General features: G+C 54.0%; 1 protein-coding gene across 2 annotated transcripts; it reads left to right on the top strand.

Moving 5' to 3' along the window:
• Window positions 1–291: 291 nt before the first annotated feature.
• ASMTL (acetylserotonin O-methyltransferase like) lies at window positions 292–46,365 on the top strand. 2 transcript variants are annotated; one of them, XM_055078537.2, is made up of 13 exons: window positions 292–513; window positions 10,080–10,211; window positions 13,501–13,548; window positions 16,466–16,530; window positions 17,362–17,423; window positions 19,583–19,691; window positions 23,209–23,596; window positions 26,584–26,746; window positions 31,175–31,359; window positions 33,824–33,956; window positions 34,817–34,960; window positions 40,230–40,352; window positions 46,015–46,363. In XM_055078537.2, exons 1-13 carry the CDS (start codon window positions 421–423, stop codon window positions 46,233–46,235), a joined length of 1,866 nt encoding a protein of 621 aa, XP_054934512.1. In that variant the 5' UTR covers window positions 292–420; the 3' UTR covers window positions 46,236–46,363.
• Window positions 46,366–60,948: the final 14,583 nt, after the last annotated feature.

The following is a 60,948-nucleotide window of genomic DNA, read 5'->3' as shown; positions in this document are numbered from 1 at the left end:
GGCGGGGCGGGGCGGGGCGGGGCGAGCGCCAGGGGCGGGGACGGGGCCCGGGAGGCGGAGCTGGGGGCGGTGCTTCATCAAGCGGCCGGGGCGGTGTCCGGGGGGAGGCGGGCGGGGGTGTGGCCTGGGCGTGGCCTCACGGGGAGCTCAATGGAGGCGTGACATGGGCGTGGCCTGGCGGAGAGGGCATTGGAGGTGTGGCCTGGGCGTGGCCTGACGGAGCAGTCAATGGAGGCGTGGCCTGGGCGCGGCCTCGCGGGGAGGCCAATGAAGGCGCGGACTGGGCGTGGCCTCGCGGAGGCGGGCGGGGGCGTGGCCTCGCGGAGGCGGGACTCTGGCCGTAGTTTTCTGCAGCCGCGCTACGCGCACCGCGGGCTCCGGGCCAGCACCTGCGGACTCCCGGCTCCCGGCGTGGACGCCATGGTGCTGTGCCCGGTGATCGGGAAGCTGCTGCACAAGCGCGTGGTGCTGGCCAGCGCCTCCCCACGCCGTCAGGAGATCCTCAGCAACGCGGTGCGGCCTGGGCCTGGGCGGGGCAGGGGACCGGGGACGGAGGGGCTGAACCCAGGAGGGCCCAGCGACTCAGGAACCCTAGGGATAGGGATGGGACAGTGACCCGAGAGCCTTAGGGATGGGGGAGGGTAGAGTGTCCCGGGACCTCCAGGGATAGGGTTGGGGAGAGTGACCCGGAACCTCTAGGGATGGGGGAGGGGAGAGTAACCCGGAACCCCCTAGGGATGGGGGTGGGGAGTGACCTGGGACCCCTTAGGGATGGGGGAGGGGAGCGTAACCTGGGACCCCTAGGAATGGGGAGGGTAGAGTGACCCAGGACCGCCAGGGGTGGAGACAGCAGAGTGACCCCGGAGCCCCATGGATGGGGATGGGGACAGTAACCCGGGACCCCCAGGCATGGGGAAGGGGAGAGTAACCCGGGACCTCCAGGCATGGGGATGGGGAGACTAACCTGGGACCCCCAGGGATGGGGAAGAGGAGAGTAACTTGGGACCCCTAGGAATGGGGAGGGCAAGTGACCCAGGACCCCCCTAGGGATGGCGGTGGGGAGAGTAACCCGGGACCCCTAGGAATGGGGAGGGCAAGTGACCCGGGACCCCCCTAGGGATGGCGGTGGGCAGAGTGACCCAGGACCCCTAGGAATGGGGAGGGCAGAGTGACCCAGGACCCCCCTAGGGATGGGGGAGGGGAGAGTAAGCTGGGATCCCCCTAGGGATGGGGGTGGGGAGAGTAACCCGGGACCCAAAGGGATGGGGGAGGGGAGAGTGACTCGGAACCCCTAGGCATGGGGTTGGGGAGAGGGACCCAGGATCCCCCTAGGGATGGGCGTGGGGAGAGTAACCCAGGACCACCCAGGGATGGGGGAGGGAAGAGTAACGGAGGACCTCTAGGGACCTCCCCTAGGGGTGAGGGAGGGGAGAGTAACCCGGAACCCCTAGGGATGGGGGAGGGGAGAGTAAGCCAGAACCCCTAGGGATGGGGGAGGGGAGAGTCACCCGAAACCCCTAGGCATGGGGTTGGGGAGAGAGACCCGGAACCCCCTAGGGTTGAAGGAGGGGAGAGTGACCCAGGACCCCCCCCAGGGATGGGGAAAGAAGAGTAACGGAGGACCTCTAGGGACCTCCCCTAGGGGTGAGGGAGGGGAGAGTAACCCGGAAACCCTAGGGATGAGGGAGGGGAGAGTGAGCCAGAACCCCTAGGAATGGGGAGGGCAGAGTAACCCAAAACCCCTAGGGGTGAGGGAGGGGAGAGTAACCCAAAACCCCTAGGGGTGAGGGAGGGGAGAGTAACCCGGAACCCCTAGGGATGAGGGAGGGGAGAGTAAGCTGGAACCCCTAGGGATGGGGGAGAGGAGAGTAACCCAAAACCCCTAGGGGTGAGGGAGGGGAGAGTAACCCAAAACCCCTAGGGGTGAGGGAGGGGAGAGTAACCCGGAACCCCTAGGGATGAGGGAGGGGAGAGTAAGCTGGAACCCCTAGGAATGGGGGAGAGGAGAGTAACCCAAAACCCCTAAGGGTGAGGGAGGGGAGAGTAACCCAAAACCCCTAGGGGTGAGGGAGGGGAGAGTAACCCGGAACCCCTAGGGATGAGGGAGGGGAGAGTAAGCCGGAAGCCCTAGGGATGAGGGAGGGGAGAGTAACCCGAAACCCCTAGGCATGGGGTTGGGGAGAGTGACCCAGAACCCCCTAGGGTTGAAGGAGGGGAGAGTGACCCAGGACCCCCTAGGGATGAGGGAGGGGAGAGTAACCCGGGACCCCCCCAGGGATGGTGGAGGGAAGAGTAATGCAGGACCCCTAGGGATGAGGGAGGGGAGAGTAACCTGGAACCCCTAGGGATGAGGGTGGGGAGAGTAACCAAAAACCCCTAGGCGTGGGGTTGGGGAGAGTCACCCAGTACCCCCTAGGGTTGAAGGAGGGGAGAGTGACCCACGACCCCCTAGGGATGGGGTTGGGGAGAGTGACCTAGAACCCCTAGGCATGGGGTTGGGGAGAGTGACCCGGGACCCCCTAGGGATGGGGAGGGAGGAGTGACCCAGGACCCCCTAGGGATGGGGTAGGGGAGAGTGACCCAGGATGCCCTAGTGATGGGGGAGGGGAGAGTGATCCAGGACCTCCTGGGGATGGGGGAGGGGAGAGTAATCCAAGACCCCTAGGAATGGGGGAGGGGAGAGTAACCCGGGACCCCCTAGGGATGGGGGAGGGGAGTGACCTGGGACCCCTAGGGATTGGGGAGGTGAGTGACTCAGGACTTCTAGGGATGGAGTGGGCCCTGTGACTGAAGGTTGGACTTTGTAGCTGGGGTATGGGAAGTGTTTCCTGGTGCCCCCATGAGGATCTTATTGCGGGTGGCAGGACGCCTAGGCAGTGGGTGTCTGCCTCTCTCTGGAGCCCTAATCACGTGGAGGAGAGGGTCTAGTGATGAAGGGATAGTTACCCGTGATGGGGGGTAGTTACTGGTGACAGGGGGATAGTTATAGGTGATGTGGGATAGTTACTGGTAATGGGAGATAGTTACTGGTGATGGGGGGATAGTTACTGGTGATGTGAGGTAGTTACTGGTGATGGCAGAAAAGTTACTGGTGATGGTAGGGTAGTTACTGGTTGCCTGTGGATAGTGCAGTGAGGCAGGAGTGTATTCTTAGGGACTAAGGACTGGAGGTCTGGTACCCTGGGAGGGGGTACACCACGTGCCTGGTCCTAGTGATGGGGATGAGAGTGGTTGGGGTGCCTTACAGAAGGCATGGGTCTCCATGATTGGGGGGTGACGGGGCATAGGGCAGGGGTCTATGTGATCTGGGGTTGAGATCTGCAGGGCAGGTCCAGGGCTTGGCGACTGGTGCCCTGAAGACCAGGATGGGCGTCAGGGCTAGGATCTAGGGGCACCTTCAAGAGGTGAGGAGGGCTGAGGAGGGTATAAGAGTTGAAGAAAGACGAAAGAAGGAAAGCAGCTTCACAGTCAAAGATGGGTTTATTTTGGAGAACAAGCCTGAGTGGGGCTTCTGGCTGAGTTAGGTCAGGAGTGTTCTCTCTTACGGACTGAGGGTATTTAAGGGTTTAGGAACGGGAATCTTATCGCAGGCTCGGAATGTTTCTGTGTGAGGCAAACTTGACTGAGGGGTTGGAATGTCTCTGGTCTGAGGGGAGGTTATCTTGGGCTTGGGATGTTTCTGGTCAGAGGCAGTTTATTTCAGGGTTTGACTGTTTCTGGTCATGCTGACATTAGTCATTAGGCTGATGTTTTGGGGCTGGTTTTAGGCAGTTTTTAATCAAGGGAACTTAAAATGGCGGTGCTTGTCGAAGATGGTGGTGTGTGTCCAAGATGCTGATGTGTGTCCAAGATGGTGATGCTTATCCAAGATGGTGGTGTGTGTCCAAAATGGGGGTGCTTATCCAAGATGGCAGTGTGTGTCCAAGATGGTGTGTGTCCAAGATGGTGTGTGTCCAACATGGTGATGCTTATCCAAGATGGCGGTGTGTGTCCAAGATGGCGGCGCTTGTCCAAGATGGCGTTATGGGTCCAAGATGGCGGTGTGTGTCCAAGATGGTGTGTGTCCAAGATGGTGGTGCTTATCCAAGATGGCGGTGTGTGTCCAAGATGGTGTGTGTCCAAGATGGTGGTGCTTATCCAAGATGGCGGTGTGTGTCCAAGATGGTGTGTGTCCAAGATGGTGTGTGTCCAAGATGGTGGTGCTTATCCAAGATGGCGGCGCTTGTCCAAGATGGCGTTATGGGTCCAAGATGGTGGTGTGTGTCCAAGATGGCGTTATGGGTCCAAGATGGCGGTGTGTGTCCAAGATGGTGGTGCTTATCCAAGATGGCAGTGTGTGTCTAAGATGGCAGTGCGTATCCAAGATGGTGGTGTGTGTCCAAGATGGTGTGTGTCCAAGATGGTCGTGCTTATCCAAGATGGCGGTGTGTGTCCAAGATGGTGGCGCTTGTCCAAGATGGTGTTATGGGTCCAAGATGGTGGTGTGTGTCCAAGATGGCGTTATGGGTCCAAGATGGTGGTGTGTGTCCAAGATGATTGTGCTCATCCAAGATGGCGGTGTGTGTCCAAGATGGCAGTGTGTGTCCAAGATGGCAGTGCGTATCCAAGATGGTGGTGTGTGTCCAAGATGGTGTGTGTCCAAGATGGTGTGTGTCCAAGATGGTCGTGCTTATCCAAGATGGCGGTGTGTGTCCAAGATGGTGGCGCTTGTCCAAGATGGCGTTATGGGTCCAAGATGGTGGTGTGTGTCCAAGATGGCAGTGCGTATCCAAGATGGTGGTGTGTGTCCAAGATGCTGTGTGTCCAAGATGGTGATGCTTATCCAAGATGGCGGTGTGTGTCCAAGATGGGGTTATGGGTCCAAGATGGTGGTGTGTGTCCAAGATGGTGGTGCTTATCCAAGATGGTGTTGTGTGTCCAAGATGCTGTGTGTCCAAGATGGTGGTGCTTATCCAAGATGGTGGTGTGTGTCCACGATGGCGGCGTGTGTCCCAGATGGTGGTGTGTGTCCCAGATGGTGGTGTGTGTCCACGATGGTGGCGTGTGTCCACGATGGCGGCGTGTGTCCCAGATGGTGGTGTGTGTCCACGATGGTGGCGTGTGTCCACGATGGCGGCGTGTGTCCCAGATGGTGGTGTGTGTCCCAGATGGCGGCGTGTGTCCACGATGGTGGCGTGTGTCCCAGATGGTGGTGTGTGTCCACGATGGCGGTGTGTGTCCACGATGGTGGCGTGTGTCCACGATGGCGGCGTGTGTCCCAGATGGTGGTGTGTGTCCACGATGGCGGCGTGTGTCCACGATGGGGGTGTGTGTCCCAGATGGCGGCGTGTGTCCACGATGGTGGCGTGTGTCCCAGATGGCGGCGTGTGTCCCAGATGGCGGCGTGTGTCCACGATGGTGGCGTGTGTCCCAGATGGCGGTGTGTGTCCACGATGGCGGCGTGTGTCCACGATGGGGGTGTGTGTCCCAGATGGCGGCGTGTGTCCACGATGGTGGCGTGTGTCCACGATGGGGGTGTGTGTCCCAGATGGCGGTGTGTGTCCACGATGGTGGCGTGTGTCCACGATGGGGGCGTGTGTCCCAGATGGCGGCGTGTGTCCACGATGGTGGCGTGTGTCCCAGATGGTGGTGTGTGTCCCAGATGGTGGTGTGTGTCCACGATGGTGGCGTGTGTCCACGATGGTGGCGTGTGTCCACGATGGGGGTGTGTGTCCCAGATGGCGGTGTGTGTCCACGATGGTGGCGTGTGTCCCAGATGGTGGTGTGTGTCCACGATGGTGGTGTGTGTCCCAGATGGTGGTGTGTGTCCACGATGGGGGTGTGTGTCCACGATGGCGGTGTGTGTCCCAGATGGTGGTGTGTGTCCCAGATGGTGGTGTGTGTCCACGATGGCGGTGTGTGTCCACGATGGCGGTGTGTGTCCCAGATGGTGGTGTGTGTCCCAGATGGTGGTGTGTGTCCACGATGGCGGTGTGTGTCCAAGATGGCGGTGTGTGTCCAAGATGGCGGTGTGTGTCCCAGATGGTGGTGTGTGTCCACGATGGCGGTGTGTGTCCACGATGGCGGTGTGTGTCCCAGATGGTGGTGTGTGTCCCAGATGGTGGTGTGTGTCCACGATGGCGGTGTGTGTCCAAGATGGCGGTGTGTGTCCAAGATGGCGGTGTGTGTCCCAGATGGCGGTGTGTGTCCACGATGGCGGTGTGTGTCCCAGATGGTGGTGTGTGTCCCAGATGGTGGTGTGTGTCCACGATGGGGGTGTGTGTCCCAGATGGTGGTGTGTGTCCACGATGGCGGCGTGTGTCCAAGATGGTGGTGTGTGTCCCAGATGGTGGCGTGTGTCCAGATGGCGGCGTGTGTCCACGATGGTGGTGTGTGTCCACGATGGCGGTGTGTGTCCACGATGGTGGTGTGTGTCCCAGATGGCGGTGTGTGTCCACGATGGTGGTGTGTGTCCACGATGGTGGTGTGTGTCCACGATGGTGGTGTGTGTCCCAGATGGTGGTGTGTGTCCACGATGGTGGTGTGTGTCCCAGATGGTGGTGTGTGTCCACGATGGCGGTGTGTGTCCACGATGGCGGTGTGTGTCCCAGATGGTGGTGTGTGTCCACGATGGCGGTGTCTGTCCACGATGGTGGTGTGTGTCCCAGATGGTGGTGTGTGTCCACGATGGCGGTGTGTGTCCCAGATGGTGGTGTGTGTCCACGATGGTGGTGTGTGTCCACGATGGCGGTGTGTGTCCCAGATGGTGGTGTGTGTCCACGATGGCGGTGTGTGTCCCAGATGGTGGTGTGTGTCCACGATGGGGGTGTGTGTCCACGATGGGGGTGTGTGTCCCAGATGGTGGTGTGTGTCCACGATGGTGGTGTGTGTCCACGATGGTGGTGTGTGTCCACGATGGCGGTGTGTGTCCACGATGGGGGTGTGTGTCCCAGATGGTGGTGTGTGTCCCAGATGGTGGTGTGTGTCCACGATGGTGGTGTGTGTCCCAGATGGTGGTGTGTGTCCACGATGGTGGTGTGTGTCCCAGATGGTGGTGTGTGTCCACGATGGCGGTGTGTGTCCACGATGGTGGTGTGTGTCCACGATGGCGGTGTGTGTCCACGATGACGGTGTGTGTCCACGATGGCGGTGTGTGTCCCAGATGGTGGTGTGTGTCCACGATGGCGGTGTGTGTCCCAGATGGTGGTGTGTGTCCACGATGGGGGTGTGTGTCCACGATGGGGGTGTGTGTCCCAGATGGTGGTGTGTGTCCACGATGGTGGTGTGTGTCCACGATGGTGGTGTGTGTCCACGATGGCGGTGTGTGTCCACGATGGGGGTGTGTGTCCCAGATGGTGGTGTGTGTCCCAGATGGTGGTGTGTGTCCACGATGGTGGTGTGTGTCCCAGATGGTGGTGTGTGTCCACGATGGTGGTGTGTGTCCCAGATGGTGGTGTGTGTCCACGATGGCGGTGTGTGTCCACGATGGTGGTGTGTGTCCACGATGGCGGTGTGTGTCCACGATGGGGGTGTGTGTCCCAGATGGTGGTGTGTGTCCCAGATGGTGGTGTGTGTCCACGATGGTGGTGTGTGTCCCAGATGGTGGTGTGTGTCCACGATGGTGGTGTGTGTCCCAGATGGTGGTGTGTGTCCACGATGGCGGTGTGTGTCCACGATGGTGGTGTGTGTCCACGATGGCGGTGTGTGTCCACGATGACGATGCTTCTCCTCTGTCAGAGGGGAGATGGGGAGTTCCCTGGGCCCTGGCAGGCTGTGGCAGCCAGGGACACCCCCACTGGGGGCATTTACCACCATCATTCCTGACCCCACAGTCTCTGCGGGGGTCACTACCTCTAGGCCAGGCCTCCCCAGGGACGGTGTTGTCTCTTCCTGGGTACCAGGGATTGACTTAGCACCATCATTGCCTCCCTTCCCACAGTCATCGTTGCTGGCATTTTTCCTGAACTTCCTGTGGGCAGGATGGTTTTTGGACTCTGCCCCAACCTTCAGGGCTCTGGGAACCCTCTCACACTGTTGGCTCCTGGGTTCAGGGCCCAAGTCAATACCTCCCTGCTGGCCTCTTTGTTCCTGACTTCTTCCTTTGCCAGTCTCTTCCCTCGAGGGCCAAGAAGGCCCCTGGTCAGTCCCCGAAGGCCCCTGGTCAGTGCCCGGCCCCCCAGCCACACTTACAGAAAGCCCTGGTGAGTTCCCAGCTCCCCAGCCACACTTAGGGAAAGCCCTGGTGAGTTCCCGGCCCCCCAGCCACACTTAGGGGAAGCCCTGGTCAGTGCCCGGCCCCCCAGCCACACTTAGGGAAAGCCCTGGTCAGTCCACGACCCACTAACCACACTTAGGGAAGCCCTGGTTAGTTCCCGGCTCCCCAGCCACACTTAGGGAAAGCCCTGGTCAGTCCACGACCCACTAACCACACTTAGGGGAAGCCCTGGTCAGTGCCCGGCTCCCCAGCCACACTTGGGGGAAGCCCTGGTCAGTCCACAACCCACTAACCACACTTAGGGGAAGCCCTGGTCAGTGCCCGGCTCCCCAGCCACACTTAGGGAAAGCCCTGGTCAGTCCCCGGCTCCCCAGCCACACTTAGGGGAAGCCCTGGTCAGTCCCCGGCTCCCCAGCCACACTTGGGGAAAGCCCTGGTCAGTCCGCGACCCACTAACCACACTTAGGGAAAGCCCTGGTCAGTGCCCGGCCCCCCAGCCACACTTGGGGAAAGCCCTGGTCAGTGCCCGGCCCCCCAGCCACACTTGGGGAAAGCCCTGGTCAGTGCCCGGCCCCCCAGCCACACTTGGGGAAAGCCCTGCTCAGTCCCCGGCTCCCCAGCCACACTTGGGGAAAGCCCTGGTCAGTCCGCGACCCACTAACCACACTTACGGAAAGCCCTGGTCAGTGCCCGGCTCCCCAGCCACACTTGGGGAAAGCCCTGGTGAGTTCCCGGCTCCCCAGCCACACTTGGGGAAAGCCCTGGTCAGTGCCCGGCTCCCCAGCCACGCTTAGGGGAAGCCCTGGTCAGTGCCCAGCCCCCCAGCCACACTTGGGGAAAGCCCTGGTCAGTGCCCAGCTCCCCAGCCACACTTAGGGGAAGCCCTGGTGAGTTCCCGGCCCCCCAGCCACACTTGGGGAAAGCCCTGGTCAGTGCCCGGCTCCCCAGCCACACTTAGGGAAAGCCCTGGTCAGTGCCCGGCTCCCCAGCCACACTTAGGGGAAGCCCTGGTGAGTTCCCGGCCCCCCAGCCACACTTGGGGAAAGCCCTGGTCAGTGCCCGGCCCCCCAGCCACACTTAGGGAAAGCCCTGGTCAGTGCCCGGCCCCCCAGCCACACTGAGGGGAAAGCCCTGGTCAGTGCCCGGCCCCCCAGCCACACTTGGGGAAAGCCCTGGTCAGTGCCCGGCCCCCCAGCCACACTTGGGGAAAGCCCTGGTCAGTGCCCAGCTCCCCAGCCACACTTAGGGGAAGCCCTGGTGAGTTCCCGGCCCCCCAGCCACACTTGGGGAAAGCCCTGGTCAGTGCCCGGCCCCCCAGCCACACTTAGGGAAAGCCCTGGTCAGTGCCCGGCCCCCCAGCCACACTGAGGGGAAAGCCCTGGTCAGTGCCCGGCCCCCCAGCCACACTTGGGGAAAGCCCTGGTCAGTGCCCGGCCCCCCAGCCACACTTGGGGAAAGCCCTGGTCAGTGCCCAGCTCCCCAGCCACACTTAGGGGAAGCCCTGGTGAGTTCCCGGCCCCCCAGCCACACTTGGGGAAAGCCCTGGTAAGTGCCCGGCCCCCCAGCCACACTTAGGGAAAGCCCTGGTCAGTGCCCGGCCCCCCAGCCACACTGAGGGGAAAGCCCTGGTCAGTGCCCGGCCCCCCAGCCACACTTGGGGAAAGCCCTGGTCAGTGCCCGGCCCCCCAGCCACACTTGGGGAAAGCCCTGGTCAGTGCCCAGCTCCCCAGCCACACCTGGGGAAAGCTTGGCAGATGGATGAGCTCACCCGGGAGAGGGCTGGGGAGTGTAGCAAACGCCACGCGTGTCCTGCAGATCTTGCGTGTCCCATTCACTTTTCTTAGGGTCTTTCACGGACCCTCCTGACCCCTTTCTCCTGTTGCAGGGTCTCAGGTTTGAGGTGGTCCCCTCCAAGTTTAAAGAGAAGCTGGACAAAGCGTCCTTCGCCACCCCGTATGGGTACGCCATGGAGACCGCCAAGCAGAAGGCCCTGGAGGTGGCCAACCGGATGCACCAGGCAAGGGGCCCCTGCCCTTCAGCCCTCATGAAAATTCCTTTGCTATGATGAGGGGGTTTGCAGGTGTTAAATATACGTGATACAAATAAACGTCATTCAGAAGATGCGATGGGTGCCACAGCTTAGCTCTTACTGTGTTATAATCTAATGCACTATTGCAGGTAACCTAATACTATCATTTATGATACAGAGTTAATGTAGCTTATCTGTTACTATGTTATAATATTCTCTTGCAATTGATATCATAGTATCATTTATGATATCGAATTAATGTAGCTTATCTATTACTATGTGTTATAATATTCTCTTGCAATTGATATCATAGTATCATTTATGATATAGAATTTTAATGTAGCTTATCTATTACTATGCGTTATAGTATTCTCTTGCAACTGATAGCATAGTATCATTTATGATGTCGAATTAACATAGCTTATCTATTACTATGTATTATAATCTCTTGTGGGCGGGCGCGGTGGCTCATACCTATAATCCTAGCACTTGGGGAGGCCGAGGCGGGTGGATCACCTGAGGTCAGGAATTCGAGACCAGCCTGACCAACAGGGTGAAACCCCGTCTCTACTAAACATACAAAAATTAGCTGGGCGTGGTGGTGCACGCCTGTAATCCCAGCTACTCAGGAGGCTGAGGCAGGAGAATTGCGTGAACCCGGGAGACAGAAGTTGCAGTGAGCCGAGATCGCGCCACTGCACTCCAACTTAGGCGACAGAGCAAGACTTCGTCTCCAAAAAATAAAAAATTAAAACAAAAATTATCTTGCAATTAATATAATAGTCTCGATGATGATACACAATTAATGTAGCTTATCTATTACTATGTGTTATAATATTCTTTTGCAATTAATATAATAGTATCATTTATGGTATACAATTAATGTACTGTATTACTATGTGTTGTAATATTCTACAATTAATAGTATTATTTATGATATAGAATTATGTAGCTTATTACTGTGCCACTAAGTAATATCGGATTGCAATTAATATAACGTCATTTATAATATAGAATTATGTAGTTTATCTGTTGCTATATGCTACAATGCAATATACAATTATAATTAATATGCTACTATCATTTAAGATTTAAGATTCATGTAGCTTATCTGTTACTATGTTTGAATACAATATTGCAATTAATATAGTAATATCAGTTACGATATAGAATTAACATCTATTACTATGTGTTGTGATACATAGAATTAATATCTGTTACTGTGTGATACTATGTAATATACTATGACAATTAATATAATTGTATCATAATGTAGAATTATGTCATTTATCATTACGATATGCTCCTATGTAATACACTATTATTTTAGTAGAGATGGGGCTTCATCATGTTGGCCAGGCTGGTCTCCAACTCCTGACCTCAGGTGATCCACCCGCCTCGGCCTCCCAAAGTGTTGGGATGACAGGCGTGAGCCTCCACGCCCCACTGTAATACACTATTATAATTAATACACTACTGTTATTTAGGATATAGAATTAATGTAGCTTATCAATTACTCTATGTTATATAATATATGAGTCTAACATAACATCAGTCACAATATATAAAATTAACATAGCTATTACTGTGTGTTGTAACGTGCTCTTACAATGAATATAATACTATCATTTAGGATATAGAGTTAATGTAGCCTCCCTGTTGCTCTGTGTTAGCAGGCAATACACCATTGCCGTTAATGTAAGAAATACATTAGAAGGCCGGGCGCGGTGGCTCACGCCTGTCATCCCAGCACTTTGGGAGGCTGAGGCGGGCGGATCACCAGGTCAGGAGTTCAAGATCATCCTGGCTCACACGGTGAAACCCCATCTCTACTAAAAACACACACAAAAAAAATTGGCTGGGCGTGGTGCCGGGCGCCTGTAGTCCCAGCTACTCCAGAGGCTGAGGCAGGAGAATGGCGTGAACCCGGGAGGCGGAGCTTGCAGTGAGCTGAGATTGCGCCACTGCACTCCAGCCTGGGTGACAGAGTGAGACTCCATCTCAAAAAAAAAGAAAGAAAGAAAGAAATACATTAGAGGTAAGGCTGTTGTGAGTAGTGCTATGAAGACAACAGTATTGATTGTGGGTTTTGGCAGTGCAGAGCTTAGGGAGACCAGTGCTGGGATGAGCTGAGGTCAAAGCTGCACGCAGATGTCCTGTGACTGCCTGTTCTGTTGCTCTGAGACTGAATTTTCTTTTCTTTTTTTTTTTTTTTTGAGATGGAGTCTCGCTCTCTCACCCAGGCTGGAGTACAGTGGCATGATCTCGGCTCACTGCAACCTCCACCTCCCAGGTTCAAGGAATTCTCCTGCCTCAGCCTCCCGAGTAGCTGGGACTGCAGGCACCTGCCGCCATGCCCGGATAATTTTTTACTTTTTTAGTAGAGACCGGGTTTCACCATCTTGGCCAGGCTGGTCTCGAACTCCTGACCTTGTGATCCACCCGCCTCGGCCTCCCAAAGTGCTGGGATGACAGGCGTGAGCCACCGCGCCCGGCCTCTGAGGCTGAATTTTCAACCTGGATTGTTTTATCGTCCTAAGTACCTTTTTCTTTTTCTTTCCTTTTTTTTTTTTTCTTTTTTTTTGGAGACTGAGTCTCACTCTGTCACCCACGCTGGAGTGCAGGGGTGCAACCTTGGCTCACTGCAACCTCCGCCTCCCGGGTTCAAGCGATTCTGCTGCCTCAGCCTCCTGAGTAGCTGAGATTACAGGTGCCCGACTGATATTTTGTGTTTTTAGTAGAGACAGGGTTTCACCATGTTGGCCAGGCTGGTCTCGAACTCCTGACCTCAGGTGATCTGCCCGCCTCAGCCTCCCAGAGTGCTGGGATTACAGGCATGAGCCACTGCGCCCGGCCCTAAGTACCTTTTTCTGAAATTACATCGAACGGATCAAAAACCTTTTGGCCTTAATTCTGGGTAACTCAGGGAGGTTTGGGACCCCTGAATCAAACCTTACCTGCCCGTCTGGAAGAACAAAAGCTTACAGAACAGGCATTGCTTTTCCCGTAGTGCCCGTGAGATGCTCTGTGAGTGCCTGACCCCTGATCACACAGCCCCCGTGGGTCCTGGCCTCACCCACGTTCCAGCCCCTGCAGGGCGAACACCTGGGGGACCCACTCCTGTCCTTGTTCATCACCTTGAGCGCCCCCAGCCTTAACTTCCAAAGTCGGCCTGGCTTTGCCCCTGCAGTGCTGTTTCACGCCCGCACCAATGGGAAAACTTCTCTGTGAGACCCACAGCATGTCACCGCTAAACCGGAATCTGGCTTTCTTGCAGAAAGACCTGCGGACCCCCGATGTGGTCATTGGAGCGGACACGATCGTGGTGAGTGCGGCCAGGGTCCCTCCCTTCTCATGTCCCATTTGGTTTTCATGTGCTTGGTGATTCTGCCTGTTTCGGAGGTTCTGGATTCCCCTGAAGACAGCAGCGCACTCGCTTCCAGAAACTCCCATCACAATCTACCAGCAGATGAGGGGCCTAAAGGCACAGGAAGGGGCCAGGCACCGTGGCTCACCCCTGTCATCCCAGCATTTTGGGAGGCTGAGGTGGGCAGAGATCACCTTAGGTCATGAGTTCAAGATCAGCCTGACCAACATGGTAAAACCCCATGTCTACTAAAAATACAAAAATTAGCCAGACGTGGTGGCTAATTGATAGTATCATAAATGATACTATGCTATCAATTGCAAGAGAATATTATAACACATAGCAACAGATAAGCTACATTAATTCTATATCATAAATGATACAGAATATACAGACTGCACCTGTGATTCCAGTTACTCAGGAGGCTGAGGAAGGGGAATCGCTTGAACCCAGGAGGCGGAGGTTGCAGTGAGCCGAGATCACACCACTGCACTCCAGCCTGTGTGACAAGAGCGAGACTCCACCTCAAAAGACACAGGAAGGTACACAGTTCTGGAGGCCAGCAGCCACAAATCGCGGTGTCTGTAGGCTCTGTTCCTTCCAGAGGTACTGAGGAGAAGTTGGTGTTGGTCTCTCTCCAACTCCTGGAGGCTGTTGGCAACCCATTGTATCCTTTGGCTGAGGGCCCCGTGGTTCCTATCTGTGCCTCCATCTCCACGTGGCCTTCTCCCCTCTGGGTGTTTGTGTCCAAATTTCCCTCTTCTTTTTTTTTGAGACAGAGTCTCACTGTGTTGCCCAGGCTGGATTACAGTGGTGCGATCTCGGCTCACCGTGACCTCTGCCTCCCGGGTTCAAGCGATTCTCCTGCCTCCCGAGTAGCTGGGATTACAGGTGCCCACCACCACACCCGGCTAATTTTTGTATTTTTAGTAGAGACAGGGTTTCACCATGTTGGACAGGATGGTCTCGCACTGTTGACCTCGTGATCCACCTGCCTTGGCCTCCCAAAGTGCTAGGATTACAGGCGTGAGCCACCATGCCCGGCCCATGTCTTTTCTTTATAAGCCACCCAGTCTATGGTATTCTGTGATAGCAGCCTGAGATGGACTAAGACACCTCATAAGAAGAGGAGATGAGGACACAGACACACAGAGGGACGACCCTGTGAGGACACAGGGAGAAGACGGCATCTCCAAGCCCGAGAGAGAGGCCTCAGGAGGAACCAGCCCTGCCCACACCTTGATGTCAGACTTCCAGCCTCCAAGACTGTGGGAGAATCAATGTCTGTTGTTTCTAAGTCACCCAGTCTATGGTATTCTGTGATAGCAGCCTGAGATGGACTAAGACACCTCATAAGAAGAGGAGATGAGGACACAGATACAGAGGGATGACTCTGTGAGGACACAGGGAGAAGACGGCATCTCCAAGCTAAGGAGAGAGGGATCCAGCCCTGCCCACACCTGGATCTCAGACTTCCAGCCTGCAGGACTGTGGGAGAATCAATGTCTGTTGTTTCTAAGTCACCCAGTCTATGATATTCCGTGATGGCAGCCTGAAATGGACTAGCACACCTCATAACAAGAGGAGATGAGGACACAGACACACACAGAGGGACGGTCACGTGAGGACAGAGAAAAGATGGCGTCTACAAGCCCGAGAGAGAGGCCTCAGGAGGAACCAGCCCTGCCCACACCTGGATCTGACTTCCAGTCTCCACGACCGTGGGAGAATAAATTTCTGTAGATTAAAAGCCACCGGGGTTGTAGGACTTTGCTATGGTGTCCCGGTCAGACTAATACATTTACTCTTGTATGTACGCAAAAGGATTCAAAACAGGTGTTCCACCAAAAACTTCTACATGAATGTTCACAGCAGCACTATTCACAAGAGCTAAAAGGCAGAAACAGCTCAAGTGGCTGTCAGTGGATAAATGGGTAATTACAACATGGTCCATCCACACACAGTGGAATACTATGCAGCCATGAACAGGAACCAGGCTGGCCGAGGCAGGTGGATCACGAGGTCAGGAGATCTAGACCATCCTGGCTAACACGGTGAAACCCCGTCTCTACTAAAAATACAAAAAGTGAGCTGGGCGTGGTGGCGGGCGCCTGTAGTCCCAGCTACTCGGGAGGCTGAGGCAGGAGAATGGCGTGAACCCAGGAGGCAGAGCTTGCAGTGAGCCGAGATCACGCCACTGCACTCCAGCCTGGGCGACAGAGAGAGACTCTGTCTCAAAAATAAATAAATAAATAAAAAATAACAAAAATTAGCCAGGCATGATGGTGGCAGGCACCTGTAATCCCAGCTACTAGGGAGGCTGAGGCAGGAGAATCGCTTGAACCCTGGAGACGGAGGTTGCAGTGAGCCAAGACTGCGCCACTGCACTCCATCCTGGGCAACAGAGTGAGACTCCATCTCAAAAAAAAAAAAAAGAGAAGAAGAAAAGAAAAGGAACGAGGCTATGAAACAGGCTGCAACATGGATGAATGTTGAGGACATCACGCTCAGTGACAGAAACCAGCCACGGAGGACCACACATTGCAGGATTCTGTTACTACGCCATGTCCGCAACAGGCAAACGCACAGTGAAAGAAAGAGGATGGGCGGTTACCAGCATCTGGGGAGGGACATTGGGGAGGGACAGCTGCGTGGGGACAGGGTCTCCTTCTGTAGTGAAGAGAACATTCTGGAACCAGGCAGGTGGAGGTGGTACAACATGGTAACTCCAGTTAGTTGTTTGAAATGGTGACTCTCAGGACGTGTCAACTTCATTTCCATAAAACAAGTGACTTCTGCGAATGGGACCGTGGGGCTTGCACAGGCCTGACTTAGGTGGTGGGAACCAACTCCCTCCGTTCCCTTCCTCTCGCAGACGGTCGGGGGGCTGATTCTGGAGAAGCCGGTGGACAAGCAGGACGCATACAGGATGCTGTCCCGGTAAGCACCGTGTTGGCCTCAGAGCTGTCTTGGGTTCTGAACCACAGAGTAGCTGTGATATCTGGCCGGGTATCCTGGGGAGCAGGGTGGATCTGTCTCAGCTCTGCCGTCTGAGCTGTGCGGTCTGACCTCTGCTGTCTGATCTGTGCTGTCTGAGCTGTGCTGCGTGAGCTGCGCTGCGTGAGCTGTGTTGTCTGAGCTGCGCTGCGTGAGCTGTGCTGCGTGAGCTGCGCTGCGTGAGCTGTGCTGCGTGAGCTGCGCTGTCTGAGCTGTGCTGCGTGAGCTGCGCTGTCTGAGCTGTGATGTGTGAGCTGCGCTGTCTGAGCTGTGCTGCGTGAGCTGTGCTGTGTGAGCTCTGCTCTCTGAGCTATGCAGGGAGGCAGGCACTATCCCTCTATGCTCATCCTTGTCTAGGATTCTGCAGCACTGATCCCAGAATGTCTCATGCCCACTGCAGACTGTTGGGGTCACGAGAAGTTGGCAGTGCCCTGTCCTTCCCACTGGGCATCCTGGACCTGAGCCCATAGCCTGGCACCTCATCCCCATCCCAGGACATGGAAGAGACGCACCCCCTGCCCACCATACGCCCAGCTAAGAGCTGCCTGGTCTGGGGCCTCCCGTCAGGGCCACTGCTGGTGGGATTTGTGACCCCTTCCCCGGCCCCTCCATAAAGGTTTCCCTGGAGACTCCACGGCGGGACGATCGGGGACAAGAGGCTGGGGACGGAGCCAGGACCAAGGACGCCTCACTGCCTCCCTGGTTCTGAGACACTCGCTTTGTAGCTCCCACGGTTTACAGCATGGTGACGTGGTCACCGGTTGTGTCTTGCAGGTTGAGCGGGAGAGAACACAGTGTGTTCACAGGTGTCGCCATCGTCCACTGCTCCAGCAAAGGTAACCGCGGCCCGGGGATCAGGGTCCCCCCAGAGGCCGAGACAAGAAGCCGGGACATTCTTGGGACCCTGGGCTTGAGGGAGGAGGACAGTTGCCCACCCCAGAGGGGTTTGTGCTTGTGTCCTGCTTGGGAAAGTTGCCGGCCGATTTGGAAGTGTGCAGGACAAAGGAAAATGTGTGGTTTGTCTTTTTCTTTTTCTTTTTTTTCTTTTTTTGAGACGGGGTCTTGCTCTCTTACCCAGGCTGCAGTGCAGTGGCACGATCTCAGCTCACTGCAACCTCTGCCTCCCAAGTTCAAGTGATCCTTCTGCCTGAGTAGCTGGGATTACAGGCACCCGCCACCACTGCCGGCTAATTTTTGTATTTTTAGTAGAGACGGGGTTTGATTGGCTTGATTTAATGATGTATCCCACAGGTGAAGGGCTGGGCCCCATGGGACCTCCCGGCAAAGATGCCAGCCCCATATCCCTGGGCACACCTGTACTTTTCTGACCCATCCACCGCTCACTGGGGGCTCCTCCAAGCACCTGCTCAGGTTGGGTCATTTGCTCGAGGGGCTCACAGAACTCAGGACAGCACTTTCCCTCCCAGCTTGCGGGTTTGTTACGAAGAAGCAGGTCAGGGAGTGCCAAACAGAAGCCAAGCACAGCGCAGGGTGCCGGGTGCAGGATGTATGCAGCCTCCATGCCTGCCGTGGCACAGCTCCCCCCACACCCTGATGTGTTCACCCACCAGAAGCTCCCTGAACCCTGTCCTTCTGGGTCTCTTTTTTTTTTTTTTTTTTTTTTTTTTTTTGAGACAGAGTCTCGCTCTGTCGCCCAGGCCAGAGTGCACTGGCACCATCTCGGCTCACTGCAAGCTCCGCCTCCCAGGTTCATGCCATTCTCCTGCCTCAGCCTCCCGAGTAGCTGGGACAACAGGCGCCCGCCACCATGCCCAGCTAACTTTTTCTATTTTTTTTTTTTTTAGTAGAGACAGGGTTTAACCATGTTAGCCAGGATGGTCTCTATCTCCTGACCTCGTGATTCGCCCGCCTCGGCTTCCCAAAGTGCTGGGATTACAGGCGTGAGCCACCGCGCCCAGCCCCTTCTGGGTCTCTTAAAAGGCCAGGATTAATGACATCATCCGCCACTGGGGAGCAAACTCCATCTCCAGCCCCTCTCCCTGCTCCCTGGAGGTAGGGGTGGAGCCGAACCTCCCACCCGCAAATCCCTGGCAGGTTCCCATGACACCCAAAGCCTGCCGTTTCCAAAAGGCCCCTCATTAACATAAGCTCCCCTGTGGATGAAAGGAGCTTGTCGCCACATAGCAAAACACCTGCTTTCGCTCCTGTCACTCAACAGATTCCCCAGGATTCAGGGGCTCTGTGTCCGGACCCTGAGGCAGAGAACAAACATCTGTTTCTTTTATTTATTTATTTATTTATTTATTTATTTGTTTAGAGACAGAGTCTCGCTCTGTCGGCCAGGCTGGAGTGCAGTGGCACGATCTCGGCTCACTACAACCTCCACCTCCCTGGTTCAAGTGATTCTCCTGCCTCCGCCTCCCAAGTAGCTGGGATTACAGGCACCTGCCACGACGCCTGGCTAATTTTTGTATTTTTAGTAGAGACGGGGTTTTGCCATGTTGGCCAGGCTCGTCTCGGTGATCCACCTGCCTCGGCCTCCCAAAGTGCTGTTTCTTTTTTTTTTTTTTTTTTTTTTTAAGAGACGGAGACTCGCTCTGTCGCCCAGGCTGGAGTGCAGTGACATGATCTCGGCTTACTGCAAGCTCCGCCTCCCCGGGTTCACACCATTCTCCTGCCTCAGCCTCCCGAGTAGCTGGGACTACAGGCGCCCGCCACCATGCCCGGCTAATTTTTTTGTATTTTTAGTAGAGACGGGGTTTCACCATGTTGGCCAGGCTGGTCTCCAACTCCTGACCTTGTGATCCGCCCGCCTCGGCCTCCCAAAGTGCTGGGATTACAGGTGTGAGCCACCGCGCCCGGCCTCTTTCTCTCTTTTCTTGTCTGAAATGAACCTTATCCCCCCATGAACCATCCATATCTGAACTGTGTGCTATGTTCGAGTACATACCTCCACAGCACAGCCATGCAGCTGTCAGGGCACGGAGGTGACAAGCTGGCGTCCATGCTCACCCCCAGGGCTCTGTCCTTGCAGAACATCAACTGGACACCAGGGTCTCGGAATTCTACGAGGAAACGAAGGTGAAGTTCTCGGAGCTGTCTGAGGAGCTGCTCTGGGAATACATCCACAGCGGGGAGCCCATGTGAGCCTCGGGGGCGTGTGGGGATGGGGGACACGTGTGGTAGCCTGGCCACCCTCACACATGGGGTGTCCCACCCAGCCTTTGAGAAGGAAGGAGGCCTTGCTCTGGAGGCTGTGTGGCAGAGGGAGAGCCGCTCGGCTCAGAAGCACAAACCCTTCACAACCACACTGATCCATGGAGGCTCAGATATATAATCGATCATATATATAATATATGATCGATCATATATAATTGTAATATATAATCGATCATATATAATTATATGTAATATATAATCGATCATATATAATTATATATAATATATAATCGATCATATATAATTATATAATATATAATCGATCATATATAATTATATATAATATATAATCGATCATATATAATTATGTATAATATATAATCGATCATATATAATTATGTATAATATATAATCGATCATATATAATTCTCGATCATATATAATTCTATATAATATATAAGCGATCATATATAATTCTATATAATATATAATCGATCATATATAATTCTATATAATACATAAGCGATCATATATAATTCTATATAATATATAAGCGATCATATATAATTATATATAAAATAATCGATTATATATTCTAATAAAATATAATTATATATTTATATAATATAGAATTATATATGAATATGATATGGATATTATATGTATTAAATATGATTAATATATGTAACTATGCATATTAATACATATTACATAATAATTAGTATAATGTTATGTGTGATTATATGTAAATTATATATTAAATATATGTAATTACACATATTAATTATATATAATATATAATGTATTATGTATTATATAAATATATAATTATATAAAATATATTTTTATATTATATTAGAAAAGTATATAAAATATTTATATAAATGTATGTATATAAATATATTTATATAAAATATGTTTATTTTATATATTTATATAAATAATTTTATTTATTTTTTTGAGACAGGGTCTCACTCTGTCACCCAGGCTGGAGTGCAGTGGTACAGTCATAGCTCACTGCAGCGTCAACCTCGCAAGTCAAAATGATCCTCTCACCTCAGCCCCCTTAGTGGCTGTGTCTACAGATGCATACCACCGCGCCTGGCTAATTTTTTCTATTTTTTTGTAGCAATGGGGTCTCACTATGTTGCCCAGGCTGGTCTTGAACTCCTGGGCTCAGGCAATCCTCCCACCAAAGCCTCCTGAGTAGGTGGGACCACAGGACACGCACCAACACACGCGGCCGATTTTATTGTTAGTTTTTGTAGAGATGGAGTCTGCGTAATAGATATGTATATTAACTTAGAGGATGCTACATCAATTGGAATCAGCCAGGCAGAGGAAGACACATACCACAGGATCTCACATATATGGAATATAAAACAGTTGCACTTGGTCAAAGGATACAAGATTTAAATCAGGGCCGGGCGCGGTGGCTCACGCCTGTCATCCCAACACTTTGGGAGGCCAAGGCAGGCGGATCACCTGAGGTCAGAAGTTCAAGACCAGCCCGGATATGGCAAAACCCAATCTCTACTAAAAATACAAAAATTAGCCCAGTGTGGTGGCAGGTGCCTGTAATCCCAGCTACCCGGGAGGCTGAGACAGGAGAATCGCTTGAACCCAGGAGGTGGAGGTTGCAGTGAGCTGAGATCGCGCCACCGCACTCCAGCCTGGGCAACAGAGTGAGACTCTGTCTTAAAAAAAAAAATTAAGTGAGACGGGAGAAGTTCAAGGTTCTTTACAGCCTGGTTACTGTGGTTTACAGGAACAGTGTCTTACTGGAAAATTGCCAGCACACTACATGTAACGTCTTCTCCCCACACACACAAAATAAGTACATGAGGTGCTGGATAGGATAACTGGCTTGATTTAATGATGTCACATGTATACATATATCAAAACATCCCATTTAACATATGAACTTTTTTTTGAGACGGAGTCTTCCTCCGTCACCCAGGCCGGAGTGCAATGGCGCGATCTTGGCTCACTGCAACCTCCACCTTCCAGTTCTGAACGATTCTCCTGCCTCAGCCTCCCAAGTAGCTGGGACCACAGGCACCCACCGCCACGCCTGGCGAATTTTTCATTTTTAGTAGGGAAGGGGTTTTGCCATGTTGGCCAGGCTGGTCTCAAACTCCTGACCTCAGGTGATCTGCCTACCTCAGCCTCCCGAAGTGCTGGGATGACCGGTTGCGAGCCGCCGCGCCCAGCCCAACACCTGAATTTTCATACATACTTTAAATGTTTACATACATTTAAAGAAAGACAGGCCAGGCACAGTAGCTCAAGCCAAGACGGGAGGATTTTGAGGCAGCAGCGAACCAAGAATGTACCACTGCACTTCAGCCTGAACAACAGAGTGAGACCCTGTCTTGAAAAAAAAATAAATAGATAAAATAAGAAAGAGAAAAGAGGGCCAGATGTGGTGGTTCACGCCTGTAATCCCAGCACTTTGGGGGGCCGAGGCGGGCGGATCACTTGAGGTCAGGAGTTCGAGACCAGCCTGACCAACATGGTGAAACCCCATCTCTACTAGAAATACAAAAATTAGCCGGGTGTGGTGGCAGGTGCCTGTAATCCCAACTACCCAGGAGGCTGAGACAAGAGAATCGCTTGAACCCAGGAGGCGGAGGTTGCAGTGAGCCGAGATCGCGCCACTGCACTCCAGCCTGGGCAACAGAGCGAGACTCCGTCTTTAAAAAATAAAAATAAAAAATAAAAAGTTAAGTGAGACGGGAGAAGTTCAAGGCTCTTTACAGCCTGGTGACTGTGCTTTACAGGAACAGTGTCTTACTGGAAAATTGCCAGCACACTACATGTAACGTCTTCTCCCCACACACACAAAATAAGTACATGAGGTGCTGGATACGATAATTGGCTTGATTTAATGATGACGCATGTATACACATGTCAAAACATCCCATTTAACACATGAAATATATATATATATATATTTTTTGAGATGGAGTCTTCCTCTGTCGCCCAGGCTGGAGTGCAGTGGCACGATCTCAGCTCACTGCAACCTCCACCTCCTGGGTTCAAGTGATTCTCCTGTTTCAGCCTCCTGGGTAGCTGGGATTACAGGCACCTGCCACCACACCCAGCTAATTTTTGTATTTTTAGTAGAGATGGGGTTTCACCATGTTTGCCAGGCTGGTCTCGAACTCCTGACCTCAGGTGATCCACCTGCCTCGGCCTCCGAAAGTGCTGGGATTACAGGCGTGAGCCACTGCACCCAGCCTTGCTGTGAAATTTTTTTTTTTTTTTTTTTTTTTTTTGAGACGCCACAGGCACCTGCCACCACGGCTGGCTAATTTTTTGTATTTTTTTTAGTAGAGACGGGGTTTCACTGTGTTAGCCAGGATGGTCTCGATCTCCTGACCTCGTGATCCGCCCACCTCGGCCTCCCAGCCGTGACATGTGCAGACCCAGAAACTTTTCTCCTCCTTGTCACCTCCTCCCTTGTCACCTCCTTGTCACCTTCCCCTGCCTACCCAGGGACAAAGCTGGTGGCTACGGGATCCAGGCCCTGGGCGGCATGCTGGTGGAATCTGTACACGGGGACTTTCTGAACGTAGTGGGATTCCCGCTGAACCACTTCTGCAAGCAGCTGGTGAAGCTCTACTACCCGCCCCGCCCGGAGGACTTGCGGCGGCGTGTCAAGCACAACTCCATCCCCGCCGTGGATACCTTCGAAGACCTCAGTGACGTGGAGGGGAGCGGCTCGGAGCCCGCTCAGAGGGACACGGGCAGCTGCGATGAGAAGGCCCAGGCGGGAGAGGCGGGACAGGCCGCGGCAGAGGCTGAGTGTCACAGGACTCAGGAGACCCTGCCTCCGTTCCCGACACGCCTCCTGGAGCTGATTGACGGCTTTATGCTATCGAAGGTACCTGTGTCTGTCTCCTCAGGCCGCATTTCACAAATGACCCTACACACTCGGCTTAAATCAAAGGGAATTTACTTCTCACAGTCCTGGAGGCTGGCAGTCTGAGGTCAGGTGGTCTCAGGGCCACGCTTTCTCCAAAGGTTCTAGGAGAGGATCCTTCCTGCCTCTCCCAGCTCCTGGGGGCTCCAGGCATCCCTGGGCTTGCGGCCGAATCACTCCAGTCTCTGCCTCTGTCTCCACGTGGCCTTCTCCTCTGTGTCTGTGTCTCCTCCTCTGTCTCTTACAAGGACACCTGTCATTGGACTTGGAGTCCACCCTTCTTCATGAGGATCTCCTCTTGAGATTCTTAATTACATCTGCCAAGACCCCTTTTTAAAACAAGGTCCCATTCACAGATTCTGGGGATCAGGATATGGACAGATCTTTCAGGAGGACCACAGTTCAGTCCATTACAGTTGTAGCTAGTTCCTTCTGGAGGCCCCAGGGGAGGATCCTTCCTGCCTCTCCCAGCTCCTGGGGGCTCCAGGCGTCCCTGGGCTTGTGGCCGCATCACTCCAGTCTCTGCCTCCGTCTCCACGTGGCCTTCTCCTCTGTGTCTGCGTCTCCTGTCTCTTAGAAGAACACCTGTTATTGGGTTGAGGGCCCTGATCCAGGATGATCTCATGTCAAGATCCTTAACTTGATTACATCTGCAAAGACCCTATTTCCAAATAAGGTCTCATTTCAGGTCCTGGGCTTTAGGATGTGGACAGATCTTTCTGGGGACCACTGTTGGGTCCACCACGATTGTGTTCAGTTCCTTCTGGAGGCTCTAGGGGAGGATCCTTCCTGCATCTCCCAGCTCCTGGGGGCTCCAGGCATCCCTGGGCTTGTGGCCACACCACTCCAGTCTCTGCCTCCGTCTCCATATGGCCTTCTCCTCTGTGTCTGTGTCTCCTCTTCAGTCTCTTAGAAGGACAGCTGTCATTGGATTTTGAGGTCTCCCTAATCCACTGACTCCAACTCATCTGAAGTCCCCTAGCTTACTTACGTCTGCAAAGACCCTTTTCTCTTTTTCTTGTTTTTTTTTTGTTTGTTTGTTTTTTGTTTTAGATGGAGTCTGGCTCTGTTGTCCAGGCTGGAGTGCAGTGGCATGATCTCGGCTCACTGCAACCTCCGCCTCCCAGGTTCAAGCGATTCTCCTGCCTCAGCCTCCTGAGTAACTGTGGTCCTCCTGAAAGATCTGTCCATAGCCTGATCCCCAGAATCTGTGAATAGGACCTTGTTTTAAAAAGGGGTCTTGGCAGATGTAATTAAGAATCTCAAGAGGAGATCCTGAGTAGCCTCAGGAGTAGCCTCCTGATTACAGGCACCCACCACCAAGCCCGGCTAATTTTTGTACTTTTAGTAGAGACAGGGTTTCGCTATGTTGGCCAGGCTGGTCTCGAACTCCTGACCTCAGCTGATCCACCCACCTCGGCCTCCTCCTAAAGTGCTGTGATTACAGGCGTGAGCCACCGCGCCCAGCCTGAGGCCCCATCTTTCAGCTGTTCTGTTCAGGGGCCCCTCACGGTGGCAGCCTAGAAGGGATGCAGCCCTCCCAACACCAGGGGTCCCTCACAGGGCGTCCTCTGGGAAGCAGAGGTGGGGATGTCAGGTGCAGGAGGGGCGCAGGCTTTGGGAGACAGGGAGATGGGCTGACGACACCTCCTGCCATTCATCATCAGGAGAGAGAACATGCAGTGAATAAGGAATAAAGGCACATTCCATCTGTGCCTCTAATTTACCGAGTGGTGATTATTAAATCACCACCAGGTGGCTTATAAACAACAGACATTGATTCTCCCACAGTCCTGGAGGCTGGAGGTCCGACCGAGATCAACGTGTGGGCAGGGCTGGTTCCTCCTGAGGCCTCTCTCCTGGACTTGGAGATGCCGTCTTCTCCCTGTGTCCTCACAGGGTCATCCCTCTGTGTGTGCCTGTGTCCTCATCTCCTCCTCTTATGAGATGTCTTAGTCCATCTCAGGCTGCTATCACAGAACACCATAGACTGGGTGGCTTATAAACAACAGACATTGATTCTCCCACAGTCCTGGAGGCTGGAAGTCTGAGACCCAGGTGTGGGCAGGGCTGGTTCCTCCTGAGGCCTGTCTCCTTGGCTTGGAGACATCATCTTCCCCCAAGTCATCCCTCTGTGTGTGGCTTATGAACAACAGACATTGATTCTCCTACAGTCCTGGAGGCTGGAAGTCCGAGATGAAGGTGTGGGCAGGGCTGGTTCCTCCTGAGGCCTCTTTCCTGGGCTTGTAGATGCTGTCTTCCCCCTGGGTCATCCCTGTGTGTGTCTGTGTCCTCATCTCATCTTCTTATGGGATGTCTTAGTGCATTTCAGGCTGCTATCACAGAATACCATAGACTGGGTGGCTTATAAACAACAGACATTGACTCTCCCACAGTCCTGGCGGCTGGAAGTCCAGTATAAACGTGTGGGCAGGGCTGGTTCCTCCTGAGGCCTCTCTCCTGGGCTTGGAGATGCTGTCTTCTCCCTGTGTCCTCACAGGGTCATCCCTCTGTGTGTGTCTGTGTCCTCATCTCCTTTTCTTATAGGGACCCCAGTCCTATTGGATTAGGGTCCACCCAAATGACCTCATTTTACCTGAGTCACTTCTTTAAAACCCTGCCTACAAATACAGTCACATCCTGAGGAACTGGGGGGATTAGGGGTTCAACATATGGGTTTTGAACTCAGCCCATATCTGCAGCATATTGATTTTTCTCCCATGGGCTGGTTTTTCTGCATGATATTCGTTGATGTGCTTTTACCTTGTGTACGCCTTGTTTTATAGCTGGGGACTTGATCCTATAAATCCCCACCGTTCTCTGTGAAAGAAGGCTCAGTGGCCAAGTTGTATACTTTCAACAACATTGGCCTCCATCTTTTGGGTCTGTGGGAGTAAAAAGTACTCGACAAGTGACTTAATGAGTCTCTCTGCACTTGTTTTTAATAGGCCCTGTTCACCGCTTGCAAACTGAAGGTGTTTGATTTGTTAAAAGATGAAGCACCCCAGAAGGCTGCGGATATTGCCAGCAAAGTGGACACCTCTGTGTGTGGAATGGAGAGGCTTCTGAACATCTGTGCTGCCATGGGGCTCCTGGAGAAGACAGAGCAAGGTGACAGGACCCAGCGGGTTTTGCTCTGAGAATCTTTGCAGGTGGAAGTCACTGAGGGAAGGTGACCTGGAGCCTGGGCAGAGTGAGGAAGGAGGGCCACACCTTCTGTCCCTCTGCCCTCAGGAATGCTGCTTTTCCCGAAAGGGTGAGAAGCAGAGGGTGAATGACAGAGAGGGAAGAGTGGCAGCCGCGAGCACATAGGAGAAGCGTGACCTCCTTATGGGTTCTAGTCTCAAAGGGGCTGTATCAGTCTATGTTCTCCTGAGAAACAGAACCCAATAGGGTGTACACAGACATTGATTTACTTGCTTATTTATTTTTATAGACAGATAACATGGATGGATGGGTAGACAGATACATAGATAGATGATAAATGCATAGATACGTTGATATAGATTGATGATACAGAGATGATAGATACATAGATGATGGGTAGAGTTAATAGATATATAAATGGATGGATGGATGGATGGATGGATGGTAGGTGGATAGATGGATGGGAGGAAGGATGGATGGATGGATGGACAGATGGATTGATCAATGGATGGATAGATGCATGGATGGGAAGGTGGATGGACTGGTGGATCAGTAGATGGGTGGATGGATGGGTGGGTGGGTGGATGGATAGATGGATGGATGGAGAGGTGGATGGATAAATGAAAGGGTGGGTAGATGGGTGGGTAAGTGGATGGATGGGTGGATGGATGAGTGGGTGAGTGGATAGATGGATGGATGTGTGGATGGATGGATGGATGGATGACTGGATGGGTAGGTGGGTGAATGGATGTGTGGATGGATGGATGAGTGGGCGTGTGAATGGATGGGTGCATGGATGGATGGATAAATGAAAGGTGGGTAGATAGATGGATGGATCGATGAATCGGTGGATGAGTGCATAGATGGGTGGGTAAGTGGATGGATGGGTGGATGGATAAGTGGGTGAGGGGGTGGTTGGGTGGATGGACGGACGGATGGACGGATGGACGGACAGACGGATGGATGTGTGGATGGATGGGTGAGTGGATAGATGGATGGATGGGCGTGTGAATGGATGGATGAGTGGATGGATGGGTGCATGGCTGGGTGGGTGATTGGGAGTATGGGTGAATAGATGACTGGGTGGGTGGACAGATGGGAGGGTGGATGAATAGATGTATCAGTGGATTGGTGGTTGGGTAGCTGGGTGGGGGAATGGATGGATGAATGGGTAGATGGGTGGATAGATGAGTTGGCATGTGGATGAGTGGGTGAATGGATGGATGAGTGGATGGATGGGTGGATGATTGGGAGTGTGGGTGAACAGATGGATGGGTGGGTGGACGGATGGATGGGAGGGTGGATGAATAGATGTATCAGTGGATCAGTGGTTGGGTAGCTGGGTGGGGGAATGGATGGATGAATGGGTAGATGGGTGGTTGGATGGGTGGATGGATGAGTGGGCATGTGGATGAGTGCATGAATGGATGGATGGGTGCATGGCTGGGTGGATGATGGGGAGGGTGGGTGAACAGATGGATGGATGGATGGATGGATGGATGGATGGATGGATGGATGAGTGACTGGATGGGTGGGGGAATGAATGGATAAATGGATGTAGATGGATGGGGAGGGTGGGTGAACAGATGGGTGGGTGGGTGGATGGATGGATGGATGGATGGTGATTGGATGGGTGGGGGAATGAATGGATAAATGGATGTAGATGGATGGGGAGGGTGGGTGAACAGATGGGTGGGTGGGTGGATGGGTGGATGGATGGATGAGTGATTGGATGGGTGGGGGAATGAATGGATAAATGGATGTAGATGGATGGGGAGGGTGGGTGAACAGATGGGTGGATGGATGGATGGATGGATGGATGAGTGATTGGATGGGTGGGGGAATGAATGGATAAATGGATGTAGATGGATGGATACATGCATGGATGGTTGGATCAGTGGATCCATCAGTGGATGGGTGAATAGATGGATGGGTAGGTGGATGGATGGATGAGTGGGCATGTGGATGGGTGGGCGTGTGAATGGATGGATGATTGGATGGATGGGTGCATGGCTGGGTGGACGATTGGGAGGGTGGGTGAATAGATGGATGGGTGGGTGGACGGATGGATGGATAGATGTATCAGTGGATTGCTGGATGGGTAGCTGGGTGGGGGAATGGATGGATGACTGGGTAGATGGGTGGATCAGTGGATTGGATGGGTGGGGTAATGCATAGATGAGTGATGAATGGGTGGATCAGCAGATGGATGGGTGGATGATTAGATGGGTGGGTGAGTGGATAACTGGATGGGTGGGTGAATGGGTGGATGGATGGATGGATGGATGACAATGTGTTTTCTGAATTGAACAGAACTCTTCAGCATGGTGCTAGAACAGAGAGCACATGGCCAAGTCCTTGAGTAGCTTGGGAAGGGCAGGAGAACAGATGACACCTGGGCAGAGGTGGCTGTGCTTCTATGATTAGGACACAAAGCACGCACTGGTTGAGGCTCCAAAGGCTGTGCCCTTACCACAGAGACATGTGACTATATCCTTAGAGGTTGGAACATAGAAGCCAGAACATCTTCCCCAGCCAGAGCAGTTCAGTACCATTCTCCCGTATTGAAAATAATGATGAATAGGCCAGGTGTGGTGGCTCACGCCTGTAATCCCAGCACTTTGGGAGGCCAAGGCAGGCAGATCACGAGTTCAGGAGATCAAGACCATCCTGGGTAACACGGTGAAACCCTGTCTCTACTAAAAATACAAAAAATTAACCGGGCATGGTGGCGGACACCTGTAGTCCCAGCTACTAAGGAAGCTGAGGCAGGACAATGGCATGAACCCAGGAGATGGAGCTTGCAGTGAGCTGAGATCATGCCACTGCACTCCAGCTTGGGAGACAGAGTGAGACTCCATCTCAAGAAAAATTTAAAAATTAAAAAAAAGAAAGAAAATAATGATGAATATGGATAAATGCTTTTCATCACCGGCACCATGAAAGCTTGTTCCAACTCCTTTTGACAATGCTTTGTGCAGTTGAGTCCTAGGAGCAGTTCCATGTCTGCACAGGCTGCTCCTGCTTCACCATAGGTCTCATCATTTATTCATGATGAAAATAAATGTCATCTATCTGACTATAGCAAACTGTACACTCAGGGTCAGCTCAGTGGGGAAACAGTAACATTTCATCATTAACATGAACACAGGACTGTTTCTTACATAGGAGGACCAGAGTGGTGCGAGGCCATCTGTTTCCATATACGGGTCTCCACCAACAACTCCTCCACCTTCCAGCCTCCCATTCTGTGGGAGGGGGCATCCTGGAAGGGAGCTTGGGGACTGGGTCTATGGACAGCTGACCTGGGCATGCAGTGGGTGGAGGATGAAGTTCCCTGTACCATTTGGGGCTTTCCAGGGTAACAGAACCCCTAGGATATAACCTAGGAGATTTATCTTAAGGACTTACGTGATTGCGCGGGCTGGCAAGTCCAAAATCCACAGGGCCGGTCAGCAGGCTGGAAGCTCAGGCAGGAGCTGCTGCTGCCATCTTCAAGTGGAATTTCTCCTCCAGGAAAGCCTAATGTTTGCTTCTGGGGTTTTCAATGAGCTGGATGAGGCCAGCGCACATTTTGGGGGGTTAATCTCCTTTACTTAAAGTCAAACCGATGGTAGATACAAACGCCAGCTACAGCACACCTCCACAGCCACATCTAGACGGGTGTTTGCCTGCATAACTGGGAACTTGAGCGTGGCCACAATCATGAAGGATCAGCCTCAGTGCGTAACAGTTACAGCAGTCGACAGCTGGGGTGTGGTGGCTGCTGTTTTCCCGCCCAGCTGACCCTGAGTGTACGGTTTGCTATAGTCAGATGGATGATGTTTATTTTAACATCTCAATGATGCATCCCCTACGGTCAGGTTTCCTTGAGTGTACGGTTTGCTATAGTCAGATGGATGATGTTTATTTTAACATCTCAGTGATGCATCCCCTACAGTCAGGTTTCCTTGAGTGTACAGTTTGCTATAGTCAGATGGATGATGTTTAACATCTCAATGATGCATCCCCTACGGTCCAGTTTCTTTGAGGGTACAGTTTGCTATAGTCAGATGGATGATGTTTATTTTAACATCTCAATTATACATCCCCTACGGTCAGGTTTCCTTGAGTGTACGGTTTGCTATAGTCAGATGGATGATGTTTATTTTAACATCTCAGTGATGCATCCCCTACAGTCAGGTTTCCTTGAGTGTACAGTTTGCTATAGTCAGATGGATGATGTTTAACATCTCAATGATGCATCCCCTACGGTCCAGTTTCTTTGAGGGTACAGTTTGCTATAGTCAGATGGATGATGTTTATTTTAACATCTCAATTATACATCCCCTACGGTCAGGTTTCCTTGGATTTTCTCGTTAGGAGGTCACACGACTGTCCCTGTTTCTTCAGGTTACAGTAACACAGAGACAGCGAACCTCTACCTGGCATCGGACGGTGAATACTCTCTGCATGGCATCATCATGCACAAAAATGACCTCACCTGGAACCTCTTTACATACCTGGAGTTTGCCATCCGAGAGGGAACACACCAGCACCACAGGCTGTTGGGGAAGAAGGTGGAAGATCTGTTCCAGGTAGCGTAACACCGCCGCGGACACCTTTCCATGTAGCGTGCATTTTGCTAAAGCACTTTGACACACAGATCAGTAGGCATCTTGATCAGTCTGTCTCCAGTCTGACAGATCCCAAAGGCTTGGCTCATTCTGCCTGGAGAACTTAGTGCTGTGGCTATTGCGTCACTCAGCCCTGGAACAGGTGCAAGGTAGACATCCTCCACTGTTATCCAGCAGCTGATGAAAACAGAATTTCCTCCTAGAAACAGGTTTGAAGGCCATGCTCAGGGGCTCACACCTGTCACTCCCAGCTCTTCGGGAGGCCAAGTTGGGAGGATGATTTGAGCCCAGGAGTTTGAGGCCAGCCTGGGCAACATAGTGAGACCCCATCTCTACAAAAAATTAACAATTAGGCTGGGCATGGTGGCATGAGCCTGTAATCCCAGCTAGCTTGGGAGGCCAAGGTGGGCTGATCACCTGAGGTCAGGAGTGCGAGACCAGCCTGGCCAACATGCTGAAACCCCGTCTCTACTAAAAATACAAAAAAAATTATCTGGGCATGGTGGTGCGTGCCTGTAGTCCCAGCTACTCAAGAGGCTGAGGCAGGAGAATCGTTTGAACCCGGGATGTGGTGGTTGCAGTGAGCTGAGATCACGCCACTGCCCTCCAGCCTGGGCGACAGAGCGAGACTCTGTCTGAAAAATAGAAATAGGAAGGAGTTGGACAGGCTGCCTTAAATGAATGCCCTGTTTCTTCTTTGCTTCAATGGAATTGACACTTGCTTATCTGAGACCGCTGTTTGCAAAGCACTCCCTGCATCCTCTGGTCCCTCCTTCCCCTTTCCCCGCCAAGAACCTTTCTGAGGTGGACGTGTGAGATGTGGTGGGGTCTGTGGGGCCTGTGCAGATGGGTGGGTCTTGGTCTGCAGGACTGCGCCAGCCAGACATGGGGAGTCTGCTGTGGGCTCAGCTGGCCGCAGCCTCATTCCTCCTTGGCAGCGTTGGCCCGAGCTCCTGTGGCACCGAGCACTGAGTCAGGGTGTGTGTGTGATGCAGAGATGAGCCCCAGGGAGCCTGGGGCTTCGTTCAGATGTCAGGGAGAGACAGAGACAGACAGATAGAGGGAGATACAGAGAAAGAGAGACAGGCAGACAGAAAGATAGAGGGAGCCAGAGACAGAGAGACAGAGGGAGACAGAAACAGGGAGACAGAGAGAAAGAAAGAGACAGAGATAGATGGAGACAGGAGACAGAGAGATACAGTGAGATAGGGAGACAGAGAGACAGAGACAGAGGGAGACAAAGACGGGGAGACAGAGCCAGAGATAGAGTGAGACAGACACGGAGATGGGAGACAAAAATAGCGAGATAGGGAGAGAGATGGAGAGACAGGGAGACTTGAGAGACAGGGATAGAGGGAGACAAAGACAGGGAGACAGAGACAGAGAGACAAAAACAAAGATAGAGGGAGACAGACACAGACGGAGACATAGAGGGAGATGGGAGACAGAGACAATCAGGTAGGGAGACAGAGACAGGGAGGCTTGGAGAGACAGAGATAGAGGCAGATAGAGACAGAAACAGGAGACAGATGTAGAGATAGAGGGAGACAGACAGAAACGGAGACAGGAGACAGAGACAGAGAGAAAGAGGAAGACAGAGACACACAGAGGGAGACAAACAGGACAGACAGACACAGACCAAGGGAGAAAGAGTCAGAGAGAGAAGCCAGTGGTGGAGAGAAGCTGAGAGGCATGTACAGGGGCCCTGAGCCGTTGTGAGCAGCCGGCCTGGGCATTGCAGAGGACAGATCCCTGAGCCTCATCATTGCCACCCAAGCAGGAGAGGGCCGGGGAGCCCCCACGGGATTTAGGGAGCCAGGATGGAGACGGGCTGTCCTGCTGGGAGCGGGGCTCAGAAGCATCCTCAGCTGGGCTTGCTTGCCCTGGGGGAACAGGGGATGTCCAAGCGAACCCTGGATGCAGCCCTGAGCCAGGACGGGCCTGGGCTCCTCTGGGACCCGGGGTAGGTGCCACCTCTGCACGCCGGAATTCTCGGAGGAGCCCCCTCTGCACACTGCACCACTGTGGTGAAGGCTGAGTTGCGGCACCTGCAGAGACATTTTGGCTTCTCTCCGGTTTTCTCCAGTGAGATGTTTGTGGGCCACCCGGAGCCTCCAGGGTGAAAAGCTTTATTGTGAAAAGCCTATTGCGAAACTCAGACACTTGGAGTTCAGGCTGTGGTGTGGACTAAGTGATTCCAAGGAGATCGTCCACCACTTTGGGGTCCTCTGTCCCCAGCCAGCCCAGCCCCCACACAGACAGGGGTACCCAACACAGCTGTGGCATGAAGCCCCCTCTGCAGCCCAGGCGTGGCTGAGCCCCCACGCTCTGGAGCCCTGCACTTCTCCCCCCGACCCCCAGGGAAAGGCTGGGTGATCCCTCGGCCCGTGTTCTCTGGTGCCCCTAAGCACCCGCTGTGTTCCAGGATGCGTACTACCAGAGCCCGGAGACGCGGCTGAGGTTCATGCGGGCCATGCACAGCATGGTGAAGCTGACTGCGTGCCAGGTGGCCACGGCCTTCGATCTGTCCCGCTTCTCCTCCGCCTGCGACGTGGGAGGTGGGTAGCCGCCCCGCCAGGGCTCTCCTTACTTTCCTTTATTAAGCCACAGGCATCTTCCCTGCTCAGGACACTTGCAAACTGCCTTTTTCCATTGACAAACCTGATAACGACCTGAACTGCGCCAGATCATGGGTGGATATTCCCCAGTTTCAGAAGGTCCCCGGGGATGCCTTAATGCCCCCCCTAGAGACTCCGGGGCCCTCTCTGTTGTCTGCGGAGCTGAGGTGGAGCACCTTGGAACCCCTGGATTCCCCTCAGCAAGGCTGATTATATCCTGACTCACCCTCCACCCCACCCCAGCCCTGGACAGTGGGTGGAGCAGTACCCACATTCCCAAGGGCTGCAGGAGGATCAGGGGCCTGGGACGATTCTCACACCATCAGCTTACATTTCCCCAACCTCTGAATGCCTCTCCTGTTTGTGGTCCAGCGTGGCTGCTGTAGCACTAGGATCATGTCTGCATCCCCATGGCAGGAAGGAGAAAGGAGGAATACAGTCCCCACCCCTGGGCTGAAAGGATTTCCCTGTAGGTCTGTGCCCCCCACGTGGCCCAGAGTGGCTGCTGCAGCACCGGCCATCGTGTGTACATCCCCACAGCAGGAAGAAGGGAGGAGTACAGCCCTCCACCCCTGGGCTGGAAGGATTTCCCTGCAGGTCTATGCCCCCACACTCACCTGCTTGTACAGTCTTGTCTGGGACACCAGTGAGCTCCCCACCACTGGCTTCCCCTTCCAGCATGGGTCTCAGTGCCATGCCCTCGAATATTACTTCTGCCCCGGTTGAGCTTTGGAGAGTCTTCAGGGTTCCATGGGCGCCAGGACGACCTGGCCACAGAGCGTGCATTTGCTTCCCTGCAGGCTGCACGGGTGCACTGGCCCGAGAGCTGGCCCGTGAGTACCCTCGTATGCAGGTGACTGTGTTTGACCTCCCGGACATCATTGAGCTGGCCGCCCACTTCCAACCCGCCAGACCGCAGGCAGCGCAGATCCACTTCGCAGCAGGTGAGCCCTTCTGGTGTTCGCCCTGCTAACCTTTTCCAGGCTCCATCATCTCTTTCTAGACAGAGTGCATGGCTGTGTGCGCACCTGTGTTTTTGCCTGGGCGTTTCCATGGTGGGTATCTGTGTGCAAATGTGACTGTCTACTGTGCGTCTCTCTGTGTGCATGTGTATGTGCGTGTGTGTGGTGCTTGAGCATGTCTGTGCATGACAATGTCTGTGTGTGTGTGTGTGTCTGCATCCGCATGTGTGTGCACATCTCTGGTGTGTGGTTGCATGTTTCTGTGAGGGTATGTGTGTGTGTCTGTGTGGGTATATGTGTGCATGTCTGTGTGTGTGCGTCTGCATCTGTGTGCCTTTGGGTGTCTGTGTACATGACTGTTGTGCTCGTGTGTGTGTGTCTCTGTGCGCACGTGTGTCTGTGTGTGCATGTCTGTGTGTCTGCATCTATGTGCATGGTGTGTCTCTGTCTTATGTGCATATGTAACTGCTGTGCTTCTGTGTCTGTGTCTCTGTGTGTATGTCTGTGTGTAGTATGTCCTTGTGTGTGTGTCTGTGCGTGAGACTGTCTGTGTCTCTGTCAGCGTGTGTGTGCACGTCTCTGTGGCGTGTGGTTGCATATGTTTCTGTGAGGGTATGCGTGTGCGTCTGTGTATGTGCGTCTCTGTGTGCCCGTGTATGTGTGCATTTGAGTGCATGCTGTGTGCTGGTAGGTGTCTGTGTGTGACTGCTGTGCTTGTGTGTCTGTGTCTCTGTGTGCATGTGTCTGTGTGTACATCTGTGTGTCTGCCTCTGTGTGTATGGTGTGTCTGTATCTTGTGTGCATATGTAACTGCTGTGCTTGTGTTCTGTCTCTGTGCGTGCATGTCTGTGTGTTGTATGTCCTTGTGTGTGTGTCTCTGCGTGAAACTGTCTCTGGGTGTCTGTGTGCGTGTGAACGTCTCTGTGATGTGTGGTTGCGTCTGTTTCTGTGAGGGTATGTGCGTGTGTCTGTGTGCATGTCTGTGTGTGTGCATCTCTGTGTGTCCGTCTGTGTCTGACTCTGTGTGCATGCTGTGTGCCAGTGGTTGTCTGTGTGCATATGTGACTGCTGTGGTTGTGTGTCTGTGTGTGCATGTTTGTGTGTCTGCATCTATGTGCATGGTGTGTGTCTGTGGGTGTCTCTGTGGATGTGACCGTCTGCTGTGCTTGTGTGTCTGTGTCTCTGTGTGTTTCTGAGTCTCTGTGTGCACGTCTCTGTGTGGGATGTCCTTGCATGCGTGTCTGTACGTCAGAATGTCTCCGTGTGTCTGAGTCCGTGTGTGTGTGTGCACATCTCTGTGGTGTGTATGTCTGAGTGTATGTGTGTCTGCGCATCTGTGTGGATATATGTGTGCCCATCTGTGTCTGTGTACATGGTGTGTGTGTGCATATGTCACTGCTGTGTCTGTGTGTACGTTTGTGTGTGCATGTGTTTGTGTGTGCATGACTGTGTGTGGTATGTCCCTGTGTGTCTGTGCATGAGAATGTGTCTGCATCTGCGTTTGTGTGTGTGCAACTCTCTGTGGTGTGTGCTTGCATGTGTCTGTGAGGGTATGTGTGTTTCCGTGCGTCTGTGTGGGTATATGTGTGTATGTCTGTGTGTCTGCGTCTGTGTGCGTGTGCCTGTTGCCGTATCTGTGTGCCCATCTGTGCATTTGTCTGCATCTGTGTGTGTGTGTGTGTGCCTGTTGATCTCTGTGTGTGCCCATCTGTGCATGTCTGCATCTGTGTGCGTGTGCCTGTTGGTGGATCTGTGTGTCCGTGCGCGTGTGCCCGTTGGTGTATCTGTGTGTCCGTGCGCGTGTGCCCATCTGTGTATGTCTGCGTCTGTGTGCGTGTGCCTGTTGGTGTATCTGTGTGTCCATGCGCGTGTACCCATCTGTGTATGTCTGCGTCTGTGTGCGTGTGCCTGTTGGTGTATCTGTGTGTCCGTGCATGTGTGTGCCCATCTGTGTATATCTGCGTCTGTGTGTGCGTGTGTGCCTGTCACTGTATCTCTGTGTCCGTGTGTCTGCGTGTGCCTGTCTTGTTGGTGTATCTGTGTCCATATGTGTGCCTGTCAGTGTATCTCTGTGTGTCCGTGTGTGCGTCTTTGTGGTGTGTGCTTGCATGTGTGCCTTTGTGTCTGCATGTCTGTGCATCTGGATGGGTATATGTGTGTGTGCCTGTGTGTCTGTGTCTGCATCCGTGGGTGTGTCTGTGTCTGCGTCCGTGGTTATGCCTGTGCCTCTGTGGGTCCACACAGACACGAGGGCATCTCCAAACAGGTGGACAAGGCTGGGAACAGTAGCTCACGCCTGTCATCCCAGCACTCTGGGAGGCTGAGGCGGGTGGATCCCCTGTGGTCAGGAGTTTGAGACCAGCCTGGCCAACATGGCGAAACCCCATCTCTACTAAAAATACAAAAATTAGCCGGGCGTGGTGGCGGGCACATGTAATCTCAGCTACTCAGGAGGCTGAGGCAGGAGAATCGCTTGAACCTGGGAGGCGGAGGTTGCAGTGAGCTGAGATCTCACCATTGCACTCCAGCCTGGGCAACAAGAGCGAAACGCCATCTCAAAAAAAAAAAAAAAAAAAAAGACAATGAAAATAATAATGACAAATAAAAGTAAACAGGTAGACAGACGGCTGTGTGAAGTTATCATCGGTGCAACTGGCCGAGACGGAAGGGGACTGGAGATGGGGAACAGCCGAGATCAGCATTCATGGGCATCCACGGCACCAAGGTCACGGAAGGAACTGACCCAAGAGCCGGAACAGGGCGGCCTTAGGTTAGACTTGAAAAACTTCCCGGTGGCAGCTGCTGAGGCCAGGATGGATTGACACGAGACGCCCTGGCCAGGCGTGGTGGCTCACACCTGGAATCCCAGCACTCTGGCAGGCTGAGGCGGGTGGATCACCTGAGGTCAGGAGTTTGAGACCAGCCGGAGCAATACAGTGAAACCCCGTCTCTACTAAAATTACAGAAATTAGCCGAGCATGGTGGTGGACTTCTGTAATCCCACCTATTAGGGAGGCTGAGGCAGGAGAATCCCTTGAACCTGGGAGGCAGAGCTTGCAGTGAGCTGAGATTGCGCCACTGCACTCCAGCCTGGGCAACAAAGCAAAACTCCATCTCAAAAAAATAAAAATAAAAAAAGAGACACCTGACTAGCTATAACTCAGCACCATCCGACAGCGGCCAGGCCTGTGGACGCAGGTGCTGGGGACCTCCACACCCCTCCCCTAGAGGTTCCTGGATGCTTTTCTAGTTTTTAAAAAAACAAACACAACCACCCAACAGCTCCTCCTGCAGGACGTCATGATAGCTGCGCTTCTGATTTGCCAGATCTGCAGAAACAGAAATGCCGAAGTTTATTTATTTTTGAACGGTGCCTCGCTCTGTCACCCAGGCTGGAGTGCAGTGGCATGATCTTAGCTCACTGCAACCTCCAGTTCCCAGGTTCAAGTGATCCTCCCACCTCAGCCTCCCGAGTAGCTGGGGTTACAGGTGTCCGCCACCACACCCGGCTAATTTTTGTATTTTTAGTAGAGATGGGATTTCACCACGTTGGCCAGGCTGGTCTCGAACTCCTGACCTCAGGTGATCCACCCGTCTTGGCCTCCCAAAGTCCTGGGATTACACCCCGCCCGGCTGGAAATGCTAAAGTTTAAAATCATGAGCCCTGAAAGAGCACCTTCTCCTCGCAGCTGGGGGAAAACAGCTCAGACTTCCCACCGCACACTCTTCCCACCCCTTCTTTCCCCTCATGCAACTCACAGCTTGCTATTTATCCTCTCCCAGTCCTGCAGACCAGAAGTCTGAGATCAAGGCATCTCAGGGCTGTGTTCCCTCTGGAGGCTCTAGGGGAGGATCCTTCCTGCCTCTCCCAGCTCCTGGGGTCTCCAGGTGTCCCTGGGCTTCTGACCACATCACTGCAGTCTCTGCCTCCATCTCCATGTGTCCTTCTCCTCTGTGTCTTTATCTCCTCTTCTGTCTCTTAGAAGGACACCTGTCATTGTATTTAGAGCTCACCTAATCCAGGGTGATCTCATCTCAAGATCCTCAACTTAATTACACCTGCAAAGACCTTATTTCTAAATGAGATTCTATTTACAAGTCTACGGGTTAGGATGCGAACAGATCTTTTGGAGGTCACCATCCAATCCATTGCAGTTGTGTTTGGTTCCTTCTGGGAGGCTCTAGGGGAGGGTCCTTCCTGTCTCTCCCAGCTCCTGGGGGCTCCCGGCGTCCCTGGGCTTGTGGCCGCATCACTCCAGTCTCTGCCTCCGTCTCCACGTGGCCTCCTCCTCTGTGTCTGTGTCTCTTCTGTCTCTTAGAAGGACACCTGTCGTTGGATTTAGGGGACACCCTACTCCAGGATGATCTCATATTGAAATTCTTTACTCAATGACATCCATAGAGACCCTATTTCCAGATAAGGTTCCATTCTCCGCGACTGAGGGTCAGCACCTGAATGTATCTTTTAAGGGGACACCATTCACTGCACTACAGCAGACCATCTTTTTATTTCAGCAGTTACGGAGCGCCGTGCAGCTACGCGCACACCCTCCCCCTGCCGCCCCCAACAGGCAACCCTCCTGGGGCGCCTGAATCAGGGGATCACCAGAGAAGGCCCCACCGTTGCCCGCTCACTGGCAGTGCGGCCCCGACTCTCCCTGGCAGACGCCCATTTGTGCTGACTCTGCCTGCCTCGCCCAGGTGGTGCCCCTGAATTTCCTGCTTTTTTCGTCCCCTGCCTTCCTCTTTTTTTTTTTTATTTTGTCAGTCAGGCTGGAGTGCAATGGCGCGATCTCAGCTCACTGCAACCTCCACCTCCTAGGTTCAAGCAATTCTCCTGCCTCAGCCTCCCAAGTAGCTGGAATTACAGGCACCCGCCACCCCATCCAGCTAATTTGTATTTTTAGTAGAGATGGGGTTTCACCGTGTTGCCCAGGCTGGTCTCGAACTCCTGAGCTCAGACAATCTGCCCACCTCAGGCTCCCAAAGTGCTGAGACTACAGGTGTGAGCCACTGTCCCCAGCGTTTTCTCAGCCGGAGCCAAACCACACGGGCGTGACATCACTAACCAGCTCCTCATGGAGCTCTGTTCAAGTCCCCGCGGGGATATACTTCAGGAAGACCCATTCCCACCCACACCCCTCTCTTCTCTGTCCCTGATTGAGGATGCAGGTGGCGGTCCCAGGATCTGTCCGGGGAGGACTGCTTCTTCCATACCTGACAGACGTGTCTCCTTTTGTCTTTAAACCAGGTGACTTTTTCAGGGACCCCCTCCCCAGCGCTGAGCTGTACGTCCTGTGCCGGATCCTGCATGACTGGCCAGACGACAAAGTCCACAAGTTACTCAGCAGGGTCGCTGAGAGCTGCAAGCCAGGTGAGAGCCCATTGTCAGGTTCGCTGTTTTTGTTAAGACGTAGTGTTTTGGGTTCAAGTTTTACAAGGAGGCCAGGAGTTCCAGACCAGCCTGGCCAACGTGGTGAAACCCCGTCGCTACTAAAAATACAAAAATTAGCCAGGCGTGGTGGCTCATGCCTATAATCCCAGCACTTTGGGAGGCAGAGGCAGGCGGATCACCTGGGGTCAGCAGTTCGAGACCAGCCTGGCCAATACAGTGAAATCCCATCTCTACTAAAAATACAAAAATTAGCCAGGTGTGGTAGTGCGCACCTATAATCCCAGGTACTTGGGAGGCTGAGGCAGGAGAATCGCTTGAACCTGGGAGGTGGAGGTTGCAGTGAGCCGAGATGGCGCCACCGCACTCCAGCCTGGGCGACGGAGTGAGGTTCTGTGTCAGAAAAAGAATTGGCTTATGTGATTTTGGAGGTTGGCAGGTCCAGCGTCTGGGTGAGAGGCCCCCTAAAGTGTGGAGGGTAAATCTGCTGTATTTAAAGTTGGCCAGTGTGGCCAGGTGTGGTGGCTCACACCTATCATCCCCGCACTTCGGGTGGCCGAGGTGGGCAGATCACCTGAGGTCGGGGGTTTGAGACCAGCCTGGCCAACATGCTGAAACCCCGCCTCTATCAAAAACACAAAAAATTAGCCGGGCGTGATAGCGGGAACCTGTAATCCCAGCTACTCAGGAGGCTGAGGCAGGAGAATCGCTGAAACCTGGAGACGGAGCTTGCAGTGAGCCGACACTGCCACTGCACTCCAGCCTGGGTAACAGAGCGAGACTCCATCTCAAAAAAAAAAAAAAGAGAAAATCCTAAAGAGAAAATATATTTACTATTCATGAAGTTGAAGTGGCTCATCATAAAGGTCTTCATTCTTGTTGTCTTCACGTTGAGGACGCTGCAGAGGAGGAGGAAGCCGTGGGCTGGACTTGCTGTCCCAGGGGTGGCCGAGGCAGAGGGAAATCCACGAATGAGTGGAGTCTGCAGTTTAAAGCCGTGTTGCTGAAGTGTCAGCTGGATCTAATCTGTGTGTTTCTACACAGACACACGTGCACACACACACAGCACGCACCATCTCGGCTCAAAGCCTTCACATCAGGTTTTCCCCCGTCCACCCAGGCTGCTCCTGGAGCCTACTGGGGCTGCTGGAACCCCTGGCTCCAGGGCTTCGGGCCAGGGCTGCATATTGGATTTCCACAGTTGAACGAGCTGGCCCTGAGGGAATCTGGCGGGCGCTCAGCCTCCCTCAAGAGTTCAGCGTTGTTGCTGCAGTGAGAATTCCTGGAATATTTGCAGAGAACGCTTAATTATCTTAACAGAGCCAGGGCCTGGCACCTGCGCGTTGAAACAGGACTCCCCATAGGCTCAAATGGTCAAGAGACTTCCATCTTTTTCTCTCTCCCTCTCTCTCTCCTATCTCTCTCCTTCCTCTCTCCTTCTTTCTCTGTGTATCTCTCTTTCTTTTTTTTTTGGAGACGGAGCCTCGCTCTGTCACCCAGGCTGGAGTGCAGTGGCACAATCTCGGCTCTCCATAACCTCCACCCCCAGGGTTCAAGTGATTCTCCTGCCTCAGCCTCCCGAGTAGCTGGGATTACGGGCACATGCCACCATGCCCGGCTAATTTTGTATTTTTAATAGAGACGGGGTTTCACCATGTTGGTCAGGCTGGTCTCGAACTCCCAACCTCAGGTGATCCACCCACCTGGGACTCCCAAAGTGCTGGGATTACAGGCGTGAGCCACCTCGCCCGGCTCTCTTTATATTATATGTTTTGAGACGAGGTCTCACTCTGCTTCCCAGGCTGGTGTGCAGTGGTGCAGTCATAGCTCACTGCAGCCTTGACCTCCTAGGCTCAAGCTATCCTCCCACCTCAGCCTCCTGAGTAGCTGGAAGTACAGGCATGCATCACCATGCCCAGCTAATTTTTTAAGAAGTTTTTTCTGAGACTGGGCACGGTGGCTCACACCCGTAATCCCAGCACTTTGGGAGGCCAAAGCGGGCAGATCTCGAGGTCAGGAGTTCGAGACCAGCCTAAGCCACGTGGTGAAACCCCGCCTCTACTAAAAATACAAAAATTAGCCCGGCGTAGTGGTGCACGCCTGTAATTCTAGCTACTCAGGAGGCTGAGGCAGGACATCACTTGAACCTGGGAGGCGAAGGTTGCAGTGAGCAGAGATCACGCCACTGCACTCCAGCCTGGATGACACAGCAAGACTCCGTCTCAAAAAAAAAAAAAAAGTTTTTTGTGAAGATGGGAGTCTCCCTCTGTCACCCAGGCTGGAGTGCAGTGGTGTCATCATAGTTCACTGCAGCCTTGACCTCCTGTGCTCAAGCAGTCCTCCTGCCTCAGCCTCCCGAGTATTTGGGAGTACAAGCATTTGTCATCATGCCCTGTTAGGTTTTTTTAAATTTTTTTGTAGAGATGGGATCTTGCTGTTGCCCAGGCTACCCTCAAACTCCTGGGCTCAAGCAATCCTCCTACCTCAGCCTCCCAAAATGCTGGGGTTAAAGATATGAGCCACTGCGCCCGGCCTCTGTCTGTCTTTCTCTCTCTTCTCCCTCTTCCTCTCTGTCACCTCCTCTGTGTCTTTTTAGGTATCTCATCTATCATCAGTCTCTGTTTTTCCTCCCTCCACCTTCCTCCTTTCCTTCCTTATCTATCTTCTCTGTCTCTTCCTCCCTCTCTCCACCCTGTCTCTATCTCTCTTTATACATCTATCATTCTTTTTTTAAAAAAATAAAATAGAGACAGGGTCTCACTATGTTACTCAGGTTGGTTTCAAACTCCTGGGCTCAAACTATCCTCCCACCTCAGCCTCCCAAAGTGCTGGGATTACAGGTGTGAGCCACTGCGTCTGGCCTTCTAACAACGCTCTGTCACCTATCTGTCATCTGTCTATCATTTATTATCTATCCATCCATCCATCATCTACCTACCCATCATCTACCATCTATTCACACATCCATCCATCTCATCCATGCATCCATCTATCCATCCATCTCATCCATGCATCCATCTATCCATCCATTCATCATCTACCTATCATGTACCATCTATTCACCCATCCATCCATCTCATGAATGCATCCATCTATCCATCTACCTACCTACCCATCATCTACCATCTATACACCCAGCCATCCATCTCATCCATGCATCCATCTATCCATCCATTCATCTATCTACCTACCCATCATCTACCATCTATTCACCCATCCATCCATCTCATCCATGCATCCATCTATCCATCCATTCATCTACCTACCTAACCATCATCTACTATCTATTCACCCATCCAACTCATCCATGCGTCCATCTATCCATCCATTCATCTACCATCTATTCACCCAGCCATCCATCTCATCCATGCATCCATCTATACATCCATTCATCTATCTACCATCTATTCACCCATCCATCCATCTCATCCATGCATCCATCTATCCATCTACCTACCTACCCATCATCTACCATCTATACACCCAGCCATCCATCTCATCCATGCATCCATCTATCCATCCATCCATTCATCTACCTACCCATCATCTACCATCTATTCACCCATCCATCCATCTAATCCATGCATCCATCTATCTACCTACCCATCATCTACCATCTGTTCACCCATCCATCCATCACATCCATGCATCCATCTATCCATCTATCTATGTACCCATCATCTACCATCTATTCACCCATCCATCCATCTCATCCATGCATCCATCTATCCATCCATTCATCTACCTACCTAACCATCATCTACTATCTATTCACCCATCCAGCTCATCCATGCGTCCATCTATCCATCCATTCATCTACCATCTATTCACCCAGCCATCCATCTCATCCATGCATCCATCTATACATCCATTCATCTATCTACCATCTATTCACCCATCCATCCATCTCATCCATGCATCCATCTATCCATCTACCTACCTACCCATCATCTACCATCTATACACCCAGCCATCCATCTCATCCATGCATCCATCTATCCATCCATCCATTCATCTACCTACCCATCATCTACCATCTATTCACCCATCCATCCATCTAATCCATGCATCCATCTATCTACCTACCCATCATCTACCATCTGTTCACCCATCCATCCATCACATCCATGCATCCATCTATCCATCTATCTATGTACCCATCATCTACCATCTATTTACCCATCCATCCGTCTCATCCATGCACCCATCTATCCATCCACTCATTTATCTACCTACCAATCATCTACTATCTATTCACCCATCCATCCATCTCATGCATGCATCCATCTGTCTATCCATTCATCTACCTACCTACCCATCATCTACCATCTATTCACTCACCCATCCATCTCATGCATGCATCCATCTATCCATCCATTCATCTACCTACTTAACCATTATGTACCATCTATTCACCCATCCATCCATCCATCCATCCATCCATCTACCATCTGTTCACCCAACCATCCATCTCATCCATGCATCCATCTATCCATCCATTCATCTATCTACCTACCCATCATCTACCATCTATTCACCCATCCATCCATCTCATCCATACATCCATCTATCCATCCATTCATCTATCTACCCATCATCTACCATCCGTTCACCCATCCATCCATCTCATCCATGCATCCATCTATCCATCCATTCATCTATCTACCCATCATCTACCATCCGTTCACCCATCCATCCATCTCATCCATGCATCCATCTATCCATCCATTCATCTACCTGCCCACCATGTACCATCTATTCACCCATCCATCCATCTCATCCATGCATCCATCTATCCATCCATTTATCTATCTACCCATCATCTACCATCAGTTCACCCATCCATACATCTATCCATCCATTCATCTATCTACCTGCCCATCATATACCATCTATTCACCCATCCATCACATCCATGCATCCATCTATTCATCTTCCTACCGACCCATCATCTACCATCTATTCACCCATCCATCCATCTCATCCATACATCCATGTATCCATCCATTCATCTACCTGCGTACCCATCATCTACCATCTATTCACCCATCCATCCATCCATCTCATCCATGCATCCATCTATCCATCCATTCATCTATCTACGTACCCATCGTCTACCATCTAGTCATCCGTTCATCCATCTCATCCATGCATCTATCTATCCATCCATCCATCTTCCTACCTACATGCATGTACCATCATCTACCATCTATTCACCCATCCATCCATGTCATACATGCATCCATCTATCCAACCATCCGTCTACCTACCCATCACTTACCATCTGTTCATCCATCCATCCTTCTCATCCATGCGTCCACTTATCCATCCATCTTTCTAGCTACCTACCCACCCATCATCTACCATCTGTTCATCCATGCATCCAGGAGAACCGGAAAAGGCCCAGGTGATACATCCATCTATCCATCCATCTTTCGATCAAATCTTCTTCTCCCTGTCTGTCCGCCCTGCATCAAGTCTCTGTCTCTCTCCCCTCCCCTACCTGTGTGGGCCCCCTGGGCAAGGGTTCTCGGCAGCCTCTGCTCACCGTTCTGAGCTCCTGTTGCCTGCTGTGTCCCCTGTGTCCCGCTGAAGGATCCCCGCCTGGCTGGCCAGGACTCCAGCTCTCTGCTGTCTCCCTCAGGGGCCGGCCTGCTGCTGGTGGAGATGCTCCTGGATGAGGAGAAGAGGGTGGCGCAGCGTGCCCTGATGCAGTCGCTGGACATGCTGGTGCAGACTGAAGGCAGGGAGCGGAGCCCGGGCGAGTATCAGTGCTTGCTGGAGCTGCACGGCTTCCACCAGGTGCAGGTGGTACACTTGGGGGGTGTCCTGGATGCTATCTTGGCCACCAAAGTGGCCCCCTGAAGTCCAGGCAGCATGTTCATTATAGGGATGTCCTCCCCCAGGCTGCAGGTGGACCGCCCGGTCCCCAAGTACCATAGGACAGTCACATAGGAGCGTGTAGTTGTGACTGAATAAAGAAAGCAAAAGCCTGTCTGTGCCTCCTCCGTAGGGGTTTTGATGAGAGAGAAGGCTGCATTTAGGGAGGAGGAGACAGAGGCTGCATTTTGGGAGGAAGAGAAAGAGGCTGCATTTGGGGAGGAGGGGAAGGAGGCGGCATTTGGGGAGCGGGGGACAGAGGCTGCATTTGGGGAGGGGGAAGGAGGCTGCATTCGGGGAGGAGAGGATGGAGGCTGCATTTGGGGAGGAGGGGAAGGAGGCTGCATTGGGGAGGAGGGAGGAGATGGAGGCTGCATTTGGGGGGGAGGGGGAACAGAGGCTGCATTTGGGGAGGGGGAAGGAGGCTGCATTTGGGGAGGAGGAGAAGGAGGCTGCATTCGGGAAGGAGGGGATGGAGGCTGCATTGGAGGAGGAGGGGAAGGAAGCTGACTTGGGGAGGAGGAGGTGGAGGCTGCATTCAGGGAGGAGGGGAAGGAGGCTGCATTCGGGGAGGAGGGGAAGCAGGCTGCATTTGGGGAGGGAGATGGAGGCTGCATTTTGGGAGGAGAGGAAGGAGGCTGCATTTGGGGAGGAAGGGAAGGAGACGGCATTTGGGGAGTGGGAACAGAGGCTGCATTTTGGGAGGGGGAAGGAGGCTGCATTTGGGGAGGAGGAGAAGGAGGCTGCATTCGGGAAGGAGGGGATGGAGGCTGCATTGGAGGAGGAGGGGAAGGAGGCTGACTTGGGGAGGAGGAGGTGGAGGCTGCATTCAGGGAGGAGGGGAAGGAGGCTGCATTCGGGGAGGAGGGGAAGCAGGCTGCATTTGGGGAGGGAAATGGAGGCTGCATTTTGGGAGGAGAGGAAGGAGGCTGCATTTGGGGAGGAAGGGAAGGAGACGGCATTTGGGGAGTGGGAACAGAGGCTGCATTTTGGGAGGGGGAAGGAGGCTGCATTCGGGAAGGAGGGGATGGAGGCTGCATTGGAGGAGGAGGGGAAGGAGGCTGACTTGGGGAGGAGGGAGGAGATGGAGGCTGCATTCGGGGAGGAGGGAAAGGAGGTTGCATTCGGGGAGGAGGGGAAGGAGGCGGCATTTGGGGAGGAAGGGAAGCAGGCTGCATTTGGGGAGGAGGGGAAGGAGGCTGCATTTGGGGAGGGAGGAAGGAGGCTGCATTTGGGGAGGAGGGGAACAGAGGCTGCATTTGGGGAGGAGGGGAAGGAGGCGGCATTTGGGGAGTGGGAACAGAGGCTGCATTTTGGGAGGGGGAAGGAGGCTGCATTTGGGGAGGAGGAGGAGGAGGCTGCATTCGGGAAGGAGGGGATAGAGGCTGCATTGGAGGAGGGGAAGGAGGCTGACTTGGGGAGGAGGGAGGAGGTGGAGGCTGCATTCGGGGAGGAGGAGAAGGAGGCTGCATTTGGGAAGCAGGAGACAAAGGCTGCATTTGGGGAGGAGGGGAAGGAGGTGGCATTTGGGGAGGAGGGGAAGGAGGCAGCATTTGGGGAGGGGGGGCCAGAGGCTGCATTTGGGGAGGAGGGGAAGGAGGCTGCATTGGGGAGGAGGGGAAGGAGGCTGCATTGGGGAGGAGGGGAAGGAGGCTGCATTTGGGGAGGAGGGGAAGGAGGCTGCATTTGGGAAGGAGGCTGCATTTGGGAAGGAGGAGACAAAGGCTGCATTTGGGGAGGAGGGGAAGGAGGCGGCATTTGGGGAGGAGGGGAAGGAGGTGGCATTTGGGGAGGGGGGGCCAGAGGCTGCATTTGGGGAGGAAGGGAAGGAGGCTGCATTGGGGAGGAGGGGAAGGAGGCTGCATTGGGGAGGAGGGGAAGGAGGCTGCATTTGGGGAGGAGGAGAGAAAGGAGGCTGTATTGGGGGAGGAGGGGGAAAAGGCTGCATTTGGGGAGTGGGGACAGAGGCTGCATTTTGGGAGGGGGGAAGGAGGCTGCATTCAGGGAGGAGGGAATGGAGACTGAATTGGGGGAGGAGGGGATGGAGGCTGCATTTTTAGAGGAGGAGATGGAGGCTGCATTCAGGGAAGAGGGGACGGAGGGACAGCCAGGGATAACTGTTCAGCCCAGCGGATGTCCTGGGAACCAGCAGCCTTCCAGAGTAGCCGGTGGGGACTCCTGGGGAGAGCGGTGGGTACAGGGCTTTCTCCTACCTCCTAGCAGGCCGACGGCTGCTGTGACGGTGCCGTCTACCAGGCAGGGTCTCAGTCCTCCACACTCCAGCCTGCATCTTCCCATCTTCTGCACGATTTCCAGTGTGTTTCCTCCATGGGACGCCATTGCTGCCGCTCACCCCTGGACGCCCACAGGCCATGGAGTGGCAGTTCTCTGGGCGGCTTCCATCTCTCCTGCCTTGGTGCAGAGACTCTCACGAGCGGGACCTCCCCAGCCCCTGCTGCGGGGCTAAAATGCGTCTGTAAAACCCCCCCGAGCCCAGGCAGGCCAGACTCACACCCGCCCCGTGAGGCCCACCTGGGCACACGCTCACTGCAGTTGTAGGGAGCTCAACGCATCCACGTTTTCCCCGTGCTCTGCTCCCAGTTCCTGCTGCCAGGCTGTGTCCCGACCCTCAGACCTCAGTTCGCCCTCTGGTGCCCACACAGCCTCCTTTCCTCCCTGGCCCCCCACCAGGGAATGGCTGGGCCAACCTGGGGCTGGGTTGGAGTGGAGCCGTTTAACTCACAGCCTTGACCTCAAAGAGGCACCGAGGTTCAGGCGGCATCTGCAAAGTGGGGAGAACCGGAGCAGGCCCAGGTGCTGTTTCAACGGCGCATGCACCCAGCTTATCCGTTCCTGGGCTGGACGTCAGTCTGTGTTACATTTCAGCTGCTTTCCTTTTTATGAGACGGACTCTGGAGTTTCGCTCTTCTTGCCCAGACTGGAGTGCAGTAGTGCAATCTCGGCTCGCTGCAACCTCCGCCTCCCGGGCGGCCTATTTCAAGGCGCAAGCCCCGCCTCCCGGGCGGCCTATTTCAAGATGCAAGCTCCGCCTCCTGGGCGGCCTATTTCAAGGCGCAAGCCCCGCCTCCCGGGCGCCTATTTCAAGGTGCAAGCCCCGCCTCCTAGGCCTATTTCAAGGCGCAAGCCCCGCCTACCAGGCGGCCTATTTCAAGGCGCAAGCCCCGCCCCCCGGGCGGCCTATTTCAAGGTGCAAGCCCCGCCTCCCGGGCGGCCTATTTCAAGGCGCAAGCCCCGCCTCTTAGCCGTATTTCAAGGTGTAAGCCCCGCCTCCCAGGCAGCCTATTTCAAGGCGGAAGCCCCGCCTCCTAGCCGTATTTCAAGGCGCAAGCCCCGCCTCCCAGGTAGCCTATTTCAAGGTGCAAACCCCGCCTCCCGGGCGGCCTATTTCAAGGCACAAGCCCCGCCTCCCGGGCGGCCTATTTCAAGGCGCAAGCTCCGCCTACTGGGCGGCCTATTTCAAGGCGCAAGCCCCGCCTTCGAGGCCTATTTCAATATGCAAGCCCCGCCTCCTAGACCTATTTCAAGGTGCAAGCCCCGCCTCCCAGGCGGCCTATTTCAAGGCGCAAGCCCCGCCTCCCGGGCGGCCTATTTCAAGGCGCAAGCCCCGCCCCCTGGGCGGCCTATTTCAAGGCGCAAGCCCCGCCTCCCGGGCGGCCTATTTCAAGGTGCAAGCCCCGCCTCCCGGGCGGCCTATTTCAAGGTGCAAGCCCCGCCTCCCGGGCGGCCTAGTTCAAGGCGCAAGCCCCACCTCCCGGGCGGCTTATTTCAAGGCACAAGCCCCGCCTCCTAGCCGTATTTCAAGATGCAAGCCCCGCCTCCCAGGCAGCCTATTTCAAGACGCAAGCCCCCCCTCCCGGGCGGCCTATTTCAAGGCACAAGCCCCGCCTCCCGGGCGGCCTATTTCAAGGTGCAAGCCCCGCCTCATAGCCGTATTTCAAGGTGCAAGCCCCGCCTCCTGGGCGGCCTATTTCAAGGTGCAAGCCCCGCCTCGTAGTCGTATTTCAAGGCGCAAGCCCCGCCTCCCGGGCGGCCTATTTCAAGGGGCAAGCCCCGCCTCCCGGGCGGCCTATTTCAAGGGGCAAGCCCCGCCTCCCGGGCGGCCTATTTCAAGGGGCAAGCCCCGCCTCCCGGGCGGCCTATTTCAAGGTACAAGCCCCGCCTCCCAGGCGGCCTATTTCAAGGTGCAAACCCCGCCTCCCGGGCGGCCTATTTCAAGGTGCAAGTCCCGCCTCCCGGGCGGCCTATTTCAAGGTGCAAGCCCCGCCTCCCGGGCGGCCTATTTCAAGGCGCAAGCCCCGCCTCCTAGCCGTATTTCAAGGTGCAAGCCCCGCCTCTCGGGCGGCCTATTTCAAGGTGCAAGCCCCGCCTCCTGGGCAGCCTATTTCAAGGTGCAAGCCCCGCCTCCCGGGCGGCCTATTTCAAGGTGCAAGCCCCACCTCCCGGGCGGCTTATTTCAAGGCACAAGCCCCGCCTCCTAGCCGTATTTCAAGGTGCAAGCCCCGCCTCCCAGGCAGCCTATTTCAAGACGCAAGCCCCGCCTCCCGGGTGGCCTATTTCCAGACACAAGCCCCGCCTCCTGGGCGGCCTATTTCAAGGTACAAGCCCCGCCTCTTAGCCGTATTTCAAGGTGCAAGCCCCGCCTCCCGAGCGGCCTATTTCAAGGCGCAAGCCCCGCCTCCCGGGCGGCCTATTTCAAGGGGCAAGCCCCGCCTCCTAGCCGTATTTCAAGGTACAAGCCCCGCCTCCCAGGCAGCCTATTTCAAGGTGCAAACCCCGCCTCCCGGGCGGCCTATTTCAAGGTGCAAGTCCTGCCTCCCGGGCGGCCTATTTCAAGGCGCAAGCTCCGCCTCCTAGCCGTATTTCAAGGTACAAGCCCCGCCTCCCAGGCAGCCTATTTCAAGGTGCAAACCCCGCCTCCCGGGCGGCCTATTTCAAGGTGCAAGTCCTGCCTCCCGGGCGGCCTATTTCAAGGCGCAAGCTCCGCCTCCTGGGCGGCCTATTTCAAGGCGCAAGCCCCGCCTTCTAGGCCTAGTTCAAGGCGCAGGCCCCGCCTCCTAGGCCTATTTCAAGATGCAAGCCCCGCCTCCTAGGCCTATTTCAAGATGCAAGCCCCTCCTCCCGGGCGGCCTATTTCAGGGTACAAGCCCCGCCTCCTAGCCGTATTTCAAGGTGCAAGCCCCGCTTCCTAGCCGTATTTCAAGGCGCAAGCCCCGCCTCCCAGGCAGCCTATTTCAAGGTACAAGCCCCGCCTCCTAGCCGTATTTCAAGGTGCAAGCCCCGCCTCGTAGTCGTATTTCAAGGCGCAAGCCCCGCCTCCCGGGCGGCCTATTTCAAGGCGCAAGCCCCGCCTCCTAGACGTAGTTCAAGGTACAAGCCCCACCTCCCAGGCAGCCTATTTCAAGGTACAAGCCCCGCCTCCTAGCCGTATTTCAAGGTGCAAGCCCCGCCTCCCAGGCAGCCTATTTCAAGGTGCAAGCCCCGCCTCCTAGTCGTATTTCAAGGTGCAAGCCCCGCCTCCCGGGCGGCCTATTTCAAGGCGCAAGCCCCGCCTCCCGGGCGGCCTAATTCAAGGTGCCCGCTGCACAGTTGGGAGTGGTTTTCTGCAATGGTCACGGGTGATCTCAGTAACACCCAAGTCACAAGCTGCTCCACCCTTACAGTTGCCTGGTATCACAAAAGAACGTGTAGGTTGCTTTCTGCTTTAAGAAAACAGCTGAAATAGGCTGGGTGCAGTGGCTCACACCTGTCATCCCAGCACTTTGGGAGGCCGAGGCGGGCAGATCACCTGCGGTCAGGAATTCGAAACCAGCCTGGCCAACATTGTGAAACCCTGACTCTATAGAAAATAAAAAAATCAGCCGGGAGTGGTGGCGGGTGCCTATAATCCCAGCTACTGGAGGGAGGCTGAGGCAGAAGAATCGCTTTAACCTGGGAAGCGGAGGTTGCAGTGAGCCAAGATCGTGCCATTGTACTCCAGCCTGGGCAACAAGAGTGAAACTCTATTTCAAAAAAAAAAAAAAAAAAGAAAAAAGAAAACAGCTGAAATAGGCTGAGTGCAGTGGCTCATGCCTGTCATCCCAGCACTTTGGGAGGCCGAGGTGGGCGGATCACCTGTGGTCAGGAATTTGAGACCAGCCTGGCCAACATGGTGAAATCCTATTTCTACACAAAATACAAACACTAGCCGGGTGTAGTGGCAGGAGCCTGTAATCCCAGCTACTGGGGGGAGGCTGAGACAGGAGAATCACTTGAACCCAGTAGGTGGAGGTTGCAGTGAGCCGAGATTGTGCCACTGCACTCCAGCCTGGGTGACAGAGCGAGACTCCGTCTAAACAAATAAAACAAAACTGACCTCTATATAATTAATATAAATTATGTGTTCCATAAATTCTGTAAATTATGTGTTCTATCCGTGTATAGGCACGTGTGTAGACGTGTGTGTGTTCGGGTGTGTATACATATATACACATACACACCCACCTGCACACACACACACAGACACAGTCATACATGTCACTGAATGACAGGGACCTGTTTAAATAAATGCATCCTTAGGCTATTCTCTGTGTGCCCATCACGGGCTGCACTCAAACATACCCCTGTGGCACACACAGCCTGCTACTCACCTGGGCTGCGAGGCAGGGCCCCCGGCTCCCAGCCTGCTACTCACCTGGGCTGCGCAGCAGGGCCCCCAGCTCCCGGCCTGCTACTCACCTGGGCTGTGTGGCAGGGCCCCAGGCTCCCGGGCTACAAACCTGGACAGCAGGTGAGTGTGCCGAGTGCTGCAGTCTGCTGTAATACAATGGTAGGGATTTCTGTGTCTACAAATAAAGGCACAGGAAAACTACAGTATTACCATCTCCTGAGACCTCTGCTGTCTAGGAAGGCCGTTGTTGACTAAAGGGTTGTTACCTGGCATGGGTGACTGTGTATAATTCTGGACAGACTCCGTTTTTCTTTCTTTCTTGAGACAGAATCTCGCTCTGTCACACAGGCTGGAGTGCAATGGCACGATCTCGGCTCACTGCAACCTCTGCCTCCTGGGTTCAAGCAATTCTCCTGTCTCAGCCTCAGAGTAGCTGGGATTACAGGCACCCACCACCACGCCCGCCTGATTTTTGTGTTTTTAATAGAGACGGTGTTTCACCATGTTGGCTAGGCTGGTCTGGAACTCCTGACCTCAGGTGATCCGCCCACCTCGGCCTCCCACAGTGCAGGGATTATGGGCATGCACCACCACACCCAGCTAATTTTTCTATTTTTAGTAGAGACGGGGTTTCCCCATGTTGGCCAGGCTGGTCTTGAACTCCTGACCTCAGGTGATCTGCCCGCCTCGGCCTCCTAAAGTGCTGGCATTGCAGGCGTGAGCCACTGTGCCCAGCCTGACTCCAGTTTTTGGTGTTTTTTTTTTTTTTTTACAATTACACATGGTGTCTCCACGGGAGGCCTAGATGGAGTAGGAAGAAAATTCGGCTTTGATGATGAAAGGGGGAGTCCAGTGCGGTGGCGCATGCCTGTGGCCCTCACCGCTTGGCAACCAAGGATGAGGCTTCCAGGCCCCTCCATCATACTGGCCTCGGCGTGGGGCCAGGTGGGACCTGACAGCAGCCAGGCCTCTGTCCCTCCTATCTCCCTCCTCCCTTCCCACGTCAGCCAGGCCCAGAGCTGTGGCGACAGCATCCCGGTCACCTTGGGCTGTGTCCATCCTCTGTCCTGTTCTGGGAAAGCAGGCAAAGTCCCTGCCTATAGGGTTCACCCGCGTACCTGCAGGACGCTGTCTGTCTTAAGGCACAAAGCCCGGGGCCTCCGCAGGGCTCACAGGCGGCTTCTAGAGAAGATGCCCGCCACAGCTGCTCTCTGCTCCATCTCAGGTGACCACTGGCCATCTTGGAAGCAACCTGCTTTGATGGTTTTGAAGCCTGAAGCTCCTTCCTCTCCAGCCCCTGCCACCCGAGGCGGGGAATGGGGACAGGATGGAGACAGAGGCAGGCCCAGCCCTCTAGGAGTTCTAGGGGCTAGGGACAGATTCCCACCACTTGGGTGCCCAGCAAAGGCCCCATTCTGGATTGAAACGTTCATGGGTCCGAGAAGGTTCTGGGAGTCAGCCCAGGAAGAGGCTGGCATGGGGGGGCCTCTCGGTGGAGAGAACCAGAGGCACCTGCCCTAGGGGGAGCCCAGGCCCCCCTTCGTCTTGGCTGCTAGGAGTGGGCTGGGGGGCCACATGGTTGCAGCAGGGACCTCCGACGTGGCCTCCCTGTGTTCTGGTCCCCTCGCCATTTGCCCTTAAACCAAGGGCCCGCGGAGGGAGTCCCCCAGGTGGAAGGAAGCCGGATAAAGGGTCCCTGGGGCTTGTTCCTCTCCCCCTCCCTTCTGTGTCTGCTAGAACTTTTTTTTTTTTTTTTGAGACAGAGTCTCACTCTGTCACCCAGGCTGGAGTGCAGTGGTGTGATCTCGGCTCACTGCAACCTCTGCCTCCCGGGTTTAAGTGATTCTCCTGCCTTAGCCTCCGCAGTAGCTAAAATTACAGGCACCCACGCCCAGCTAATTTTTTTGTATTTTCAGTAGAGACGAGGTTTCACCATGTTGGCCGTGCTGGTCTCGAGCTCCTGACCTCAGGCGATCCCCCCCACTCGGCCTCCCAAAGTGCTGGGAAGACAGGCGTGAGCCACCACACCCAGCCCGTCTTTTTATTCATTGGAATAACTATGCAAAAACAGCACCTCTGGACTCTGAGAGTCTGTGTGTGGCATGCACAGAACATCCCGAGGATTGTGATGATTTAAAAACCAGTTGGGTTAAAAGGCTGGGATTCTGTGCAGGGCAGCCTGGCGGGCTGGGTTCACCCACTCCCTCCTCCTACACTCAGCGAGCGCTGCGCTATGAGTGCCTGGCGCATACCAGGAGTGTCCGTCTGGCTCTAAAACAGCCTCTGGATTCATCTGGGGGCCGGGGCAGGGGAAGCGGGAAGACAACAGATCCTAAGGATGATGTTGAGTACACACTCCTCCCCATCTGCCCAGCTCGAAGGCCCACTTCCAGGGAAGCTTTGCAGACAGCCCTTTTCCAGGGTAAAAGTCTTAGGGGGCTCTTCTCGGGGGAGAAGTCTTGGGGAGCCCTCTTCCAGGGGGCAGGTCTTGGGGGGCACCTTCAGGGGGGAAGTCTTTGAGGCAGCCCTCTTCATGGGGGAAGTCTTGGGGGGACCCCTTTACGCGGGGGCCTCTTGAGGAGCCCTTTTCAGGGAGGTGACCCTGGGAGTCCCTTTTCAGGCATGAGGTTTTGGGGAGCCCTCTTCAGCGGGAATGTCTTTTGGGGCCCCTCTTCTGGGGAAAGGGGTCTATCAAGCCCTCTCCTCCTGCAGCCTCATCAGCGCTCCCTGGACCACACTTTGTACAGGCAGAGCCTCGGCAATGATTAATTACAGAAGATGTGCTGCTGGCCCCACCCAACACACAGCCTGGCACCCCACCCCACCCCACACAAAGCCAACCTCACCCCTCCTCTGATTCCTTCCCGGCCGGCCGATGAAGCCTGAAGTCTTTCCGTTAAAACACCTCTGCTTCTGGGCGGGGCGCGGTGGCTCACACCTGTCATCCCAGCACTTTGGGAGGCCAAGGCGGGCAGATCACTTGAGGTCAGGAGTTCGAGACCAGCCTGCTTGGGCCTGGCACCCAGGATGTGCTCGGCAAATGCTTCTGGAATGGATGGATGAAACCCCGTCTCTACTAAAAACATAAAAATTAGGTGTGGTGGCACACACTTGCTATCCCAGCTACTTGGGGGGCTGAGGCAAAAGAAATGCTTGAACCTGGGAGGCGGGGATTGCAGTGAGCCAAGATCGCGCCACTGCACTCCAGCCTGGGTGATACAGCAAGACTCCATCTCAATAAACACACAAACAAAAACCCCACCTCTAATTCTATATTAACCCACCTACTTTTCTGACCCCCAAGGGGCTTTCTGGATGCAGATTCCAGGAGAGCAGCTGCTGGTCAGGCAGCAGTGATCTCTAAAGCCACGCAAGTAATTTTATCAGATGCTGGCAGAGGAGGGGTTCTCATGGCTGGGTGCCTGGCAGGCGGATCAGGGCTCATTCCTTTCTTCTCGGTCCTTGGAGGGGCAGGGTGGTGAGAGACACAGCTCTACCCCCACTACCCAGCAGCTGTTGTCTCTCCCACTCCCAATTCCCGGGTGTGAGGCCCACCTGATCCTCCTTTCCCAGGGAGGCCGTGTCCCCGGGTTCCGGGGCAGGTGGCCCCAAAGGCCTCCCAGATCATGCCCTAGTCAGGCATGGCGACTGTGTTGTTCCCTCCCAGATACGAGGGGCAAAGGAGATAGTGTCCAAGGCTAAGTCCCATGTGCAGCACTCTGTATGGAAAAACAGCCCCAATTAGCAATTCATTCATTCATCCATCCATCCATCCATCCATTATCCGTTCATTCCAGAAGCATTTGCCCAGTGAGCCCATCCATCTATCTATGCATCCATCCACCTACCCATTACCCATCCAATTATCCATCCATTCCAGAAGCATTTGCTGATCGAGCGCATCCATCCATCCACCCACCCATTCATTATCCATCCATCCATCCACCCATCCATTCCAGAATCATTTACCAAGGAAACACATCCATCTATCCATCCATCCACCCACTCATTATCCATCCATCTATCCATCCATCCATCCCAGAAGCATTTGCCAACAGAGTGCATCCATCCATCCACCCACCCACCCATTGATTATCCATCCATCCATTCATTCCAGAATCATTTGCCAAGCAAACATATCCATCTATCCATCCATCCACCCACCCATTCATTATCCATCCACCCATACATTATCCATTCATCCCAGAAGCATCCATTATTCATCCATCCACCCATTATCCATCATCCATCCATCCATTATCGATCATCTGTTCATTATCCATTATCCATCCATCCATCCATCATCCATCCATCTATTATCCATCTATCCATTATCCACCCACCCATCCATTATCCATCCATCCATCCGTTATCCATCCGTCTATCCATTATCCATCCATCATCCATCCATCCGTTATCCATCCATCTATCCATTATCCATCCATCCATCCATCATCCATCCATCCATTATCCATCCATCCATTATCCATCCATCCATCCATTATCCATCCATCCATCCATTATCCATCCATCCATCCATCCATTCATTATCCATCCATCCCTCCCAGAAGCATTTGCCAAGCACATCCTGGGTGCCAGGCCCAAGCAGGCAGGCATCCTCCTGGCTCTGAGAGGAGCTTGAGCAGAGCCCACAGACAGCACCACCCTGCTGGCAGGTCACCAAGCCACCAAGCCACCAAGCCAGTGCAGGCTGAGGGCTGAGCACACAGAGTGCCGTCTCAGTGTCTGGACATGGTTAGCTGTCCCCACCCGCATGGAAGGAACCTTCTTCTCTCCCCTAAGACAGGCTTTGCAGACTTGGAAAGGGAATGCCGTGTTCCAGGGATCAGGCCTGGAGCCCCGGCCGGAGCAGATGCGAACCAGCCTCATCTGGAAATAGCAGCTCTGGTCCCGGCCTCGCTGAGGCACTGAAAACCAGCACCAGGGCCCCATCCAGCCCGGCCTCGCTGAGGCTGGGAAACAAACACAGGTCTGTAAGGCGCAGCTCCCCCAGCAAACTCCCCACCACTGCCCAGCACCCACAGTGCTCCTGGCCTCTGTCCTCTACTCCAGGGCCCCTGTAGCGAGCCTGGTTTGGTCCTGGGTCCTCAGGGGACACTGTCCACCCCCGGTGCCATGGCAGAGCCTCAGGAATGTGCTTGGTCTCCACAGCCCTCCCCACAGCAATGTCCCAAGGTTAGACCTACCCATGCCTCAGTGACTTCTGAGACACTCGTCCCACCACCCAGCAGCCACTCTAGCTTCCAGAGCTGGCCCCAGCCTCGGCCGCCCTCCCCAGAGGTCAGGAAAAGCCTCAGGCAGGGCTCACAGCTGTGCCCAGGAGTCACCTCGCGTGACCCCGCTCTCCGGGGTGGGTTGCTCCTGCCTGCCCACAGCCAGGGACTGTCACCTTCTCAGTACACAAGGGAGAGAAAGGAAAAACAAGAGGGAGAAAGACACAGGTAGAGAAAAGGAAGGGAGAAGGAAAGAAAAAAGAAAGACACACGGAAAAAAAAGGAAGGAAAAGAAAGGAGAAAAGGGAGGAAGGAGGGAGAGCGGGAGGAGAGGGAAACAAAGGGAGAGACAGGGAAAGGCAGGAAACCAAAGGAAGCAGTGGGGAGGGAAAGAAGTATAAAGGAAGGCCGGGAAGGAGGGACGGGAGAAAGGGAGGAAAAGAGCAAAGAAGGAGGCAAGCGAGACAGGAAAGAAGAAAAAGGGGAGGGAGGCAAACGGGGAAAGGGAGAAAAAGAAAGGAAGAGAGAGGGAATGATGGAGAAAAACAGAAGGGAGGGAGGAGAGAAGAAAAAGGAAAAAGAGGGAGAGAGGAGAGAAGAAAGAGGCACGGAGGTAGGATAGAAAAAGAGGGAGGAGAGGCTGGGCGCTGTGGCTGACGCCTGTAATCCCAGCAACTTGGGAGGCCAAGGCAGTCGGATCACGAGGTCAGGAGTTCCAGACCAGCCTGGCCAACATGATGAAACCCCGTCTCTACTAAAAATACAAAAGTTAGCCGGGCGTGGTGGCGGGCGCCTGTAGTCCCAGCTACTTGGGAAGCTGAGGCAGGAGAATCGCTTGAACCTGGGAGATGGAGGATGCAGTGAGCCAAGATCGCGCCACTGCACTCCAGCCTGGGGAACAAGAGCCAGACTGTGTCTCAAAAAAAAAAAAAGAGGGAGGAGAGAAGAAAAAAGAAAAGGAGGCCGGGCGCGGTGGCTCAGGCCTGTAATCCCAGCACTTTGTGAGGCCGAGGCGGGCGGATCACCTGAGGTCAGGAGTTCAAGACCAGCCTGGCCAACATGGTGAAACCCCATCTGTCCTAAAAATTAAAAATTAAAAATTAAAAAAAAAAAACAATAGCCGGGTGTGGTGGCTGGTGCCTGTAATCCCAGCTACTTGGGAGGTTGAGGCAGAAGAATCTCTAGAACCTGAGAGGCAGAGGTTGCAGTGAGCTGAGATCACGCCACTGCACTCCAGTCTTGGTGACAGAGCAAGGCTCCATCTCAAAAAAAAAAAAAAAAAAAAAGGAAAATGGGGAGAAAGGGAGAAACAGAGAAGAAGGAAAGAGCAAGACAGGAAAGAACAAAAGGAAGAAAAAGAGAGGGACAAAGGGAGAGAGGAAAGATGAAAAAAAAACGGAAAAGAGACAGCTGGGCATGGTGGCTCACACACCTGTCATCCCAGCACTTTGGGAAGCGGAAGTGGGCGGATCCCCTGAAGTCGGGAGTTCGAGACCAGCCTGGCCAACATGGTGAAACCCCAACTCTAGTAAAAATATAAAATTAGCTGGGCGTGGTGGCGCATACCTGCAATTCCAGCTACTCGGGAGGCTGAGGCAGGAGAATCCCTTGAACCCGGGAGGCGGAGCTTGCACTCCAGCTTGGGCAACAAGAGCTTAACTCTGTCTCAAAAGAAAAAAAAAAAACGGAAAAGAGAGATGGGAGAAAGGGACGAGCGGGAGGGAGACAGGAAATAAAGAGGAAAAGGAAAAGGGAGGGAAGGAGGGAAAGGCAGAAAAGGGAGGAAGGGAAGGAAAGACGAAAAGGGAAGGAGAGACGGAAAGAGGGAGAAAAATACAGGGAGGGAGCAAAGAAAAAATAGAGGAAGGGCGGAGGGAGAAAAGCAGAAAAAGGGAGGGAAGAGAAAAAAGAAAAAGAGGGAAGAAAGGTAGCAAGAAAGGAAGGAGAGAGGGAGACAGAAATGAAAGAAAAAGGAAGGGAGGGAAAGGAAGGGAGAGATGTCAAGAGGGAGAAAAAGGAGGGAGGCGAGAAAGCAGCAAAAAGCAAAGGCAAAAGCAGGGATGGAAGGAGACGGGGAGAAAAGGGCGGGCGGGAGAGAGCCGGGAAGGGAAAGAAGCAGGGAGGTGGAAGCAGAAAAGGCGGGAGGGAGAAAAGGCGGGAGGGAGGGAGGGAGAAAAGGCGGGAGGGAGGGAAGGAGGGAGAAAAGGCGGCAGGGAGGGAGGGAGAAAAGGCGGGAGGGAGGGAAGGAGGGAGAAAAGGCGGCAGGGAGGGAGGGAGAAAAGGCGGGAGGGAGGGAGGGAGGGAGAAAAGGCGGGAGGGAGGGAGGGAGGGAGGGAGAAAAGGCGGGAGGGAGGGAGGGAGGGAGGGAGAAAAGGCGGGAGGGAGGGAGGGAGGGAGGGAGAAAAGGCGGGAGGGAGGGAGGGAGGGAGGGAGAAAAGGCGGGAGGGAGGGAGGGAGGGAGGGAGAAAAGGCGGGAGGGAGGGAGGGAGAAAAGGCGGGAGGGAGGGAGAAAAGGCGGGAGGGAGGGAGGGAGGAAGAGCGGACTGGGAGGTCGGGAAGGAGGACCCCGGGCCGCAGCCCCCGCCGGGCAGACACGGGGAAATCGGGGAGCCCGGGCGGGTGGGCGCGGCCCAGGGAACCCCCAGCCCCAGCGCGGAGGGCACCGCGCGGTCAAAGAACGGAGGCCCAGAGACCGCCCCCCACCTAGGCCGGACGCGGAGGGCGGCGCGGGGTCACGGATCGGCAGCGGGACTCAGCCGCGCCCACGTGGAAGCCGCCGCAGGCTTCGCGAGGGGCC

This window comes from Pongo abelii, chromosome Y (genome assembly GCF_028885655.2).
Source record: "Pongo abelii isolate AG06213 chromosome Y, NHGRI_mPonAbe1-v2.0_pri, whole genome shotgun sequence".
NCBI classification, from domain to species: domain Eukaryota; kingdom Metazoa; phylum Chordata; class Mammalia; order Primates; family Hominidae; genus Pongo; species Pongo abelii.
Note: the sequence above shows the minus strand (reverse complement) of the source record. Positions and strands in the feature narration are given on the sequence as shown.

Excerpts from the sequence above, each read along its gene's own strand:
- ASMTL (XM_055078537.2), top strand. The coding sequence starts at position 421 with ATGGTGCTGTGCCCGGTGATCGGGAAGCTGCTGCACAAGCGCGTGGTG. Across the intron at positions 514-10,079 it reads AGGAGATCCTCAGCAACGCG|GGTCTCAGGTTTGAGGTGGT; the intron begins GTGCGGCCTGGG and ends CTCCTGTTGCAG. Across the intron at positions 17,424-19,582 it reads CGTCCACTGCTCCAGCAAAG|AACATCAACTGGACACCAGG; the intron begins GTAACCGCGGCC and ends CTGTCCTTGCAG.